Here is a 72,089-nt window from a genome sequence, read left to right on the forward strand (position 1 = left end):
GCTTATTAGTTTAACCACAGAAATATTGTTTAACAAAAAAAAAAAAAAAGAAAGAAAAATAAGTAAATGAAATACATACGCATCCGTCCTTAGACGTCGACCGTGAATGTCTGTTCGTCTGATAAATGATTTTTTTATCGTAAAAATGACTTGAAATGGTGACACATTTTGTACGTTTTTTTATTAATTAGCGCTGTTTTAGTTGTAGAAATAAGTTTTTCAACATTTATTAATGTTCTTTAATTTAATTCGGTAAATAATAGAATGATGAATTAGTAATTAAAGAAAATAAAAAGCTAGTACATGTTTAATCTAATTAGACCATATCCACAGCTCTTAAGGAATTAGATATTGCGTAGTTCTTTTGTAAGTTTGACAGGATCGATCTGATAGTATTTTTTCTGGAATTCTCTAAGCTGAATTAGCAAAATTAATCTTATAGTCGTCTAGTGTTTCCGTATTCTCTTGGCTAAATTTAATGCTTATGCATTAATGATTAATAATGATCGGCATAATTGCAGTACGATTAAAGGAGAATATATCCCAATACTCAAGCGCCAGATAAATGTCTTTCGCTAATAGAATAAAGCCTCCTACATTGCGTTTAATGTGTTTTATTTTCATGATTATTCCACGATATAGGAATGTGAATTGAAAGACATGGTAGTGAAAAGGTGGCATCATGATTTCTGTAATGGTATTTGTAGTATTGTTACTTCACATATCGGTCGATCCTCTTAGTATGTATCTTTTATGAGATAATTGAGTTGATATTTCTGTTTTTCAGCTGTGGACGATATTCGTAACTATTTCCACTGCTTGTCATATTTGATAAGACTCTATGTCAGCAAACTAGACAAGTTTTATTCGCCAGTGATACAGAGTGAACTGTTTGTTGTTTTGCTGAAACATTTTTATGACATAATGTTACTTATTTTGTGATAGAATTCAGACACATCGAACCCAAGTATAAACGTTATATGTCATTATGCATTAACATGTCCGAATGGTTTAATTTGGAATATGTGAGATTTTTTCAAATTACATAAACTTGTATGTTGTTATTTCTGTTCGTTGATATTTGAAAGGAAAAATTTATTTTGTGATGGACATATACTATCTGTTAGTGCAACGATCATTCTGGATTGTACAGATTTTATTGGCTTTCCTGTTACTCACCGAAGGTAAGAAAGAATGCATTTTAACTACATTAGAACTTTCTTATGACTAATTTCTTTAGAATTTATATACCACATGAGAAAATGCAAGTAAAATACTTTAAAGTATTCAAGGGATACTCTTTTTTGATGACTGAAAGATTTACTTGTATTAAACATTTTATGGTTTTATTCAGAGCCCAAATATAGATAAGTTATAATGTTTGGTTTTGTGTATATTATCGTATTTCAGTGTAACTTATATTTTCGAAAAAATGGATAATTGTTTCGTTTTTTAACAGAAAGTGAGTGTCCAGTTTGAATGTTCTATTTCTGTGCGGTCGGCATCAGGTCACAAGTTTTTCTTTTTAACTTTAAATTAAATACAAAAAATACCAGTTTTATATATTGTAAATTTCGGAATGCTGTACACGTGTTTCAAGGAGTAACCTCTCATCAGCAGCATTAAAATCAAATATGTAGGAAGATCATAATCAAATTAGTTTTGTATAAGAAGTACTCAAAACCAAAACTATCGAAAGAGAAAGAAAAATGTATTTTTTTACAACGACGTTGAGGTTTTGTTGTTTTTTCTCTGTATATCTTAACTTCAGTCGTTAACTTACTCAGTTACTGTTACATAAAACTTCGTAGGGTTGATTCTTTATCTAGTTTTGGAGACCCCAAACAATATTGTCACCTCACAGTTAAGTATGGAAGATGAGAATATAAAATAGTCAAATGAGAACTATCTGAATCCATCAACATGAGCTGATTATAACTGGAAACATATTAAAGACATTTTCTTATTTAACCAAATAAGTCAGATTCCTAAGGCACTCACCAAGGTTCTGAGTATAAAATAAAGTGTAAAATTTAAATCTTACAGAGATAGAATTGACATAATCAATTGAAAAACAGTTTCTTCATTGCTATGCAAACGCCATGTATCATTTGGTATCATTTGATTGTGTGTTTGTGTGGCGTTTGTTTCTGAATTAAATCTTTCATAATAGCCACGGAGCGGTTATGTTTTGCTGGGATTGAGTTGAAGCGTTTATTTCCAATCTGAAGTCAGCTAAGAATTAAACAAATAATTATGAGTTTGAATTTTTAGGGAAGGAACATGAACCCACTCCAATACAAAAAGAGAAGTAAATAAATAAATAAATAAATAAATAAATAAATAAAAGAAATAAAATCAAATAAAACCAAAAATAATAATAATAAAAAATAATAACGGCTACACAATTTCTATTGCTTTTTCCAGTCATGTTGGGTACCTCAAACGAGCTTGATCTAGATACACGACTTTTTTTATAGCAGCATATTTTTAACTTTACGATGAGAGGATAAATTTTCATTTCCAACTTTAATAGACTATGATTTTTGACTCTTTGCTTTTGTAGAGATATATTATAGCTTTAAAGCATACAGCATGTCACGGTAGCATTTTTTACCCGATTCAGTGTAGTGATAATTCTTCAGAAGACAGTATAGGGGGCTATATGAGAATTTTCTTGTCTGTCTTTCGTCCATTAATCTGTCCACAAATCTCGTAAGAGCGCAAGCCACTGAATGGATTTTAATGAAATAACATAAGAAGATTGAGCAGCATATGAAGATGTGCAAAAGAGAACTTAACTAATGCGAGTAGGTGATCAGCGCACATTATCATTCATTTGATTATACGTTACGAGAAGGCGAGGAATAATACATAAATGTGTAAGAAAACCTAGCTTTTTAAAATTTAAGTAGCTGTCTTTGTAAGAATCATGCAAAATCTGAAAAATGTGATACACCCAAAAAAAAAAAAGCCTACATATTTTTATTTTTGTAATCAAGTTGTTTTATGGGTCGATATTATGAAATGTGTAATTATTCTTTCAAATCTGCCTGCTCTTAGGAGATAATCAACATTGAAAATCTAATAGATTCTATTGTATTTGAGAGTCATTTACAGAGTTATCTCCCATGATTTTGTAATCTACAATGCATTCTATATAATTGGTATCTCCAAAGAACATGAGTTATATGAAAAACTGAATGTTAATTTCTGTTTACTATGGCAATTCAAATAAAATATAAAAAATAAAAATATGTAGGCTTTTTACTCATGAACCACATTTTGCATGATTCTTAGCTGGAGTGCTACTTAAACTGTGTATACCAAGACAGGACCATTGCCGCTGTTTCCAACTTATCATATGTTACTTATTTTAATGTAGCCTTTCTATTCGGTAATTTCGTTTTTATATAAGTAATAAAAGATTGTAATAAATTAATTTTGGGATCCTTTCAATCGGAGAGAATTAAGCTTAAGGAAACAAAATTTAAAAAGGAAACAAAAGAAAAGTCCGACGGAGTAATGTTTTATAACCTAATATGTTTCGTACTTTATTTTCTTTTCATATATGTGATCAAGGCTATTTTCACTAAGTTGTTTGTCAGTTTTATGTTATTGTTTTTAATGAATCGCTGTTGTCCTTTCACATGCCAATTTTGAATACTGTTCTTACTATACTTTGCTTTTCGTACATGGCTAATTGGTCTCTGGTTATATTGTATTTATCTAAAAATTATGTGATACCCCTTTTTATATCAAACACAGATCTAAATTAGGTTTCGTATAGCTACTGTGAAATTACTTTAATACGTTGATACCAATTTTCGTGGATTAGGGAAGAAAAACACAAGTTCGTGGATTCTTGAAATCGTGGTTATTAGGTTTTCAATATACACATCAATTGCATTCTCTCCTTTTCGTTGGAACCAAATTTCGTGGTTTGGTCTACCCAAGAAAACCACGAAAATTGGTTCCGCACGAACAATAGTACTTTCAAAGTATTGCACACAGAACACATAAAACAATATGATCCTGATTTATAGATAATTAGTGTCAAGATGTCAATTAATGAATACATTTCAGCATGTCAGCAATAAAATAGTACGGATACCAGAACCATATTTTATTATCTAAATTACAAATTAATTCATAAAAATTGAAACACATGATTACTCTAAAAAAGTTGAAGATTTGGCTAAATAGATGATAAACCATAAGCAACAGAAAAGCATAATAAGGAAACGAATTCGGTAATAAATATATATATATATATATATATATATATTGTGGAAATTTGAAACAAATATCGAATTATAATTTAAAATTACGGCTGTTCTACTTTTCGTGACGAGTCATTTAGCTTTGATTACAATTGCCGGTATTTTGTTTTAGAATTTCACTATTCAAATGTACTCCTGATCGCTAAGGCCAAAATATCTTGAAAAACTAATGCTGTAATAATATACATATCATTTTGATAAAAGCAGTGCCTTGATGTTTAAGTGTACCGAAAAACCACAACACAACATGATATGAAACAACAAATAGTATGGACAAACTGACCCTTTTTTTTTGCTTAACCATCTGATTCTTATTTAAATGTTTTTACCTTCAACACTTTAAAGTAAAGTCTAGCATTTGACGGTTATAAAATACATGATAAAACGGATTGAGACTGATAACTAAAACCAGAGGAATGATACATAAGGACAGTTAAAATGAAAGGTAAATGAAACAGTAATATAATTACAAATACTGAACATTAAGAACATGCAGCAAAGAGTACGTTGTCAGTATGATACTGTCGTACGTGTACATATACGATTCGAAGAAGTGTCTCATGTGCATTTAAACGTCTCTGATCCAATGTAGTTCACAAAAGGATTTGAATGATTTGTATGTTCAGGAATGACGAATTACTTACTTTTCAGATAAGAAGAGAAGTTTTTACCACTGATCCACTTTTAACACTAACATTTGTGTAAAGTAATATGGAAGTCCTTCTGAGAGGGTAGTCCTGAGAAACAAGACCGACCAAGAAATTATGTAGGGGTCTGAAGCATGCATTTTTGGAAGGACAAGTGTATTTTTCAACCATGCTTCACCACTGCCTTATTCTTACAGAGAATAGCACTTAAGTTTGAAACAGGCCATGAATCCCCTTTTGCTTTTTTATTTTCCTTATATACATGTGCTTTTTGTGTACATTAATCAGGGAAATATAACCATATTTAAAACCTGCATTACGAAAATAAAATGATGTATAGTAATACATTTTATTAAAATGGATTTAAAAAATATTGATGACAAAAATGCATTTTTTAATTTCAATTTAGCACATCTAAATCAACATCCGTAATTTTATACGTTTTACCACATCACATTACAGTTTAAATTGTGTTGCAACTGCGGCTCTATCAAACATTATTACCACAATGGTCCTTAGGGTTATCATCAGATTCTTTATTTTCAAAAATCCGATTATGTCACGTATAAGATTTCCAATAATTTCTACTGGAATCCCCTTTAATTGCATTACTTGCACATAGTTGATAACACATTTTAAACGATCCGTAGTCATTTCAATTTCGATCACGTGCCATTAAGTTAAATGTACGCAGTTTTTATAGGATTTTCATGTCAAACGAATTTCAGTTTACGTTGCTTTGCACTTTACAACCGTTTCAAATTGTATTTTCCGTTTTCGTGACAATTTTCGATTAAGATTTCCAAAAGTATTTAGGATGTTACAGTTTTCCTAACAAAACTTTAATTTAATGCTTAGGAGTATTGTTTTATTTAAACTTGGCACGTTAAAAGTTTTTGTAATTTAGTCACCGCTCTATCACATAACTAAATCTATAACGATCATAAGAGAACATGTCAGCTGAGAAGTAAAATTGGATGTTATTGAAAATGTATTGTAAGTATACAACAGTTACTAACCTGACAGTATAATCCTGTAGTATAAATTGAGATTTGATTTATGCAGATTAAGAATTGTCCTGATCTTAATCTTTTGTTTTTAATTCTTAAATTTTCAAATCAACGTTAGTTGAGTGATGTATATTTAAATAAATACACCTTGATTTTATAATCAGTGTCATGCGGCAACTTACTTGCATATCACTAATTAAGAAATATTATTCCACATAATTTAACGATGATTAGTGGAAATATGATTGCACTATGAATAATTTATAATGTCTGGAAGCAAAATTTATTAAATCAATAAGCTTTATTTTTTGAAATAATTATAAAAGCTAGTTACGACGAAAATGTGGAAAGCATAACTTGCCAACTGTTTCTAACAATCCATGTAAGTGCCTTTGGACTGCATTGGAAATATACAATATAGGTACATTGTCGGAAATTATTGAAGATATGTGATGAGGCGACGGAACGGGTAGGAAATGCGAGGCTCCGCCGAGCTATTTCCCCCGTTCCAAGCCGAATACACATATCGTCAATAATTTTCGACAATGTACCTTTATTGTTTTTATCCTGTTATATTAATAATTTTGTGCGTGTGTACATTTTTAAAATAAATTTTTAAAATGCATATCCTTTGAGGAGCCCCATCGTTAAACGGGAGGAAAAAAATTAATACGCATGGCGCATGACTCAGTAAACATTGAAATTCAATCCGCACCATATAATCAAAGTCAAAGCGGTTTGAATAAAATAAGCAATGTATCAAAGTTAATTCAATTCCAAGAGACAATAAATAAAATGAACAATAAATACAAATATTTTAAATGTTGTAAAGTCGATTTTAAGAACATTAAGGTTTTGAATTTCGCGAGGAAGGTCAATGTCACTGTGACGATGGTAGACGGAGTCTGTCAGGATGTTTAACGGAAATCGGAGGAAAGTTTTGAGGCATTTGTATAGCGGGCTGCGAAGGAACAAACACCGGTTGAGGAACTGACGGTGGCAACAATTTTCGGGCACCAGGTATGTTTTCTTTCTCGTGAATTGCCAATGTTCCCCTGTTTGTGTTGCTGAGAATATGAGAAATTTGTTAATGTTTATTTGGGCATGGCACTGTAATTATTAACAGACGCGACATTTCTGTGTCAAGAAATTTGCATGAAATCTTTTGCATCTATGTCATTTTCCCTTAATTTACTGACTAGATATTTTCGAGCACTATGATTTGTTAGTCTCTTGTCTTTGTTTAGTACGGCTTTCTCTTGTATAATTTTTATCAAGGATGAAAGTTTTCTTTCCCCAATTTTTTGCCTGATGAACCAACATTCTGACCGTTTGTCCTCCATGGGAATTGTTCTAGGTGAAATGGGTCATCCGGTCCGCTACACGTCAAAGGTCGCCTCGACTTATAAAATTCATACAATGCAACAGGATTACGATCATTGAAGCTTTCGTACATTCGTGGAGTAACTTCACGAATGTCAGAATTTTTTTCTCCTGTTCTTGTTTTGGTCTGACGCTCATTCATTTCAAGATATCTGATACCGTCAGATCCTGTCATTGAACTGACATCACCCCATCTGGAATATAATATTTATTAGAATAAACTTAAAAATTAGTTTGGGAGCATTACAAACACAATAAGGCGAGCTTTTCCATCATATTTGGAAGCTAGCATTTATACTTTGGTTGTGACAGCTAAGTGATGGTATTTTTTTCTGTAACTAGATAAATCACAATCTGAAATAATGGGTCTTCGCAGAAATGTTTAATAAAATTCAACTTGAGAGTGATGTCGCTGTGCTGAAGCCAGTTTTGCTATTATTTTGCTGTCGCTACCATAGTATAAACCTACCTTCATTCATACTAATGAACACTACAATCTGATGAAACAAAATGTCGTACCAGTTGATTTTTATTTCTTGATTTTTGTGAATACTCCAGAAAACTAATATATATTCGTCAATTTGTAGATTTCCATTGGTGGTTGGAAGTATTTACCAGTATATGCTACCCAGACATTGTTGAATTTTGTTTGTCGAACCCTATCTGTGAACTGTGGAATGATGTGACAGCATTAATTTATGGGAACAGGAGGGATGCTTAGGATAACAATATTCATATCAGATGATATATGTGCATAAAAGGAAGATGTCCATAGAAATTGTTTTTATTTAGTAGATATTGCATTTTTAATATGAAGTTATCGAGAAGAGAATGTGAACAAATGATTTTCCTGTGTGCAAACATGGATTTCTTACAAATCTATTATGTAAAATCGGAAAATATTCAATGTAGTGTAAAATATAAGTGAATGGTATTTTATTAATCAGAATAAAAATGTATGTGTAATCTGAAAATCAAATAAAATGCATGTACTTTTAGTATTACATTGCTAATTTAGGAAGTGTAAGAATGGAATTATTCAAAATACATGTACATTACACGTAATGCAAGTTGACACAAGTATAACTGTGTCATTTATGTAAATTGACATATGATTAATTTTCTACAATACCAATTTATTTTGTGTATGTACATGTAAGAGCTGTAATTACAGAATATCCTTCCAAGCATAACCTATGAAAATCTTTATTTGAATTTAAACCATAAATGTATGGTATTTTTTCATATTCAAAGTAGTGCAACATGTCACACTATGTACATTTATGTCCAAGCTTTAAAATTTATTATTTTATAATTGATAGATTTCCATGATACAATGTGATCATATTATTCACTTGGAACAGGCATTTTCTGTTTGAATTTATTTGAATTAGACATCATTTAACATGAAAAGTTGTGAAAAGGCCCAATATTAACTAAAATATGTATTACAAACCTCAAACTATAGTGTTCATTAACACCTCTCAACCAAAGTGAACTGTATTGTTCAGCCATAGTGTGTTGATCAAGGCCTCTGGATTGGCATTTCCTAAAAGATCCTTCTCGTGTAACATATTGATTTCCTCATCGGTAATTGGCTGTGATCTTTTGGGCTTATTTCCTTTCCCTTGTTTTTTAAGAATTTTTTGTTTTGCCATCAAAGCATTCCTTGTCAAATTAAAGTCATCATTTGTTTTGGATCCTTCCCCAAGTATACAATACCCATATTTTTTGGCGCTTAAGTTTTCTGCCTACTCCCTATAATGTCACGTAAGGAGGAAGGTTCATATTCTTCCCCATTTTTCTTTCTTTTTGTCAAAATGAAGTTTGCTAGGAGCGGATCCAACTCCACTGGTGGTATAGTGTGTATTTCTCTTGTTTCATTTTTAATTTCTTTTAGGAATTTTGTAAACATGGCTACTTCAATTAAAGTTTTCTTTTGTGTGTTTTTATTTTCTTGACCATTGATGTATTTGTTTACATCACCAACAGACATGTCAATGAAATCTGGATTATATTCCTTTTCAACATTTGTGTTTAGATCAGATTTGGATTTTTTAGATTTAGATGGATGAACTGTGGGAGTGTCACTCTCAAGCTGTTTATTATTATTATTATGTTGTGTTTCCATGTGTAGAGGTGGAAGTCGTCTTGTTTCTGTTTGGTATATGGCAGTAGATTTCAGGGGTGAAATTTGTGCATTGGTTTCTTTTGGATTTGAAATATTTGTTTGAGATTTTTGAAGAAGAGGAGGCAGTTGTATAGGCAGATCTATAATGTAGTGTTCCTCTGATTCATTATCTTGGGGTTTAGGCAGTACTAAATCCAAGAGCATAACAGGTTCCTGGTCATTTATCTCTTCAAGAGTTTTATCACATTTGTAATGCTTCAATTTCTTTAAGTGGGGACCAGTGTATGTTAAATTGTGACGGACACTCTGGCTCCGAGTCCGACATGACTGAAATGACCCGGGAAGTCGTCTGCAAACTGATAATGAATCAAATCTGGACGAGATTTGAGATTTGCCATATATATGACGGTGAAAAAAAAATACAAAATCATTATTTGGTTTACATACAATCTTTTATTTCATTCAGCTAAAAAAAGTGAAAACGAAACAAAACGGCGAAAAAAAAAGATTAACCGGATACGCAATCTCAAGTTGTTTATATCGTAACTATGGTGGCGGCCATGATTAATTTATGCATACCAGAAAAAAAGTAGTTCCGCCGATCACGTGAGTGGGAGGAGCCAGAAAGTCGATAACCTGCTAATGTACGGATACAGCAAAAAAAATAATAATCGTATACCTCTATTCGTTTAACAAATAACCTCATTGCAGGATAAATAATGTTTATCCGTGTAAATGTAATTTAAAAGCGAAATAACATGTATTTGCTTCATCCACGAAAACTGTGTTGAATTTAAAATTAATAAGAAGCCGTAATATTTATCGTATAAAAAAGAAACCAAGGGAACCAAAATTCTAGCGGAAGCTTGTCGTAAAAGACGACTAAATAGTGCTCAGAAACCTAGCCGGGGGCTAGGCGCTCTGCCCACAGAGCAACTGGGATGTGTGTCCCAGGAGGTGGAATGGGGTATCCCTGGTGTGTTACATGCTTGGGTTTTCAGGCTATAATACGGAAAACCTGACCCCAAACCATAGTGGTGCACCGTTTTGGGAAAGATGCCTCGTTCCTGGCATGTTAAAGAAACCTGCTGTGGTATTCGTTAGGAGTAGGAACCTTTGCGCTCCGCCACAGGAGGCTAAATTGCCCCCCCTTTTATCTTGTGGCAATCAAAATTTATTGACCCCATAATCCCTGTGTCCCATCCCTTTTTTCGTTCATCGTTTCATGTTCATTTTATCACTCCTTTCATGTCCATCGCCCGAACATAGCTGAAATATAATATTACTGCTCGGGCGTTAAACTCCAACAAACAAACTTCACAGCATTTGAAAAAAAAAAGAAAAAACAAACAAACAAACAAAGCAGATGTTCTCTTACATCCCATAACTACGGGATTTTAAGTATATTTAATTCTATATCAGCGGTGGATCCAGAAATAAATTTTTAGGTGGTCCCAAGTGAATTACAACATTAACGTAAATTTGACTGATTCGTTTCACCCCGAGTCCATACAAAAGTCGAGTTCCATCAAATGGTATGCTTAGAGTCAACATGCTGGATGAGAGTCATCGAGCTCTATGACCACGTAGATGCAAGTTTTTATCATTAATATTCGCATTTGACAACGGATGACAGAATTTCACAAGGTTTTTTTTACAACTTCTGCATTTTGTGAAAAAGTAATACATGATGTCATCATTAGTACCATCACACTTAGACAATCAAGCGCCCATTTTCTAATAATTTTGTTATTTTTTTCTTTTCTATATTTCCTGATGTTTTGTAAGCTGGTCATTTGCATGGGCCATGTGTAATTATCAGTCACTGTGTTTTCTTTTTATAATGACATCGTCTGATAAGAATAAAAACAAACTGCAAAAGCAGCTATTTTCAGGAGGTTACTATTTAAGGCCAGCATCTCTTTCTCACAAAACACCGAGAGGTTCTCCTGGATCCCATACCTAGGAACATCAAAAATTATTTTTTGGTAAGCAATGGAATTAATTTCTAGAAGTAAGGATGTTAAAGTAGGAAGTTTGTATTTGTGTTAATTTCTGAGTTGTTGTTTACATGTAAAATTACTAGCACCATGTTTAGAATTGAATTGACAACTAGTGGTTGTGAAGATGAAGAATTTTTATTTTTTTTTTAAAGTGATGCTTCAACAGATGAGCATTTCTGCTATAAAGAACCTTTCGTAACATCAAAAATTGTGAAATCTTATCGGCTAAAAATACGAACGTTCGAGTATTTGCAGAAGTTTTTGGTCTGTTCAACTACTTTAATTTGTGCTACTCTGAAGTTTTCTTGACAAATTGATTTGACAATAAAATTCCAGGTGAAACTTGTTGAATACTGTACTGTCAATTTGACACCTCCTGCTATTGCAATGAAATCAATTATGACGATGAAAGATTAATTCTATTTGTTAATTAGCTAATAAAATAAATGTGTTTCAGCGAGACCTACGTCCGGTGCGACGTAGGACCACCCCCTGGATCCGCTACGGCATCAGCAGTTTCGTCGATTTCCACCAAAAGAAAGCAGATGAAATACTATTTTGAATTACTTACACAACTCCGTCAAGATTTATCGGTTTCAGGATATATTTAGTTATTCTGATTATTCATTAAGATATGGTTGACAGTTAGTTAAAATTGTTAGGATAAGAGTCAGCTTCCAGGAAAACAGTTTACATTCCTGCAAGTGTTTCGAAAACTTAAAAGAATTAGCGTCTTGATTTTCTCCTCTTATCCATGGTATCTGTGCAAAAATTACGAGGTGTATAACATATGGATTTTGGTTGACCTGAGAGTTGCTTTAGCGAAATAGAATTTTTAAGTTTTTGTTTCAGTAGTGCATTCTTTCAGGAATTTTGAGAAAATTGAAGTAAATGATCTTTCAGGTTCAGATTATTGTTTTTTTATACATAAATAATATTACACTTTTTTCCAGATTCTGATATGTATTAGCAACATTATATTCCAGTCGAATGATGTATTAAATAATTTGCATATTGCTGTCATGTTTCATTGATTCTTTATTTAAACTATGTCTTTAGAAGCAACTTTCACAATCAAATAGACTTTTGTTTTGTGTAGCGAGTGTCAATTGAAACATATTTTCAATTTTATTTCCAGTATACTTTCAGCTGGTCCATTTTTATACAGTTATATTTTACCCTATAAACAAACGAAGTTATAATAAGCTGTCAGGTTATTGGAAAGAATCCATAGCATGAACAAGCATCTCTACTTATTCCACATCAACCATTGCCATAAAACCCTTTATTGCGTTGACTTAAAACCCTTTCTATATGGAAATTTTGAAAGATAAGGTAATATTCAAGTATTGTATGAGTATATGCCATAGTTAGAGAGCAAGGCATTGACAAGGCCAAATTTTGTGGCGCGCGATGTTATGAATAAATGATACCAGAGAAAATTCAGTTGTAAATAAAAACTAATGTTTGTTATGTTTATATTTTTTTAAAAAGTTATTGTTAAGATAAAAAAATTCCTGTCAGAATATCATTTCACAATCTTCATTCTTAAATTTATCCTTTTAAGGAAATACATCAACATATTCTTATTTGTACATTTTATATGATGACCTTTACTTTACTTATGTTTGTTTTGAGTGTAATGTTCTGAAGACGATTATAACCTCACAATTCACCCTAAAGGTCAACAGATTTATTACATGCTGCAGGGTCAATCATTAAAAACCTGTGTTGTGTATAGCCTTCGTTTCAATGTATGTTATTTTATTTTATATCTGAAGATAATCTTAGTAATGTATTGGCTTGGTAATTTATTATTTTGTATTTCCCATTCCACATTATTTTCGTTTTATATCTTAATCTGATTTTTGGTGAGTTAGTTCTTGTCCTTTACTATGCATGAACAATTTTGGGCAAACAACAATTTATCAAGTTTTCTAAAGAGTAATCAAGGGAACCAAGGTTCGAGCGGAAATCAAAAGAACGCAATCAAGGGACAAAGACCAGACATGAGAAACAGATATACACAATTACAAACATAAAGCAACTAAAATAACACTACAAAGTAACAAAAGCAAATGAGCAATTGGAACTCAACTAAAAACTGGGAGCAGGTACACCGGTAGGTTAAGCGTCCTCTACTTTTCTAGAAACACCCGCCGTTGCTCATAAAAAGTCCAGGGTAGGCGAAAGTGGAAGGGAAAACCATAACACTTTGAACAAATCGGTTTTCATGGTGCAGATGGATACATCGAAACAATCCACGAGTTCATGATTTATTGATTAATGGGGTTTAACGACCGAGCAATATTTCAGTTATATTCAGGCAATGAACATGAAATGGATGATAAAATGAACATGAAATGATGATGAAATGAAAAATGGGATGGGACACAAGGATAAAGGGGTCGACAAATTTTGATTGCCACTACTGGAAATGGGGAGAGGTGGGTAGGGTCAGGCAATTTAGCCTCCTGTGGCGGAGCCCTATGGTTCCTACTCCGAGAGAGGAACATGGCATCTTTCCCAACACGGTGCACGACTATGGTTTGCGTTCAGGTTTTCCGTATTATAGCCTGACAACCCCAGCATGTAACACACCAGGGGTACCCCATTCGACCACCTGCGGCACACAACTCAGTTGCTCTGTGGGCAGAGCGCCCTAGCCCCCGGCAAAGGTTTTGAGCACTATTTAGTCGCCTTTTACAAGCTTAGCGCTGCTGCAGGCCTATTCTGTTGATACCCGGACCTACACGGGGTAAGAATATGTTGATGATGTTTTTCCTCAAAAGGATAAACTTAAGAATGAAGATTGTGAAATGATATTCTGACAGGAATTTTTTTTTATCTTAACAAAAAGTTGTTAAAAAAATATAAACATAACAAACATTTGTTTTTATTTAGCTGAAATATTGCTGCTCGGACGTTAAATCCCAACGATCAATCAATCTATCCGATGCACTCAACTGCAAAATTAACGATTTCGTTACGGTGTATCCATCTGTGTCATGAAAACTGATTTGTTCAACGTGTCATAGTCTCCTTTCCTCTTTCGTCTACCCCGGACTTGACTTTTCATGAGCAACTTGGCGGGTGTTTCTAGTAAAGCAGAGGACGCTTACCCAACCGGTGCATCTGGTCCAAGCTCCCAGTTTTTAGTGGAGTTCGAGTTGCTCATTTGCTTTTGTTACTTTGTAGTGTTATGATTCTAGTTACTTTATATTTTTACATTCTTTTAATTACCGCTATAATCTTGGCTTAGTTACTCTTCCATAATACTTTATAAATTAATTGCTTTAATGTTTAAAATGTTTAATTTTTTTACAAATACTAATCTGATGATGTAGATGGTGACATACTTGGAAGGTTTTGTTAAAACTTTTAATCAACGAGTATTTTTTTTGTATTGTTGAAATGCATTCAACATTTCAAGATTAAAAAAGTGTATGAGAGTTGTCGCTAAGGCGTTATATTTTTTCAGCAATAGAAATTATAAAAGAGAATAGTGTTTCAAATTTCTGAAATAAAGCTTAATTTACAAAGTTGTCCATATCTTTGTACGTCATAAAGCAAAACGATTGATTTTGATGACAATAAAAATTCAGTGCAATCATGTGCTGAGAACGAATCAATCAGACGTAAGATTATCTGTATTTCTACAATGGACCGGGAGATGGTTCAATTCAAACAAGATTAATTATATACACCTGCTTCAGAAATAAAAAACAGTAGATGGACAAACTACAATAAAGCATTATGTACGAATGTTATTGAGGTCAATGCTGTCGTCTGCCCAAAGTCATCAGGTTTTGTTTTATTTTTTTTGAAAATCATTTATTCAAAGATGTAGCTGAACTCCAACAAATAACATGAAGTAAATGTTTTTACTGGATACATCATAAAGCTACAAAATTTGGTTAAATCTGTCATATTATTGCTAAATACATCTCGGGGATAGACAATCTGCTAAAAACGATGAAATGAATCAGTAATTTATTTTTTCATTTTCTTTTGCATGGATTTGTTTTTATGTTAACGCTAAGCAAATCCCAGTTATAGAAATCAAATCTTTACAAGAAGTGCAAGAAAAAATCACACATGGTACATATACAAACATAACCATATTTGAGAAAGTACTCCACAGTAGTATGATAACGTAGATATTACAACCTCGTAGTTGTTAATCAATAATCAAAGTAATTCAAATAATGCAATTATTGTAACAAAGCGAACATTACTCTATTTAGTACATCGATACATTCATTGATAAAACATGTTCAAGAAAAATCTGCAAATGGGTCTGTCTCGCTGTAGAGTGAAACAGAACATTAATAAAGCTTAATACAGTAATATAAGCTTTATTTAAATGTTAGTGTCTATTCAAAGTAACAAAGTAGTCTCTAAACTTAGTATAAATTAGATTAATACCCTTTTTTTTCAAAAAAGGTATTTTGTAATGATGTGTTCAATAAGTACGGAACTGAATAATGTAATTTTTCAGTTCGGAGACAAGTAATGATCCCTATATCTTTAAATAAGAATAAATAATTGCTCTATTGTCTTAGTAAATGGAGATCGATTCTTTGATGAAAGACTTCTATTTATACAAGTAGATTGCCGACTTGCCAGGAAGAATATTTTGTTATCTAGCTCTTTTACTGGAATCCCATGAGGATTTTAAAAAGAAGCGTGTTGTATTGATCATATAGTGTTCAAAAGGCGGCATATCCTGACTAAGTACATTCTGAATATAAATGCGGCTGGGCATGCAGCTATGTAAATATATTTTTCTTAGTGCCTACATTTTATGAATTAGTTAATCTCTAACCCTAACCTTCACTTAGTCCCTATTTTTGACAATTCTATAGTCTAAATTAGCATTTTACAATATCTTAAAGCTGTGAATTAATATAAGAGAGAATATATAATTTTAACCAATACTAAATGTAAGATGCTTTTTTATTTGCAATCAGGTAAAAATACAGGTTGGCACATGACAGAGCAACCTGAAATACTACCAGGTATTCAAAACATGACAGTTTACACTCATGACAGGGTAGTTCTTAAATGTACAGCAAGAAATCGAAGGACAAAGGACGTAAGTCTTCAGAATGTTATGATTCAAACTACTTATTATTGACAAATATAAAAAAAAACCGCATTGATCATAAGCTAGTTGAGGATGAAATCATCTGAGCGCTGTTTGGAAACAAGACAATTTAGAATGCGGTATGAATTATGAGACATTTTCTATTATTTGTTTAATAAAGAATGTGGAATGACGTACATTCTCTCTATATTAAACACCAAACGTGCAATAAATATTAACACCCATTTATATTATTCCCACGTTGTCAGACATAATACAAATATTCTGAATATGTCTAATGCAGAATTAAAGGAGAAAGGGAATAAAGCCAAATACAGGTAAATTGTCATGCTGCCAATCTATTTTCTTTATAACAAAACCTGATTCTTCACAAACAATTAACGTCATTTCTAGCTTAACATTTCAGTAAAAGCACTATTATAGGAAGGTTGCAAGTGGACCAAATACTAGAACATAAAACAATGCAAAAATGTGATGCATTGAGACATTAATAAATATACAACAATTAAACAATATGGTAAACTCAAGCTAAAACAGAACATTTTTAAATGTATTATCAAAATTTCATGAAAAATGTTCAGTTTAGGTAAACATATGTAGCCATGCATTATCAAATCATTTACTGTTTACCGCTAATTATGTGTACAATGTACAATATAATGAAATTGTTCTTTAGTGTTATCTAATAATAGTAAGTAATATTGTTTTCAGATTCAGTGGCGTTTGGTAAACGCAAATTACCCATTATCAGTAGGGGTTGAAACGTGGACGTCTGATCCGGCAATAACTGTAGTTTACAAAAGGATAAATGACACTGATGAAGACTTTGACTTAGTTATCAAAAGCGCTAAACCAAGGCATACAAACACTTATGAATGTCAAATATCATCAACTACAGACCATAGGAGATATGTCTTCTTGAGGGTTTTGGGTATGTTTCGAATAACATTGGTGTTATAGGTGTTTCATTTTTGTTGGTAATTTTATGACATTTAATAACTCATATTATCAATTGTTTAGATTGTTAGAAGTTCTTATGAGTACTGCTAAGCATTCCCAAAATATGAATTAATAGTTTAATACTATAAAAACAAATGTAGCTTAAAACTCATTTCAAAATCTAAGGCAAACGATTGCTTGCGAATAAATTTCATTTAAATGATCAATGTCACAAATCTACTTGTTATTGAATGTGTCTTGTTTCCTTCATATTATTTTGTTAGTGTTGGAAATATTATCTTGAAGTTCGTACATGAAAAAAAAAATTGTATTTTAATTGTCCTTGAATTCCACTGCTTAACGTTTGCACATCAACACATTCTGTTTAAGGTAAAGCAAGAGAACGAACGCCATGTAAGTATAGCATTAATATGAAAATAGAATTAACAGAACGGTGTGTTTTTTTATCGTAGGTCGCAAAGACAATTTTATACTTATGATTTCGTTCAATGAACATTACTTTATATCAAAATACAGAAAATAGCATAATTTAACAAATACAATAAAGAACAAACATATACATTGTTGCAGGCCCATACTAGACACAATAGAAAACTACACGTCAATTCATGTTAGAGGAGACCTATAGAACTATGAAAGTACAAAACCAAGTTCTTCTTTTGCAGCGTATGACATATAACGCGTGTTTATTTCCATTTTCCCAGCCATTTCAATTACTGGAACAGCATATCTAGATGTACATCAAAAGGTGAATTTGACATGCAATGCAAGTGGGTCTAATCGAGCTCCTGAAGATGTTGATTGGTTTCATAACGGCAATATTATTGTTCCAAATGATTCTAAGTGGGGTGGACGGTTACAAATTTATAAGAAAGTACCCCCAGGACGGTCATTGATCAGCGAACTTATAATCAACAGAAGTACTTTGGGGGATCAAGGAATGTATGTTTGTAGAAGTTCAGAAAATGAAGCCAAAAACTTTCCTGTCAATATATTAGGCAGTAAGTATAGGATTTTAAAATTCAATCGATAATTTCAACTGCTTTAGTAAACTCTTTTCTTCGATTAATGACTTTACTGGAAAATTTGTTCTGTTTAATATATTCTAAATGAGAAAGAGAGTGTGCCGATTTTTTTAAATATGTAGACTTATATTGGTTTACTGTATTGGAAAAGAAATAGTCTAAAAATGGTAGTATATCAGAAACAAAATTCTATGTATTCTTTCCTATGTTATTTACTTTTATATATATATTTCATATATATTATTTCAAACCTACTTTCTAATTATATGTTTCGTAATAATTGGTCATTATATAAATTTTAGACTTTTCTTATAACCATTACCTGTATTATAAAATTAAACTTCAGACATACCTGATCACGCGAGCATTTCTATTTTTTTTTAGTTTATTTTGTTTTAAAATTATGTCTTCTTTCATCCGAATTTATATGCTCTACACTAAACTTTAACATATGGTATTAAATTATGAGTCGAACCAGGAAGTTCAAAATCTCTTCATTGTAAACTGCAGCTCGTACTTTTTTAATTGTGCATTTCTATTTTGCAGATAGCTTACCAAACAAAACAAAAAGTAAGTACTACAACAATAAAAAACAATATAAAACAATAGAAACTTTCAATGCAATTTGTTACCTCGTTAAATACTTAGGAGTAATCAACTGGGAGCATGGATCAGGTACATCGGTAGGGTTAGTTTCCTCTGCTTTTCTAGAAACACCCGCCGAGTTGCTCATAAAAAGTCAAGTCCGGGGTGGACGAAAAAGGAAAGAAAAATTATGACACGTAGAACAAAACAGTTTTCATGTGCAGACGTATACACCGTCACGATCCACGAGTTCATGATGACGACCATAAGACTTCTGTAGTTATGCCTTCAATCTTGTAGCAACATAACCCTTTAGAGAAGTCTAATTGTAAGAAGTCTATCGCGATACAATAAAGTCTGCGTATTTACGGCAAGCTCTGGCATAACGTATGATATAATAACATCATTCACAGGTGCCACATATAAATAAAGTTGCCAATACGGAATGAAAAGTCATCGCGTTTGTCGTATAGTTTAATCAGTAGTTTTCTTTTACCATCGGTCTTAAAGTGTAGATCAAGATATGAGGCTGACTTTATCTTAAATTCTTTCGGATAAATGCGATGTATCAAATCCCCGAAACAAGGATTGTTTAAATATAATGCGTCATCTAAATAGCGGAAATTGAGATTAAAGGATGTAGCTAAACGATGTTCCTTCTTTTGAATCAGATCGATCATCTATAAAGTCAGCCTCATAAAAGTGAACAAATAGATCATCAAGTAGAGGAGCACAATTTGTTTCCATTGGTATGCCGACCATTTGTTGAAAACCGCGTCCACCACATTCGACGAGTATGTTGTCGATAACAAAAATCCAGCATTTTTAAAACATTTTCTTCTGTATATTTGGAAGATGGTTTGGAATTATGGTTTAACAAAGCATGAGGAATCTCTATCAAGAACTACATATTGGTATCTAGCTGTACCGTGTTTTTTGGAGTAACAACGATGAATATGTTTTTGAGTCGGGATTTTAACTGAGTGTGGGAAATATAAGTATATACAGTTGACAAATATAGGTTTCATTGCTATTGTATACTGGTAATAAACTTGAATTGAGGGTTCCCAGAAGATCTTTCGAATTTTTCATATATTTTTCGAATATATTCCCTCTGTACACAGTCTTCTACAACTACCACAGGGTATATTGGAGACTATTTCATTTTTATTTCAGACAATAATCAAGTCAACAGTGTATGTCTAGAGTGTAATTCTTTCAACATCAGTTGTTATTCTTCAAATTGAATAATTTATAATGGAATAACATACCCATCACGGGAGTGAATGTTAAACTAGAATTCATGTTGCTACAACTGGGAATTTGAATAATATAGTTTTTTTTAGACGTGCATTAATCCTTTTTTTTTCAGGAACTGACAAAATGTCTGGCGAACCGTCCAAAGACCCAATATTCAACAGTGGTGATTATATCTCCCGTGTCAACTTGATTTTGTTATTATCAATGTTACTGTTCAACTGTAGCTGACATCAAGTCTGGCTCTTATGACTCGAAGTGCCTTTCATTGTCCAACCTATCATCAAACATTCATTCCATCAGAAGATAAATGACTTTTTGGGATTTAATCATAGTTGCATAACACAATACCTTTAACTAAAACTCCAGTTACTAAATAATAATGAACGACAGTGGCTAATAGGAGCAAAATATATTGTTCGAAGCTTAACTTGAAGAATATCAAACGGTAATTATTTCTTTCTCGATTAAGACCGCTTTTCTTCATTTCTTGATTGATAGTTCAGCTAAGGTATAGTAAAATTTCTCTGTTGCTTTTATAATTGTGTCTGAAGTTATACTTTAACCCAAACTTCTAATTTCTGATTTTTTTATGTAGTGCGCCTCTATTATCTCTGCATCAATTTACCCTAAGCTACAATATACATGTATCGAAATAGGCTAATTGATCAGAACTTTTACAAGGCTAATTATAAGGCTAATTTATGTCTGTCAGGTAATTCGAAACTAGTGTTATGAATTAATCAGTTAGTTGTCATTTTTTTACCGTTTATTTGATATTTTTTCTTTAAAGTCAGGACAGGGTTACATAAACAAGCTAATTGTCCAATAAGTAGAAGTCTTAGTAGGAATCAAGTTATGTCTATAATATGTGATACACCCCCAAAATGCTGCATACTTACCTGTAAACTTTTGTTATAAAGTTGCTTTATGAATCTATATGATGAAATATATAATTGTTCATTCCAATCCGTCTGGTCTTAGGAGATAGTTCACATCGAAAAGCCAATGGCTTCTATTGTTTTTCAGTGTCATTAACAGCGTTACTACCGTTTATTTATAGCTGACCTGGCCATATGCCATGTGAGCTATTGCCATTACTAGGCCTCCGTCGTCCTTCATCGTCATTGTCGCTAACATTTTTTTCTAAACTCTTCTGCTCTGAAACTACTGGACCAATAAGAACAACTTTGTATAAATGTTCCATGGGGGTATTATGCATAAAACTGAAAACTGTTATGAGGATTGATCCGTCGAACAACTTGTCGTAATTAAAACTAGGGGTCAGACAAAAGTTTTTTCGCATATCTCCAAAGCCGTTAGGTTTATCCAAATTATTTCAGTTGCCGAAATGATCCTTATGATAAGGCCCACAAAAGTTGTATTGGATCAAAGATGTTGCACGACTACTAGGTAGAGTTATTGGCCTTGACAGGCAAACAAATTTTTCAGTTTTTAGCCAGTATCTTGAAAATTGTAATAGACAGAAACATTTAATTGATGAAATGATCCTTATAAAATTTGAGTCAAAATTGTCGGACAACTCCTTTTTTTTTCTTTTTTTTTTTTTTTTTTTAGTTATTGGCTTTGGAAGCCCCCAAAAAATGAACCAGGTGAGCGATTCATGCACGTAGAAGCTTCTTGTTAATTCTTCAATACATTCTATAAAATATATTATTGGAGACTATGGGTTATATGAAAATACACATGGTAATTTCTGTTCACTTAAACATTTTAAACATGAAGTAAAAAATATAAATATGCTGGCTTTCCAATCATGTATCTCATTTTGCACGATTTCAAGCAATAGTGTTACTTAAGTTTCAAAAGACTATTAACTTCATTGAAATCTAAATGAATTAATGTACAAATAAATATTCTATAGTCAGACTTAATTGATCTTTGTGCAACCTAGTTGAGGATTTTGATCATGTTATATCTAAACCTACTTTACTGCATACCTGGTAATTACTTATCATCAAGGATAAATACACACTGAAGATCACCGCTGATATTAAAATGACGCAATGCAAACGCTTTGGATGGACACCCTAAGTTAAAAGGAATATTGACAGAATTAATTACAACGTTGTATTAAGATGTCTACTAATGTCCCGTCCAGTTTGAATACACAAAGACTCACCTTACACTATGCTTCTAGAATCAAAAGGTGATTGATTTGGGTAGCTTTCAATCCATTACTACGGGTATTCAGGACTTCACAATATCGACATTGCCAATTTTTACATCCCGATAGACCTGTACTGGATTATTTGGTATAATGTAATTATCAGTATACCATAATATCTCACCTATATTTTTTGAAGGAATGGATGAGTAATAAATTAGATGAGTATGTTCACAGCAAGCAACAACTCGGAAATACTGGTGAAATTCTCTCTCTGTCAAACATCAAAATGCGGATTTATACGAAGTTACTGTATATGAATATAATGTAGAATTTGAAAATAAAAACCAATTAAATTTTGTTTGATCATCTCAATATTAAATTGTTTTATCAGCAATACTATGCCTTAATGCCGTCTTGATGTTTCAAGCTTTTAAACTACTATTCAATCTTAGTTAAAGATATTTTGTATGATACTTTTTTTCAATTAAAAATTAGCTTAGAGAACTAAAGTTTTATCTATTTGACAAAAACTCTTTTATATAAGGTAAAAAACTCCAAAATGTTATTCAAATCAACAACCAAAGTGTTTAATGTTGTAGCGATCTCAGTTTTTCTTTTTGATTTGCATTTTAAATATTATTCCTTTTCGGAATCGAACTCTTTGAAATGACTCTAATGATAGACAGGTGGATTGGATATTCCTGTAACCTTGCAAAATATATATATATCTAAAAATTCGTCATTATATAATGTGCATTGCAAGTACTCTTTATTAAATGAGGTAACCCTCTGAATGAACTGTTGTTTCTGAAATCATTTAATCGACGATGTTCTCTTCATTCACACATTCACACATGCCGTCCAAACAGTGATGGGTTTCATGACCATGGCATATTCCCTGGGATGTACAGTCAGAAGACATGGTACAAGCTGCAATAAACACACACACACGATAAAAATATGTTAGGAGGTACTGTTAGAAAGCTGTCCGGCAAAATATGTTTGTTTGTTTGTTTGTTGGGGTTTAACGTCCGAGCAGCAATATTTCAGCTATATTCAGACGATGAACATGAAATGGATGATAAAATGTTTGTTTGTTTTGTTTGTTGGGGTTTAACGTCCGAGCAGCAATATTTCAGCTATATTCAAACAATGAACATGAAATGAAAAAAAAAGGATTGGTCACAAGGATAATAGGGTCGACAAATTTTGATTGCCACTGGAAAAAGGGGGGATGGGTAAGATCGGGCAATTTAGCCTCCTGTGGCGGAGCGCAAGGGTTCCTACTCCTATCGAATCCACAGCAGGGTTCTTTAACGTGCGAGGAACGTGGCATCTTTCCCAACACGGTGCACCACTATGGTTTGCGGTCAGGTTTTCCGTATTATAGCCTGACAACCCCAGCAAGTAACACGCCAGGGGTACCCCATTCCACCACCTGGGGCACACATCCCAGTTGCTCTGTGGGCAGAGCGCCTATCCCCCGGCTAGGTTTCTGAGCACTATTTAGTCGCCTAATACGACAAGCTTAGCGCTGCTGCAGGCCTATTCTTTTATCACCCGGACCTGCACGGGGGGATGATAAAATGAACATGAAATGAAAAAAAAGGATGGGTCACAAGGATAATAGGGTCGACAAATTTTAATTGCCACTGGAAAAAGGGGGTGGGTGGGTAGGGTCGGGCAATTTAGCAAACTGCGGTGGAGCGCAAAGGTTCCTACTCCTATCGAATACCACAGCAGGGTTCTTTAACGTGCGAGGAACGTGGCATCTTTCCCAACACGGTGCACCACTATGGTTTGCGGTCAGGTTTTCCGTATTATAGCCTGACAACCCCAGCATGCAACACGCCAGCGGTACCCCATTCCACCACCTGCGGCACACATCCCAGTTGCTCTGCGGGCAGAGCGCCTATCCCCCGGCTAGGTTTCTGAGCACTATTTAGTCGCCTTATACAACAAGCTTAGCGCTGCTGCAGGCCTATTCTTTTAACACCCGGAGCTGCACGGGGCGTCCGGCAAAATAATAGAGCGACTAACTTTTGTGAAAACATATTTATTTCATGATGCATGGCGTGGGCGGAGGTAAAAATTAATCACGTTGTTAGGTCTGGTCTTCCTTCCCGAGTTCTACATTTTAGCCCACTAAATGGAATTTGCTAAAATTTTCTCACATTTTTTTTTAATTCTGTACCTTATATTTATTTTTTTTTCATTTAAATATCTTTTCAGGTGTCCTGTTGCATAAAAACATGGACTTAATTGGTCGACCAAAAAGTGTCACACAAATCCACTACCTTCTAAAATCCTCGAGTTAAGTTTTATAAAGTTTTCACACATTCTTTACCACATGATGCCATCGGGCGCTTTTCCTATTTTGCTTCTCCATTTGAATGATTTTTGGTATTTGGTATTTGTCATTAGTCGACCAATATAGAAGTACCTTCTTATCCGCAGCATCCTTAAACTCTGGAATGGAGTTTGGTGAAACTTTCACAAATTCTCAATTACAAAATACCATAGTGCGCCTTCAGTTTCGTTTTTCCATTTGAGGTAACTTTCGTGGTTTCCTATTTAGTTTCTAAAAAGTCAAGTCCAGGGTAGACGAAAGAGGAAAGGAAAACTAAGACACGTTGAACAAATCAGTTTTCACGGTGCATATGGATACACTGCAACGATCCACGAGTTCTTGATGACGACCACAAAGTGAGCTTTGCTTAGCTTTTTTTTCTAGTTCTGCATGTACTCTTTTGTTCTTGTCAGTTTTGTATTCCCATTACCCTTATCTCTTTGATAATTTCCTTACTTTGTATTTAGCTCACGAATACGAAATGGTTTTTATTGGACTCACAGATAAGTTGGTATATGCAAAATAATAATCAGACTTCAGTGACACCTGTCGAACCAAACCCTGAATAATCCATACATCATACATTGGTAAACCGAACACCTGTCTTAATCGACCAAATTTAAAAAAAAGAAAGGGTACAAAGAATGTTTAAATATGACGTTTAGTCAATATTCAGATTTTCGTGTACCTTTCAAAAGTTTTAATATGTTTTGTATGAAATAAACTTTGAGAAAAATAAGGAAAACATGTTTTAAAGATCTACAAACACAAACAACTGTTAAATCATGTGACAATATGTAGTGGAAATTCAACGTTCTTGAACTATTGATTGATTGATTGATTGTTGGGGTTTAACGCCCGAGCAGCAATCTCTCAGCTATATTCAGGCGATGAAGATGAAATGGACGGTAAAATGAACATGAAATGATGATGGAATGAAAAAAAAGAAATGGGACACAAGGATAATAGGGTCGATAAATTTGGATTGCCACTGGAAATAGGGGAGAGATGGATAAGGTCGGACAATTTAGCCTCCTGTGACGGGGCGCAAAGGTTCCTACTCCTAACGAATACCACAGCAGAGTTCTTTAACGTACGAGGAACGAGGCATCGTTCCCAACACGGTGTATCACTATGGTTTGCGGTCAGGTTTTCCTTATTATAGCCTGACAACCCCAGCATGCAACACGCCAGGGGTACCCCATTCCACCACCTGGGGCACACATCCCAGTTGCTCTGTGTGTAGAGCGCCTAGCCCCCGGCTAGGATTCTGAGCACTATTTAGTCGCCTTTTACGACAATCTTAGCGCTGCTGCAGGCCTATTCTTTTGATACCCGGAGCTGCACGGGGCGTCTTTGAACTAATAAATCGTTACATAAATGGTTTCAAAGGAGTGGAACAGCACTGTAATAGTTTCACCATTTTTGATACGCACAAAGCTCATCTACATATAGCTATTCAAATAGTGCATAAACTCTATATATTTTCGTAACAAAAACAAACTTAATTTATTTAGGATTGGGGACGGAACCTAGATAGGAAGGGAATATTTATTTTGGAGTTGGGACGGAACCTAAATAGGACGGGGATATTCCTAAAAGACACAGGCAATTTACCCTTGAAACTTCTACTTACTTATATGATCGACACATGTACATGTTCCATGATCACATATCACGTGAGTGGTCTTGTCGTCACACTGGACGTTCTGGCAGTCGGCAAAATGCTGACAATGCTCTACGCACTCAACTGCACCTGTGTTTGATATAATAGATAATAGAGTTACTATATATTTTAGAAGCGATTAAGAATTAAACGACATCCAGAACTGATGGGAATAAATAAAATTTGTATTTTTTTTATGTTACAAGTAATTATCTTAGCGGATTTGAAATTTATTATAAGACGCTTCAAAAGAAACTAAGTACTTTGTTACATGAATAAAGTTGAATTTAGAGCCCGATTTAATTGATTGATTGTTGGGGTTTAACGTCCGAGCAGCAATATTTCAGCGATATTCAGACGATGAACATGAAATGGATAATACAATGAACATGAAATGATGATAAAATAAAAAAAAATGGGATGGGACACAAGGATAATAGGGTCAACAAATTTTGATTGCCACTAGAAAAAGGGGAGAGATGGATAAGGTCGGACAATTTAGTCTCCTGTGGCGCAAAGGTTCCTACTCCTAACGTATACCACAGCATGGTTGGGGTTTAAAGTCCGAGCAGCAATATTTCAGCTATATTCAGACAATGAACATGAAATGGATGATAAAATGAACATGAAATGAAAAAAAAAGGATGGGTCACAAGGATAATAGGGTCGACAAATTTTGATTGCCACTGGTAAAAGGGGGGATGGGTAAGGTCGGGCAATTTAGCCTCCTGTGGCGGAGCGCAAAGGTTCCTACTCCTATCGAATACCACAGCAGGGTTCTTTAACGTGCGAGGAACGTAGCATCATTCCCAACACGGTGCATCACTATGGTTTGCGGTCAGGTTTTCCGTATTAAAGCCTGACAACCCCAGCATGTAACACGCCAGGGGTACCCCATTCAACCACCTGGGGCACACAACCCAGTTGCTCTGTTGGTAGAGCGCCTAACCACGCCTAGGTTTTTGAACAGTATTTAGTCGCCTTTTACGATAAGCTTAGCGCTGCTGCAGACCTATTAGTTTGATACCCGGACCTGCACGGGGCAAAAGCCCGGTTTAAAAAAAAACTTGCACCGGACTGCCATTAAAAAAAATACATGAAAACAGTTTTCGAACAAACAAAACAAACAAGCAAGGACAAAAACACCACTGATTGATTGTTGGGGTTTAACGCCCGAGCAGCAATATTTCAGCTATATTCAGGCGAGAGAAAAACACCAAAACAAAAGAATAAAAAAAAACCAAACAAACAAAAACAAAACTAAAAAAAAAAAAAACAAAACCAAAACAATTGCGTTAATTTATTTTCAAATTTTGGATAAAAATGCCGGATAGAAATTTTTGTTTTGTTTTGTTTGTTTGTTGGGGTTTAACGTCCGAGTAGCAATATTTCAGCTTTATTCAGACAATGAACATGAAATGGATGATAAAATGAACATGAAAAGAAAAAAAAGATGGGTCACAAGGATTATAGGGTCGACAAATTTTGATTGCCACTGGTAAAAGGGGGGATGGGTAAGGTCGGGCAATTTAGCAAACTGTGGCGGAACTCAAAGGTTCCTACTCCTATTGAATACCACAGCAGGGTTCTTTATCGTGCCAAGAACGTGGCATCTTTCCCAATACGGTGTACCACTGTGGTTTGCGGTCAGGTTTTCCGTATTAAAGCCTGACAACCCCAGCATGTAACACGCCAGGGGTACCCCATTCCACAACCTGGGGCACACATCCCAGTTGCTCTGTGGGCAGAGTGCCTAGTCCCCGGCTAGGTTTGTGAGCACTATTTAGTCGCCTTATACGACAAGCTTAGCGCTGCTGCAGGCCTTTTCTTTTAACACCCGGACCTGCACGGGGCTAGAAATTTATGAACGTTGAGATATAATCGTTGTTGGTATTAGAATCCTGTCTGTGTAGACTGTATAGTTTTCATTTTGCATTTTGTCTGACATAAAAGTAATCGAATTCCTAAGATATATAAACGTACCGAGAAGGAAAGCTGCAAAAACAAAATATCCACGCATCTTGAAACGAAAGTTTTAATATACACAAACTTGCACCTGGAATGTTCTTATGACTACTTAGTTAGTTCCCCTAGGTCAATTTCAGATCATATGTTATCACGATTCTCTCCATAGTGCCGTATATATATCAAAGAAAAATGATAAACTTTTAAGAACTTTAGGTCTCCTTTTCTATATTTCGTAAATTTACTACAGTCCCTTAATGGTGTAACCTTCTCTTAATACTGTTGATCCCCGTGCAGGTCCGGGTGTCAAAAGTATAGACCTGCAGCAGCGCTATGAGTTAAGAACCCTGATGTGGTATTTGATAGGAGTAGGAACCTTTGCGCTCCGCTAAATTGCCCGACCCTACCCATTCCCCCTTTTTCTAGTGGCAACCGAAATTTGTCGACCCTATTATCCTTGTGTCCCATCCTTTGTTTCTTTTAATCATCATTCCATGTTCATCGTCTGAATATAGCTGAAATATTGCTGCTCGTACGTTAAACCCCAACAATCAATCAATCAATCTTTATACTGTTTATAGAGAATTAACAATGAAGATTTCAAATAGAGAATTTCAATAGGGTTGAGATTATTAAAACTTTATTCGGATATTCATACACAAATGTAAATCATATGTATTTAAAAAACAAAAGTACCAATCATATAATATTGCTAATTTCGTCATATCATACACGTGTTTCAAGGAGTCACTGCTCATCAGCAGCATTCAAATCAAATACAAAGAAAGATCTTAATAGCAAATATATACAAGAACTTCTCAAAACTAAAAGTGTCGGAATAGAAAGCAAAATCCAGCACCAAGAAATTCTACCGTGTGCAATACAAAGAATGAAGCCTTGGTGGTTTATGCATTTTAAAAAAATGTAATACTGCAATACTGTTGATTTCAATCACTTATTATAGTTTGATTTTTAATATAAGTTTGATGTAGCTGAACATGTCGGATAGGGATACTTCATATCTCTTGGTTCGGTTATAGTATTGGCCGAGATCTGTGAGGAAAAAGTCCTAGTTATAATCGATCATATTGGAATCCCGAGCTTTCTCAGAAATAGTCGTAATTATCTCAATATCCATAAAATCGATTGATTGATTGATGGCGTTTAACGCCCGAGCAGCAATATTTCATGATGTACATGAAATGATGATGAAATGAAAAACGGGATGGGATACAAAGATAATGGGGTCGAAAAATTTTGATTGCCACTGGAAATAGGGAGAGGTGGGTAGGGTCGGGCAATTTAGCCTTTTGTGGCGGAGCCCTCTGGTTCCTACTCCTGGAGAATACCACAGTTGGGTTCTTTAACGTGCAAGGAACATGACATCTTTCCCAACACGGTACACCACTATGGTTTGCGGTCAGGTTTTCCGTATTATAGCCTGACAATCACAGCATGTAACACGCCAGGGGTACCCCATTCCACCACCTGGGGCACACAACTCAGTTGCGCTGTGGGCAAAGCGCCCTAGCCCCCGGCTAAAGTTCTGAGCACTATTTAGTCGCCGAAAAACGTTTGAGATGAGAGACAAAAAATACAAAAATTGTTAGAAATTAAAATTTGCTCCTTGCCGAAGTTTTATTACAACTGTAAACTGTTTATCAGTATATGTTGTTTATAATGACACTGTAAAGAAAATTGCCTGTTTTTTGTTAAACTTCTATATTAGTTAAAGCTTGGGGTGGCTATTATGTAGTTATTTAGTTTATCTCTTAAATATCTGTTATGTTGTGGAATAAAGCATTCAACATTCCGTATAATAAATCTTCAGCTTGAGTAAGTTAATGCCTGATTGTCAAAAACCGAAACAGAATTAAAAACAATATATCATTATCTAAACGATTATCTTCTGATAAAACGTCAAAATATGATCACAAAGGGCACAAAGGTGTTTGATGTTTTATGATTGGAAGGTCTGAGTGTGAATATTTGATGATTCCCTGGTATCTTTTTAGGTACATGATAATCGTCAGTTCTGTACTTTAATTTAAACTCATGGCCAGTGTTAAACATATGTTTAAAACACAAATATGTACCTTATATTTGAACAAGAGACAAAAAATACGTAAGTGGAAAACAATTACCCATACTATAAAGGAATTGTATTTCGCCCAGTGTTCTGTTGACGTCTTTATTTAAAGTAAGTTACTTGAATGTCTACAAAAAGAGAATTCTAAAAGTATCATTTTGAATTTTGTTATTAAATAGATCAGTTTAGTAACTAGCCGGTAGAATATATTGCAAGCAACGTCCTAAATTCTTTCAATGGATTGATGAATAAATTTTGTTATGCAATTTGTTCAATAGATGAATTGCAACCATAATTCTCCAATTTATATTATTTTTCCAAGATAAAATTCTGCTATCACTAACAAATATGACTGTTTTGACATTTGCACAATTTAATATTTCACCAATATTGTCAGAATTTTGCTTTCTAATTAAGAAATATTTCTATGATCGACCAAAACAAAATAGAATAACGGATGACTCCATTTGTAATATTGACAGGTTGATGAAATTGCCCCTAAAAGTCCCCTAATATGTGTGTGTAATTGATGGTATCTGTATTCAGACTTAGTGGAACTTTACCATGATATGCTATTTTTATGGTTCGAAACTGCATAGTGAACAAAGACAATAAGGAACAAATTTCGAATACAAGATGTAGTACAATTTATGCACGTAAAAAACAAAACTTGCACACACACACTAAAAAAAAAAACAAAAACAAATACAAAATAATACTATATAAACAAATAAACAAGCAAAAATATTAAGAAAATGAGTATGTATTGTACATATTATCTCAAACTTGGCAGGATTCAAAATTGTATTTAAACATGCTTTCAAAAATATCTATAAACGAAATTTGAATCTGATGCCGGTCACTTTTATTTTTAACTACTTTTTTCAGCACTGATAGTATTGTTTATTGTTACAAAATTAGAAACCTTTTATTTTAGTATTGACAAGAACCGTTCTTGATTGCGAAATCCTTAACCTGGTGATTGTTTGTTTGTTTGTTTGGGTTTAATGTCCGAGCAGCAATATTTCAGCTATATTCAGACGATGAACATAAAATTGATGAAAAAATGAACATGAAATGAAATAGGGATGGGACTCAAGGGCAATGGGATCGACAAATTTTGATTGCCACTGGAAATAGGAAGAGGTGGGTAGGGTCGGGCAATTTAGCCTCCTGTGGCGGAGCCCTATGGTTCCTACTCCGGGAGAGTACCACAGTAGGGTTCTTTAACGTGCGAGGAACGTGGCATCTTTCCTAATACGGTGCACCACTATGGTTTGCGGTCAGGTTTTCCGTATTATAGCTTGACAACTCCAGCATGTAACACGCCAGGGGTACCCCATTCCACCACCTGGGGCACACATCCCAGTTGCTCTTTGGGCAGAGCGCCCTAGCACCCGGCTAGGGTTCTGAGTACTATTTAGTCGCCTTTTACGACAAGCTTAGCGCTGCTGCAGGCCTATTCTTTTAACACCCGGACCTGCACGGGGCCATAACCTGGTGAAGCACAACAAAAGACCATATAACAATAGAACAGTCGTCAGTTTAGCGAATGATTGGCCGATTATTAGGTAAGTCAGTTTCCTCAAAATCTTAAAAATGCATAGACATATGTCATTCACAGAGCGTCATTTTAAATTGACATACAGATAACATATTCAAGTATCTATTTCTGAAGTGTTATAAAAAGCAATAAATCTAATAGTCTGCATTGTAAAGCAGCATTTGGAGGCACCGGAAGTAAACCGTAAAATTCAGATCTGTCTCTGAACTTCAATACGTTCTACATCGGAAATTCCGGAAAGAAAAAATGTAACTATAATGAAACTTGCATACCCTGATTAATCACAAAAAGATATAAAATGTTCCAAGTTTGTTTGTTTGTTTGTTTGTTGGGGTTAAACGTCCGAGCAGCAATATTTCAGCTATATTCAGACAATGAACATGAAATGGATGATAAAATGAACATGAAATGAAAAAAAAGGATGGGTCACAAGGACAATAGGGTCGACAAATTCTGATTGCCACCGGAAAAAGGGGGATGGGTAAGGTCGGGCAATTTAGCCTCCTGTGGCGGAGCGCAAAGGTTCCTACTTCTATCGAATACCACAGCAGGGTTCTTTAACGTGCCAGGAACGTGGCATCTTTCCCAACACGGTGCACCACTATGGTTTGCAGTCAGGTTTTCCATATTATAGCCTGACAACCCCAGCATGCAACACGCCATTCATAGTAACAGATTCTGCGTATTGTGGAAAACCATAAATCTTTGCTATCCTTTTTTTTGTCTGTCTACTAAAGACGATGATTGTGATTTACCGTCTATGTACTTAATTCATAAACTTCACAAGAATCAATACAAACAACGTTGCATAGCTGGATCTGCAAAATGTACCACCAAATCTCTTTCAAAACTTTTAACTTCTTTACTAACAGCTGTCAAAGAGGGTAACAGCCCCGTGCAGGTCCGGGTGTTAAAAGAATAGGCCTGCAGCAGCGCTAAGCTTGTCGTAAAAGACGACTAAATAGTGCTCAGAACCCTAGCCGGGGGCTAGGGCGCTCTGCCCACAGAATGGAATTTATCAACTGGAATGGGGTACCCCTGGCGCGTTACATGTTGGTGTTGTCTGGTTATAATACGGAAAACCTGACCGGAAACCATAGTGGTGCACCGTGTTGGGAAAGATGCCACGTTCCTCGCACGTTAAAGAACCCTACTGTGGTATTCTCCCGGAGTAGGAACCATAGGGCTCCGCCACAGGAGGCTAAATTGCCCGACCCTACCCATCTCTCTCTATTTCCAGTGGCAATCAAAATTTGTCGATCCCCCATTGTCCTTGTGTCCCATCCTTTTTTCATTTCATCATCATTTCATGTTCATTTTATCATCAATTTCATGTTCATCGTCTGAATATAGCTGAAATATTGCTGCTCGGACGTTAAACCCCAACAAACAAACAAACCCATACTCAGTTAAAATCCCGACTTAAAAACATTATACATCGTTGTTTTTCAAAAAAGATGGTACACCTAGATACAAATATATAGTTCTTGTTAAGAGATTTCTCATACTTAGTAAGAAATAATTGCAAATCAGTTTCCAAATATACATAATATGTTTACGAAATGCTGGAATTTTCAATCGACAACGTATTTGTCCAGTGTAGTGGACGCGTTTTTCAACAAACGATCGGCATTCCAATGGGAACAGATTGTGCTCTTCTATTCCTTCATTCTAATGAGGCTGACTTCATAGCTGATTTGATCCAAAAAGAAAAAAATATCGTTTAGCTAGATCCTTTAATGTCGGTTTCCGTTATAAAGATGACGTATTATCTCTAAACAATCCTAATATCGGGGATTGATACATCGCCTCTACCCCAAAGAACTTGAGATAAAGGATACTACATACACTGTGAAGTCAACCTCATAGCTTGACCGACACTTAGAAATCGATAGTAAGGGAAAACTATTGACCAAACTTTACGACAAACGTGATGGCTTTTCATTCAGAATTGTCAACTTTCCTTTCATCTATGGCAAAATCCCTTCAGCACCTGCGTTTGCAGTGTTCATATCACAACTCATAAGTAATGCCAGAGCTTTTTGTATCGCGCTAGACTTCTAACAGGTTGGCTTCTGAAACAGGGTTATGTTACTACAAGATTGAAGTCATAACTACAGAAGTTCTATGGCCCCGTGCATGTCCGGATTTGAAAAGAATAGGCCTGCAGCAGCGCTAAGGTTGTCGTAAAAGAAGACTAAATAGTGCTCAGAAACCTAGCCGGGGGATAGGCGCTCTGCCCACAGAGCAACTGGATTGCGTGCCCCAGGTGGTGGAATGCGATACCCCTGACGTGTTACATGCTGGGGTTGTCAGGCTATAATACGGAAAACCTGACCGCAAACCGTAGTGGTGCACCGTGTTGTGGTAGATGTTACGTTCCTCACACGTTAAAGAACCCTGCTGTGGTATTCGATAGGCGTAGGAACCTTTGCGCTCCGCCACAGGAAGCTAAATTGCCCGACCCTACTCATTTTCCTTATTCTTGTGGCAATCAAAGTTTGTCGACCCTGTTGTCCTTGTGTCCCATCCCTTTTTTCGTTTCATCATCATCACTTCATCACCCCTTTCATGTTCATCGCCTGAATATAGCTGAAATATTGCTGCTCGGGCGTTAAACCCAACAAACAAGAAACAGAAGTTTTATGAATGTCATCATGAACTCATGGATCGTTACGGTGTATCCATCTGCGTGAAAACTGATTTGTTCTACATGTCATAGTTTTCCTTTCCTCATTCGCTTACCCCGGACTTGACTTCTTATGAGCAATTCGACGGGAGTTTTTAGAAAAAAAGAGAGGACGCTTACCCTACGGTGCACCTGGTCCATGCTCCCAGTTTTTTTTTGTAGTGGAGCCCGAGTTGCTAATTTGCTGTTATTTCTTCGTATGTACATTTGTATTATTTTAGTGACTTTTTGTTCTTTGTTGTGTATGTTTGTTTTCCATGTCTGGTCTTTGTCTCTGCATTACATTCTTTTGATTACCGCTAGAACCTTGGTTCCCTTGATTACTCTTACAACAGTTGATTAAAATAATAGAGTTACATGTATATATATATATATATATATATATAAACTATACTAAAATATGTCGGACTGATTTCAATTTATTATTTCAGATGATTAAATTCATATCCATCACATTTTGACGTTTGTTTGTTTTTTGGTTTAGTACAGACTATTGATCTCCGGTATTGATACAAAATAAAAGCACTATGACATTTGATGATATTCAGGAGTAAACCTATGTATTTAGTGCATTTAGTTATTAAATTTGCCGTCTCGCTTAATATCATACAAGATTATTGATATCGGTGATGGCTTCTTGTGTAATGTAGTTAAAGCTGCAGAAGTTAAACTAAACATATAATTTGTAATGATGAACAAAAAAAAAAAAAAAAAAAAAATTGACTGATTGTTGGTTCATTGATTGATCCCGACCAGCAATATTTCAGCTATACTCAGGCGATGAACATGGAATGGATGATTACATGAACATGAAATGATGAAATGAAAAATGGGATGGGACACAAGAACTAAGGGGTCGACAAATTTTGATTTCCGCTGGTAATATAGAGAGAATGGTAGGGTTTTTCATTTCATTATCATTTCATGTTCATTGCCTGAATATAGCTGAAATATTGCTGCTCGGGCGTAAAACCCCAACAAACAAAACAAAGAAATTTCATGTAATTAAGTACATAATTTGTCTGAAAACCTGAGACTTACAGTTTAAGTAGAGTTCGAGTTGTTCATTTGCTTTTGCTACTTTGTATGTTTTTTTTTTAGTTTCTTTACCGGGGGCTAGGCGCTCTGCCCACAGAGCAACTGGGATGTGTACCCCAGGTGTGGAATGGGGTACCCCTGGCGTGTTGCATGCTGCGGTTGTCAGGCTATAATACGGAAAACCTGACCGCAAACCATAGTGGTGCACCGTGTTGGGAAAGATGCCACGTTCCTCGCACGTTAAAGAACCCTGCTGTGGTATTCGATAGGAGTAGGAACCTTTGCGCTCCGCCACAGGAGGCTAAATTGCCCGACTTTACCCATCCCCCTTTTTCCAGTGGGAATCAAAATTTGTCGACCCTATTATCCTTGTGACCCATCCTTTTTTTTTTCATCTCATGTTCATTTTATCATCCATTTCATGTTCATTGTCTGAATATAGCTGAAATATTGCTGCTCGGACGTTAAACCCCAACAAACAAAACAAACAACAACAACTTTAGTTGCTTTATGTTCTTTGTTTTGTGTGTGTGTTTTCCATGATGAGCCCCGTGCAGGTACGGGTGTCAAAAGAATAGGCCTGCAGCAGCGTTGAGCTTGTCGTAAAAGGCGACTAAATAGTGCTCAGAACCTTAGCCGGGGGCTAGGGCGCTCTGCCCACAGAGCAACTGGGTTGTGTGCCCCAGGTGGTGGAATGGGATACCCTCTGGCGTGTTATATGCTGGGGTTGTCAGGCTATAAAAAGGAAAACCTGACCTCAAACCATAGTGGTGCACCGTGTTGGGAAAGATGCCACGTTCCTCGCACGTTAAAGAACCCTACTGTGGTATTCTTTTGGAGTAGGAACCATAGGGCTCCGCCACAGGAGGCTAAATTGCCCGACTCTAACCAACTCGCCCAATTTCAAGTGGCAATCAAAATTTGTCGACCCTATTGGCCTTGTGTCCCATCCCTTTTTCATGTCATCATTATTTTATCATCAATTTCATGTTCATCGTCTGAATATAGCTGAAATATTGCTGCTCGGACGTTAAACCCCAACAAACAAACAAACAAATGTTTTCCGTGAAGGGTCTTTGTCCCTGAATTGCGTTCTTTTGATTTCCGCTAGAACCTTGGTTCCCTTGATTACTCTTACATATAACATTCTCGCTTTTGACAGTTTTGTGAAAATCTGAAGGGTGACAAAAATGCGATTCTTAAAAATAGTCTGTACAGTGTTTGAAAAGAAAGAAGGGAATATCAAAGTATTGATGACTTTTAAAACATAATGGCTTTTGTCTTTACGTAATCTGATTTCAGCATGTAAATGTCAGCATATGAAGCCCTTCTGGCATTCATACATGCAGTCAAATTTCCGAATAATTACATTATATAGACATGAAATGACTTCACTCTTTAAATTTCAATGAGCTGCCGTTTCTTTGAAATAATTAAATTATCACACAAAATCTGTGGCATAAAAAAAGAAACGGTGTTTCATAGTAGTCATTGTTTGTCTGCAATCTGCTACAATGAAAACGTGAGTAAATAAATTACGATTATCGACAGGATTTTCGTGAAGGAGTAAGACATGTTGCCCTTTAAAAAAAAAATCCATGACCATAACAAGTATTCAAATTTACTTTCATTATATTATTTAAGGATCGAAATTATCTAAATTAATTAAATATTAAAAGAGATCGACAATATGATATGGTCCTTCGTTGAGAAAGGAAAACAAATAAGGTTTTACGATTGGTATGTTGACTGATTGATTGTTGGGGTTTAACACCTGAGCAGCAATATTTCAGCTATATTCAGACTATGAACATTGATGATAAAATGAACATGAAATGATGATGAAATGAAAAAGGGATGGGACACAAGGACAATGGGGGGTCGACAAATTTTGATTGCCACTGGAAATTGGGAGAGATGGTTAGGGTAGGGCAATTTAGCCTCCTGTGGCGGAGCCCTATGGTCCCTACTCCGGGAGAATACTACAATAGGGTTCTTTAAAGTGCGAGGAACGTGGTATCTTTCACAACACGGTGCACCACTATGGCTTGCGGTGAGGTTTTCCGTATTATAGCCTGACAACCCCAGCATATAACACGCCAGAGGGTACACAATCCAGTTGCTCTGTGTGCAGAGCGCCTTAGCCCCCGGCTAGGGTTCTGAGCACTTTTAAGTTGCTTTTTACGACAAGCTTAGCGCTGCTGCAGGCCTAAAAATATCAACTTAGTTGTAATAAAGTAAAATGTCTTATAATATAGTAAAACATAAAAAAATGGAATTATAATAGTTTTTGGCATTAGTGCATTGTAATAACGCATAACGGTGACACAATTTTACGTCATTTAGCAAAAACTACTAAGAATTTGCGGATATATTTACATGAAGAAAACTATGACCACAACCAAGAAACAACTTTACATCTTCATATATGATGAACTATTTAATAATAATTGTATTCACTAAATATAATTGTTTTTTTGGTGTGGATACCATTTCCTTAACCAAGAAATATGACCAGAAAAAAAAAAAAAAAACAAAAAAAAAAAAACAAAAAAAAAAAAAAAAAAAAACCAACTTACAGTATATCTAAATATTTGTAAAACCAAAGCCATTAATACAAAAATTATCAGAAGTTATTATGTAATCTCATTCATGATTGATTCAAGTCTCCAAATTTACAATTAAGTCATTAAACACTTTATGTTTACTTTTCAGACCAATGAGACCCTTTATCGCCCGTTCTCCTTTAGTTTGGATCGGGACAAATATCAAAATGTAATTATGTTTGATTGATAAAGTTATTTTAAAGAGTTGAAATTAGCCATGTAAAAATAAGAAAGGTTTTTAGTATTGAGAAGGATCGTCAGTGAGACGCATATTTTAAGTATTGCATTGTCGGAGATAAGATTTAGTCGTAAAACAACTAGTTATAAAAGTATTTGTTTGTTTGTTTGTTGGGGTTTAACGTCCGAGCAGCAATATCTCATCTATATTCAGACAATGAACATGAAATGAAAAAAAAGGATGGGTCACAAGGATAATAGGGTCGACAAATTTTGATTCCCACTGGAAAAAGGGGGATGGGTAAGGTCGGGCAAAGGTTCCTACTCCTATCGAATACCACAGCAGGGTTCTTTAACGTGCGAGGAACGTGGCATCTTTCCCAACACGGTGCACCACTATGGTTTGCGGTCAGGTTTTCCGTATTATAGCCTGACAACCCCAGCATGTAACACGCCAGGGGTACCCCATTCCACCCCCTGGGGCACACATCCCAGTTGCTCTGTGGGCAGAGCGCCTAGTCCCCGGCTAGGTTTCTGAGCACTATTTAGTCGCCTTTTACGACAAGCTTAGCGCTGCTGCAGGCCTATTCTTTTAACACCCGTACCTGCACGGGGCAGTTATGTCAGATGTGCTTAATCGGTAGGCTTAACTAGTAATCTTTAATTCAATGTACTCAGACATACATGTATAATTAGTAATACCATTGTACTTTTATTTCATGCATATATGAATATCTTTCTTCACTGTGTTAAAGAAATTGTTTGTTGTGGCAGCATTATTTCAGCTATATTCAGGCGATGAACATGAAGTGGATGATAAAATGAAAAATGGGATGGGACACAAGGACAATGGGATCGACAAATTTTGATTGCCACTGGAAAAAGGGGGGATGGGTAAGGTAGGGCAATTTAGCCTCCTGTGGCGGAGCCCTATGGTTCCTACTCCGAGAGAATATCACAGTAGGGTCTTTTAACGTGCGAGAAACATGGCATCTTTCCCAACACGGTGCACCACTATGTTTGTTGGGGTTTAACGTCCGAGCAGCAATATTTCAGCTATATTCAGACAATGAACATGAAATGGATGATAAAATGAACATGAAATGAAGAAAAAAAGGATGGGTCACAAGGATAATAGGGTCGACAAATTTTGATTGCCACTTGAAAAAGGGGGGATGGGTAAAGTCGGGCAATTTAGCCTCCTGTGGCGGAGCGCAAAGGTTCCTACTCCTATCGAATACCACAGCAGGGTTCTTTAACGTGCGAGGAACGTGGCATCTTTCCCAACACGGTGCACCACTATGGTTTGCGGTCAGGTTTTCCGTATTATAGCCTGACAACCCAAGCATGCAACACGACAGAGGTACCCCATTCAACCACCTGGGGCACACATCCCAGTTGCTCTGTGGGCAGAGCGCCTAGTCCCCGGCTAGGTTTCTGAGCACTATTTAGTCGCCTTATACGACAAGCTTAGCGCTGCTGCAGGCCTATTCTTTTAACACCCGGACCTGCACGGGGCAGACGTGCTAGAAACGTGATAGATTCATTTATTTTTATTTGGATATTGTTCAGTTAATTAAGTTTAAGGAATTTCTCTAGTTAATTAATTTTACTGTATTCATAACTAGATAATTTGCGATTATTAAATATACTCAGATACCCGCGAACGAGCTGCTGGTCATATCAAATCTGGTTAATATGTGCAGAAAATGGCTGTGGATCATTCAAAAGAAAGGAATATACACATACTAAGTAAGAAAAAAAAATATATATATTATTTACCTGTTTGAAGTGTGGTGATTTCTTTACAATTGTTAATATCTGACAGGATTGCTTTGTAAACATTTCTTGGGATATCGAAATAGGGAATGGTGAAAACAGACGGTGGACAATTTGATAAGGAGCAATCATAGACATCAATGACATAATTACACTAAGGATGGTATTTTCTATATGTTACCCACTAAATTCTGGAAAGTGATGTCGTCATGGTGATGTATCGGCATACTAATAACACCACTCAGACATCATTATTTTGTCTAAAGCTTATAAACAAATTGTCATTAAGATTAGATCACTTTTAAGTGATGAACATTTACAGTCAGCAGAAAAAAGGAGAATAAAGACCATATTGATGAGGTCTATTGCAAAAAATCCTTTTTGTTATGAGTAGTCTCGTAGAAAACAATAAGCTGGATACTTTGATTGCTAATGCATATTTTACAAAACATTATTGTCCACTTTACAATTCCTTTACTGTAGTTTTACTATCGTTACATACTCAAAAATAATGCATAAAGTTAAATTTAACATAACAAAATGTTAATTAGCTAGAAAATGTCTTATGGTGTTTCTCAATTTATAAACCTTTCTATACAAAGCCGAAATGAAAAAGTTCCCACATGTTTATAACCTTGCTTGAAGCGTTATCACACAATACAACCAAAGACACTTCTTAATTTATGTTTACCCTCATGTATCTAACATGATTTTATAAACTGAATAGGAGTTATGCTGAAGGAAAATCATATCGTGACTACATAATGTATTTTCGTGCCTATTCTTGTCGTTGTGTTAATTGATATTTTTGGCTGTTATTCCCTGGATATTTGAATTTTGTTCAGTGCACTAACTGTGGTGGTATCTCCTGATTTCATTAATCACCGAGAATAATGGGTGTATTATGTATTAATGGCATTTGATCAAGTTTACTTCAATAAAAAAAGTCTCCTGATAACTAAGATTGGACAATTTAATGGTGATTGAGTCTTATATAAAGTTGAATAAAAGTGCCACGTCTTCCAAAAAAGCTTAACCATTTTCTTGATCACTATTGAATTTTTCTCTCAGCTGTACAAATTTACATGTATACAGAATAACGTCAAACTTACAAATATTCAACAATAAAAGCAACAACATTATAGAGTACATATAACAAACGGGAGAAACAGTTTTGTATGAAAAATCTTCACATCACATCTCATTGTTTCCATCATGATAACTGTAATCAATAATTGAAGTGAATTAACATTGCTGTTACATATACTTATTATATACACTATTCTATTGTACTTGGTAGAGATTACTCATACTTTGTAACAAAGAGACTAAATCATCTTTCAACTATACCGAAGATGTTTTAAAAAAAACTGGAATTTCTATCGACAACGTATTTGTCCAGTGTGGCTGACGCGTTTTCCAACATACGGTCGGCATTACAATGGGAAGAAATTGTACTTCTCTATTCGCTGATGTACTCCTTTCGGCTAACTTTATAGCTGATCTGATTCAAAAGATGAACATGGTTTAGCCAGATCTACTGATCACTAGTGATCAGTTTCCACTATATATACTTCAGAAACTATTAGTTCTGCCTCATACCTTGACCTACATTTAGAGATCGATGGAAAAGAACTACTGACGGAACTATACAATAAACGCGATGACTTATTGCGTTTTGTCACCTTTTCTTCAATCTGCGGCAACAAACCTTTAGCATTAATTCAACAATATCCTAAAAATGATTCTATTCTGCAATGAAAAACTATATTTTCAAGTAAAGTTGAAATTTGTAGAGCCATAATTTATCCACTAATGCACCAGCGCGTACGATTTTCGGTTACTGTTCAACATGCCTCAAAGACATCGTTTCTCGAAAATATTTCACTAGTTATCCGTTGGGTACTTCGGTATAAAACTATAAATTTTAAGAATGTATATTATTTATAAAATGGATTGAGTAAACATGTATAAAGGGTACTTAGAACTTACAGTCTTTGATAATGTGTCACGTAATGTGTTTAGTACGAAAGTGGCAACTTCTGCAACTTGAGTTCCCACGAATGTGACAATATATTCAGTTCAAAATAATTCCACCCTTTTATAACGCTGCATTTATTTTATTAATACAAAGTGGGAATCATTTAATAGAGTATAAAAAACTAACACTGTTATTTTTATTTGAAATAAAGAAACGGTTACTTTTTAAAATAACCAACAATTTTTCTCATTTAATAGAGTATAAAAAACTAACAATGTTATTTATATTTGAAATGAAGAAAAAAGTTACTTTTAAAATAACCAAAACATTTGTCTCAATTCTTTTATTTAGTTCAGATGACACAAGTATTAAAATTACACTGCAGATTTTTGGTACTTGTTTTCATGCTCCATCTGAAGATTATTCCTTCAAATATGATTTTATTCTTCAATGTAAATATTTCATTTTAGCTTTTTACCAAAAAACAAATGTTTGAAAGCATTGGTAGAAAACATGTATCATTGAACACAGAGCAAATATAATTTTTTTCCATTGTGAAATATCCTTGAAGCAAAATTTAATTTTGTTTTAATTCTTCTCTCGTTTATCCATTTCCGTACATATAATTCTTTATTTAATTGTTGTGACAGCATTCTAAATTAAGATGAAATCTTATAACTCGAGTAAATCGTTGCAGAGCATTAAATTCCTCGGAATTATTTTATGATCCAGTTAGAACAAGGTAATCAGTACAGTTAGCTTAACCAAGATGTAGTAATATCTGAGGTACACTATTGGGGAAACCCTTGCACAAATCAACACATGATAAACAAAAAAGTTACAACTCATGAAGAACAAAACTTGAAACATAAAAGAATAAGGAAACACACACACACACACACAAAAAAAAAAAAAAAAAAAAAAAACCACAAAAAAAAAACCAGCACAATCACAACGAAAAATTAAGGCCGGTTGGGGTGCTATGATGATGCAGCCGCATTTATTACAGCAGTTTCTTATTTAAACTGCTTACAATTGTATCGTGCTTAGCCTCGGGATGTTCATTTGCTGAACTTTTTTACTCCATGATATATAATTTAGTACGTGTTTGTTGTCGACAATTCGAAGAGCAATGCACAAAATAGCCCTTTTCAATCGTTGCGTAAATTGGTACGTACATAAGCGGTTTTGAAGGAAAATGATCTTTGGAATGGAAAAAAGTGCAAGTAGACAAATTTCAAATTACTCAGACTGTAATTGGGGTAAGATAACCGTATACAATAAATCTTAGAGAAAACTTTGTCGTCATTCCTATAGTGCAAGAAAGCCGACTTTCGCCAATCGAAACTTGTAAACTCTTTCATCAACGGGTTTACCAATCTAAAAAATAATGAAGTCACCATTTTGAGCTTCCTTTTCATAAAGAAGCAGCTGGATAACGGCTGTTTGCTTTGGTTTACCAAAACACATGTTTTTGTCAGGTTGTACGTCTAAAACTATGAGAGATAGAATGATTGATTGATTGATTGATTGTTGGGGTGATACCAGGACCTGCACGGGGCATGAGAGATAGAAAAAAAAATAAACGTGACTATGTTTAGCTGAAATATAGCTGCTCGGGCGTTAAACCCAAACAATCAATCAACCAAACAAATGAGACCCGTGCAGGTCCGGGTGTCAAACGAATAAGCCTGCAGTAGCGCTAAGCCTGTCGTAAAAAGCGACAGAACCTAGCCAAGGGCTAGGGCGCTCTGCCCACAGAGCAACTGCGTTGTGTGCCCCAGGTGGTGGAATATGGTACCCTTGGCGTGTTACATGCTGGGGTTGTCAGGCTATAATACGAAAAACTGCTGGGGTATTCGATAGGAGTAGGAACCTTTGCGCTCCGCCACAGGAGGCTAAATTGCCCGACCTTACCCATCCCCCCTTTTTCCAGTGGCAATCAAAATTTGTCGACCCTATTATCCTTGTGACCCATCCTTTTGTTTTCATTTCATGTTCATTTTATCATCCATTTCATGTTCATTGTCTGAATATAGCTGAAATATTGCTGCTCGGACGTTAAACCCCAACAAACAAACAAACAAACATATACGAGTAAAACAATTATAAAAATGACTAAAAACAATTCGCAAAACAAATGAATAATGAAAATTAGACTCCACTAAAATCTTATTGACGAGATGCACGGGTATGGTAAGCGTCCTTTGCGTTTCAAGAAACATCTGCAAAACTGTTCAAATGATGTGAAATACAGCTTAAAACAAAATAAATATATCAGCAAACAAATCTGTTTTAACGGCAGAGATAGTCACACCATAACACATTTCGACATTAAACTCTGAAATGATGACTGTAGTCTTTTGGCAACTTAACCCTGTTCCCATATCTAATTTGTGAAAAGTTAAGCAAAGTACAAAATCCTTCAGCTTCAAAAGGCTTTAAGTATGATCATTCACTACTACATACTATTTACCTTTTGAAACACGTCTAAAGGGTTAAGGAATTTCTACAAATGTTTGTACACCTTATTTGGGACATATATACTATTTTATACTATCCTTAAATTGTTCATTCAATCAAATATCCCTCTGTGTAAAGTAGATGTCACTTAATTTTCTCCTATGTTTTGAATAATTAAAATCAGATTACATTTGTATTCATTTAACAAAGAAAAGTTATGTTTAATGACACGTGAAGATCCCCAGACACTTAATATTTAACGTCAATACACTTTTAAGCCATCCATCACAGATCAATGTTTTTCATTTAGTTCGCTAGAGAAAATCATACTAAAAAGGTTTTAACTTCACTGATATAGTCGTTGATAGTTTTAAAAAAATCTTAACCTCTGAAATTATTTGACCAATTTGAACTAATACAATTGTTCCTTATAGTATACTGCTTATAACTGATGTGAGAATTTCCTATAGGTTAAAACCAGTGGCAGTCATCACTGAAAATAAGACCACAAAGTCTGACACCTGTTTTTCGTCTACATTTCAAAAAGCGTAATTAACGGAAAAAAGAAACCTTAGACTTCTTAGGCTTGTCTTTTCGACGATATATTTTCAGTTCAAGTTGATCCCGTTTAAATTTATTGCACCTTTTCTGTCATTTTTTTTTTTACAATTTTCTTTTTTTTTTCTCCCGTGCAGGTCCGGGTGTTAAAAGAATAGTCCTGCAGCAGCGCTAAGCTTGTAAAAGGCGACTAAATAGTGCTCAGAACCCTTTGCCCACAGAGCAACTGGGATGTGTGCCCCAGGTGGTTGAATGGGGTACCCCTGGCGTGCTACATGCTGGTTGTTGTCAGGCTATAATACGGAAAACCTGACCGCAAACCATAGTGGTGCACCGTGTTGGGAAAGATGCCACGTTCCTCGCACGTTAATGAACCCTACTGTGGTATTCTCCCGGAGTAGGAACCATAGGGTTCCGCCTCAGGAGGCTAAATTGCCCGACCCTACCCACCTCTCCCTATTTCCAGTGGCAATCAAAATTTGTCGACCCCATTGTCCTTGTGTCCCATCCCTTTTTCATTTGATCATCATTTCATGTTCATTTTATCATCAGTTTCATGTTCATCGTCTGAATATAGCTGAAATATTGCTGCTCGGACATTAAACCCCAACAAACAAACAGTACGATGTGCATTGTTACGATTTCCAATAATTTAAGTCAAATATACCCATGCACTCTTCATTTGAACATTCAGACAGATTTGACATGCTTTACGAGAAAACTGTTAATATTTTACAAATACATCTATCGACTTCTTCTCCCACTGGCACGGCAGCAATAACCTCTTCGTCCTAGGCGAAGTATTCGTACACTAGTATATTCGCAAAGTGCTCGCGCGATTACTTGTTTATCCTTTAACTAATTGAAAAACGTATTGCATATCAAACAGTTCTTGCGATCGGTTAACGACGACTTACGGATCGTTCAGAGTGTTTTGCGATCTCTTTACGAATAAAATAATCAATAACGATAGGTGGACATTGGTGTAAAAATTTTGACATGTCAAAACTATTTTATCTCCTTTTGCAAATAGATTCAAATGTCTGCAAACGTCAATGAGTTTTTTTACGAATCCTGAAAACATCAATACGAATACTTGCGAATTCTACTAATTGATTATTCGTAAGGATGTGTAAGAAAAATTCGTGTATGTGAAGGGATTGTTACACCATACGAGTCTTCTGAAACTTACCAAATTCTTACATTTTCTCAGACCCGTACAGGTTCGGGTGTCAAAAGAATAGGCCTGCAGCAGCGCTAAGGTTGTCGTAAAAGGCGACTAAGTAGTGTTCAGAACCCTAGCTTGGGGCTAGGGCGCTCTGCCCACAGAGCAACTGGGATGTGTGCCCCAGGTGGTGGAATGGGGTACCCCTGGCGTGTTACATGCTGGGGTTGTCAGGCTATAATACGGAAAACCTGACCGCAAACCATAGTGGTGCACCGTGTTGGGAAAGATGCCACGTTCCTTGCACGTTAAATAACCCTACTGTGGTATTCTCCCGGAGTAGGAACCAGAAGGATCCGCCACAGGAGGCTAAATTGCCCGACTCTACCCACCTCTCCCTATTTCCAGTGGCAATCAAAATTTGTCGACCCCATTGTCCTTGTGTCCCATCCCTTTTTCATTTCATCATCGTTTCATGTTCATTTTATTATGAATTTCATGTTCATCGTCTGAATATAGCTGAAATATTGCTGCTCGGACGTTAAACCCCAACAAACAAACAAATACATCTTCTCATAATTTATAAATTTAGACAGATCATGACATGGGTATAAATGTTCAACATTATTAAATTTATTTAACACGAAAGTTTCGTGAAATGCTATTGATCAAGAATTATTGCCCCTCGTCTGAATATAGCTGAAATATTGCTGCTCGTTAAACCCGAACAAACAAACAAACCTTTAGAGTCTTACCCTTATGTTTTACTCTAGTAAGAACTTATGGATGTCTATGTCGTCGTCCAACAATGCATGCTATACCACAAAGATCACACTAGAATTGATAGATCTGTCAGTTGGAATCAGCTAACCAAAGGACGTGGGTTTTAAGGTGAGGATTCTGGCTCCCGGGATTCTATTGAGTTAATGTTCAGTACACAAAAGTTTCGTGTAGCAATTTAATGTTTATGTCTGCGTCTATACCTCGGAAAAAACGTAAAAAATGTCAATTTTATTGTACGTCGTGATGATAAACAACGTTGTTATCGAATGAACAGGTTTCAAAAATATAGCAAAATTTCGTTTAATCATTGGTTTGGACTATTTACACGAGATATTTGCAGACTTATCTGAGTTGTATTTTTCATCGGAGACCAGTAAGCGTTTGTTACCAGATAATGGGAACTACCTTTCCCTGTCAATCTGTTATAGATCATGAACCATTGTGTAATCTTAACGATTGCCCTGGGAAATTGTGTAAAAAAGAAACGTTAATTGAATAATCAAATGACTTTGTTCATTTTTAGTTATCACTAATTTAAGGAATAAAACGCTATTAGACTGTCGTTTATCGGCTCATCACACAGCAATTAAATGGACGACATATTTATCTAGGAAGAAATGCCATTACCGCTGGACATAACATAAGTTATTAGTGATTTTCTTAAGTGGACAGTGAAACTTGCCTTTTACTTAAATAGCCTTTAATCTTAATTGGAACCAAAATTCTAGCAAAAATATAACAATGTAATCAACGAGGACAAAAACCAGAAATGCAAAACGGACACACACAACAAAGAACATAAAATAACTACAATAATACATACAAAGTAACAAAAGTAAATGAGCAACTCAGATTCTACTATACCCTGGGAGCATGGACCACATGCACCGGTGGAGTAAGCTTCCTCTGCTTTTCTAGAAACACTCCCCGATTTAGTCATAAAAAGTCAAGTCAAGGGAAGCCAAAAAGAGAAAAAAGAAATTAAAATTACTTCAGTCAGCAAATATAATACACGATACAAGTAAAGGGAAATATTTAAAATATGTGATTCAAAGTTGATGTTACGTGTCTTACTTCAGTTCATTTCAAATATACTCAAGAATCAGGTATATACTAGAGGATAATATTTGTATGTGAGAAAATAATGAAATACTCCTTAAATTAATGTGAAAAACAACATAAGATATTGTTCCTTACCATATCGATTTTACAGGCAGAGAAGGAAGCGGAAACTGCATTTATTAAAGAGGAAACGACCCGCGAAATTTCCCATATTTGATATTTCTGTGTTAAAAGCCATTTTGTCCGTATGTCAATTATGTCACAAATCTTATTTTTTTCGACGTTGGCGCTTGCACATTCACTAGTGAAATATTGTAAAATCAACGTATTTCATGATCGTCTTAATTACCTTGACAATTATTTTAGCTATAAGATATAACAAGCTGCACAAATACTGAAAAAACTGTTTTTTTTTTTTTAAATTTTCAAATCGGACCAAAAACAAAAAACAAAAAGGATTTATTCTGGTGTGGCTTTTCTGACCCCTTATAACTTTTGTATTCTAATAATAATATCAGCTATTGGCTAAACCTAATTATTTTGGAGATATATGCGAAAAACTACTGTATGATCCTTTTGTTTTTTTAGTAACTGCCGCTGTGTTTTTCGACAGATAAAAAATCTTTACATTATTTCTATACAGGATACCCCAAGGAACATTCATACCAAGTTTGGTTCCAATTGGTCATGTAGTGTCAGAGGAGAAGCGTTTCGAAAAAATTGACAGCTACGCAGACGGACGCCAAGTGATGGCAAAAGGAAGGCCAGATGAGCTAATAAAAAGGACTACTTGTAGTAATTAGTATGCCAACTCCTAATTGAACTGATCGAAACATTATGTCTCACCATGTAGCACATTAAGCAAAAATCTTCCTAATTAAGGGTTAAGTTTGATACCAAAACCTTAAAATAAAATAAAAAGCATAACCTTTGATATACCAGTTATTGGGTTTCATAAAAAAGTGGCAAGTTGATGATGCAGTTTCTTTTGATTTGGCACGTTGTAGGTTGATATCAAGGGAATCCCATCATATTTCGGTTAACTTACTTGGTGATCTCATACCTAATTTAACTCTACAATGTTCATTTCTAGCGAATCAAACAGATATGTAATGATTTTCGGTAATAATCAAGCCGAATGGTATTTACCCCTTTCGTTTCTGTTATATGATTTTATGAGTTAAAATTACGAAATTATTATATTGAGACATTGTCATTGTCTATAGCTGCGAACCATAACCTTTCACTTGCTTTCGTTAGATATATAAAATATTGCGAGACTGGAATAAAATATAAAATTTAAGTGTTGTGTATACATTTGTACTAATTCTACTTAAAAAGCCAATCTGGGATCGGTGTTTAAAAAGGCAGTAAGATCCTAATTCTTTTTTTTAAATTAGAGGGTACAGGTAACATGCTTGAGTTTAAATTGTTTGTTTGTTGGGGTTTAACGTCCGAGCAGCAATATTTCAGCTATATTCAGACAATGAACATGAAATGGATGATAAAATGAACATGAAATGAAAACAAAAAGGATGGATCACAAGGATAAAAGGGTCGACAAATTTTGATTGCCACTGGAAAAAGGGGGTGGGTGGGTAAGGTAGGGCAATTTAGCCTCCTGTGGCGGAGCGCAAAGGTTCCCACCCCTATCGAATACCACGGGGTTCTTTAACGTGCGAGGAACGTGGCATCTTTCCCAACATGGTGCACCACTATGGTTTGCGGTCAGGTTTTCCGTATTATAGCCTGACAACCCCAGCATGTAACACGCCAGGGGTACCCCATTCCACCACCTGGGGCACACATCCCAGTTGCTCTGTGGGCAGAGCGCCTTGCCCTCGGCTAGGTTTCTGAGCACTATTTAGTCGCCTTATACGACAAGCTTAGCGCTGCTGCAGGCCTATTCTTTTAACACCCGGACCTGCACGGGGCACGAGAATTGGAAAATGCACCAGAGGCCAAACATGATCATAGAATCTCAATGTATTTGTGAAAGCATCCCATCTGCTCTCATTAATAAATATATACGCCTGGTTTTTATTTCATTTACTGGTAAGGTGAGTTACTAAGTTTATTTCCGGATAGATTTAAATTTTTGAAGCATTTTTGATTGCATAGATGCCAATCATAACTGTATTTGGTGTTTACAACGATGGGAAAGGGTATGCATGTAGTGATATGGAACAAGTGAGTGCACTAAATCAGAAAACAAAACATACATTCAGAGGTCACCATAATGTTTTCAAAAGGTCTTAACTCACTTTAAGCAAGCTCTGTTAGGCCCAGACAACAAAGGTTAAGATAACAATGAACATTCTTCGTAATCAAACAGTGTCAGGTTTGGTTAGTATATTATGAAAAACCCAGAATCATCATTGCACCTTTTTATGATTGATTTGTAAACTTGTTAATCTAGCCTATCTTTGGATATTGTGTATTGGTTAGGTTCTATATGCGTATCCACTGTTTGATACTTTAATACTTCCCAAACGGTATTGGGAAACTTCTTTTTGGTATCAAAGACGAAGTTTTGGTGAAAAAAAATTTTAGTGTATTTGTAGAAAAAGTTAATAAAATAAGTTACTTACATAACAATTTGTATGGTTAAATTGTCCGAAATTGTCTCCGAAATCGACCAATTTAGAAACGATTCCCATTCTGCAATGAAATAGGTCAATGAACTAGAATAGTATGAGAGTAATGAGGATATCGAACTTTACATAAAAAAGTCTGGAATATGCAGTATATATTTTGTTCTAAGTTTAGGTAGATTCAAAGGTTGAAAAGACAATTAATTCTATCAACTACATGTCTTGGTGATGCAAACAAGTCTAGTAAGCTATGTTTTTTGAATATACTGTTGGCGCACATGCGACCGTTTTAGACGTTTTATAATTCTTAGTGACAGTTTAGGTTTGGTTTGGTTTATTGGGGTTTAACGTCCGAGCAGCAATATTTCAGCTATATTCAGACGATGAACATGAAATTGATGATAAAATGAACATGAAATGATGATGAAATGGATAAGGGATGGGACACAAGGACAATGGGGTCGACAAATTTTGATTGCCACTGGAAATAGGGAGAGGTGGGTAGGGTCGGGCAATTTAGTCTCCTGTGGTTGAGCCCTATGGTTCCTACTCCGGGAGAATACCACAGTAGGGTTCTTTAACGTGCGAGGAACGTGGCATCTTTCCCAACACGGTGCACCACTATGGTTTGCGGTCAGGTTTTCCGTATTATAGCCTGACAACCCCAGCATGTAACACGCCAGGGGTACCCCATTCAACCACCTGGGGCACACATCTCAGTTACTCTGTGGGCAAAGCGCCTTTTACGACAAGCTTAGCGCTGCTGCAGGCCTATTCTTTTAACACCCGGACCTGCACGGGGCGTGACAGTTCAGAGTAAAATGCAATATGACTAGTAAAAAATGTCTAGATCATACATACAAAACCTGTACTTAACAAGTGTAAATTCCTCTTTAAGTATGATACAAAAAAAAAAAAAAACATCCATATAGCTTTTCTTATTACCCATTCTATAGCTGGCAAATTAAAAAAGTGGTTGTTAAGAAGAAGTATTTCAGATAAGTTGAGTCCATACGATGGGGCGAAAGCATTCAATTCGTTGCATCAATGAAAAAATCTACGAAGTGAGTGTGTGTATGTTTGAATATTTTATTATATGATTTTCATTTCAATACTCACTATGGACGTCTAAGGAAAAAAGTAAACTCGCATTATCAAACAAGAGTCTCTCATGAGCGTGAATCGCTCACCTGGTTAAATTTAGATTCATTCTTTAAGTTTTCAAGATATTGTTTCAGTCATGTTTTTAACGGGTCAAAATCCCCACATCAGTTTTATGCAAGATGCACTAAGGAACGTTCATAAAAAGTTCCAATTGGTCATGTTGTGTCAGAGGAGAAGAGTTTTCAAAATTGTAAACGTCAACGGACGCCAAGTGCTGGCAATAGCTCACATGGCCTTCGGCTAGGTGAGCTAAAAAAAAAAATACTGAACACGTGCGAGTTAGCCTAAGGCAATTATTACTAGAAATATTTTTTGGTGCGGAGGATATAGATACCTGAAGTAAAAAAGAAGCGCTTAACAGTTAATTACGTTTAAAATACAGAATCTAAATTTATTTGCACAAGGGTTTATTGATACTTTTTTTTTAAAACAATCATGAATGTTAGCTAATGAAAAAAAAACCGGTATATTTTAATGATTTTGGATTCGGTTTGTGCCAAAATAGTTAATTCTGATGTTCAATTTTGTTTACTTGAAATGGCGTTCAAAATTAATTTGCACTTTTTTGTGTAAAATTCCACATTTAACTTCATTATATTTCTTTTAACGCAACGAAAACTGATCATTTATTTTAAATCAAATCATTTCATTGTACAGTTTTCGACTATCGTTTAGTCAAGTCAATGTACACACGTATATAAAAAAAATGTATATACATCGATAATGTCGGAATGGTGATTTTGATAGAATTCTTTTAAAAGCATGTCATTTTTTGTCAACTTTACAGACACTTCATAGCCTATTTCTGTAATTAACACCACCATATGTTTTGAGTCATGCAAGCTGGAAATTTAGGTTTCTGGTTTATTCAGTCCTCCACAATTACAATATATTATCTGTTAATATAAAAATGAATGGATGTTTCTAGTGAACATACTTCCCCTATGGTAGACGTCATGTAGAAATGTAATCAAAGCAAAGACGGAGTGTATCTAGTAGTAAAGCAATGCATTTCACATTGAATGCAGTGGCTTAACTTAACCCTTGTATTAAATATATTTGATATGACAAAATTTCCGATGAGTTATTAAATTGTAGAATGTCGTCTTCAAACATCGTCTTACGGACGCAATGTACATTGATTTTCTTTTTTCAATGTATTTTGTTACATTTGTCAAGCGATTGCAAAATTGTAATGATTACTGTATAAATGTAGCAAGCGAGTACTAAAATACTAAGTTGATTTCGTTTATAATAATCCAAAATCACCATAATAAAATTTTTAAACAACTACATTCAAAATTTAAAGAAATACAAGATTGTTTTCTTCACTTAACTATATAATACATATTCATGAGACATTTATTGTTGCATTGTTCTAATGTTCCAAGGTTTGCATGCTAGGTTCAGACTACCAGGTACACTTAAAGGAAAATTATCTCCGTCTTAGGAAAATAAAATAGTTTTTTTTTAATAATAATACCAAATATATGCAACAGACAATAATTACTGAAAAAAATGTTATAATTAATGTTTCCTCCTGAGTAAATGTTTGCGTGATCTGGAGTAATAAAGATTGAAATACACTGCGATTTATATGAGGACAATTATCCTCAAACGGGTAAAAAACGAAATACATTGATCACAAAATTAAATTTGTGCATGTACGTACTGTGTCCTGATAAATCCTTTGGTCTATTCAACCAGCTTCAACGGTTATTTCTTAAACAAGTAACAAATGTCGTTAAAGGATTACTAGATTATTTGATGATTGTGATTTACTATGGGTTAACGTCCTTTGGTATATATTTCATGTTCGACCAATCGAACCAAACCTGCTTTGTTTTAGTTCGACACGCTGAGCCGGATCTTAATTGCGGTTGCTTACAGAAGCAACAGCCCGCAAGTATGTATGCTACTCGATTTGACACATCCTGACTCCCAGCCATTCAGTTGTCAATTTAACCCTCCGATACAACAATACCGCGTACTTGGCGGAGAAGAGAAGGAAAAAGATGCATTAATTTTAATATATTTCGTGTTATTCATATTGCAATATCTAAGAGAATGAACGTTTGAATAAATGTTATTATTATACTGCATGTCAATTTGCTTAATTTCGATTGGCTATTACCCTCTCTTGAAAAGCTAAACTGGTTCCGGTAAAAATTAGGTACCAGTTCAAACTTGGTGAGTTTTGCGTTCGAAGGAATGACTGTGCGCAACGTTCACACCAACATCTGATATAATATCGATTAATGAACGAAGTTTAACAAACGTTTAAATATATCTGCACCCAAGCATTTCTTATTGCATTGTCAAATTAAAAAGTGCCTGAGGATTGAACGTAACTGGAAAAGAATGTTTTTTGTCATTGTTGTTAAACTTCCATACAGTGCATTTTTGACCTTTTTTGTTATTGTATTTTGCTTTTGTTGTTACTTCTCCCACGTAAAGACCTATGGTGACGGATGAAGTAACAACATACAAGAAAGCTTAAAACATCTTGCTGACATTTTTTGTGTGTTTGTGAGTATCGCCCATACATTGAATAAAGGTCACAAAAAGGGATGTGATCCACAGTTGACGTTTACAGTTCCAAGTGCATGCAAAGTTTAAAGAAAAATAAACAATTTTAATGAAGAAAATAAAGACAAAAGACAAACATAAACTGACAATTAGGGCTTACTTTGAAAAAGAATGACCATAGAACATTCAGTATGATTAAATAAATAACACATAGCTAAGAGGGTGAAAGAGCATATTGTTAACCCGAGAAAATCGTTAACCCGAGGCGTAGCTGGGGATGACAACATTTTCTCGGGGATAACCGATATATCACCCTCTTAGCTATTTGTGAATTATATAGAGTTACAGTACAAATAAAGGACGTTTTTTGTGCTGATATTTCCGTAGGCTGCACGATATTACAATTGAGCAACCACACTCATTCAATCCAAAAATTGTCAGCTAGTCCACATACAATTGTTTCTTAATCTGTCGACGTTTTTAAGTCAAAAATGACAATAAATCTTTTGTTTTTAAAGCTTGGAATTCATTGCTTTTCCGAATATTTGTCTTCTCGTCTTACAACATAATTTTGTGGGTTCTAGTTAGCAATTCTCTTTATAAGTAAAACATAAATCATTTAAACAGGATAGGTTTATTATGAGGTGCACAATTTTTCATTTTACAGTTACTTCCCCAGAGATTCTAATTTTAAAGATGCGATATAGATTATTGTGATTTGTTTAATAGTCACATATATTTCAGAATCTTGCTTCCGATTGAAATAACAAGCTATTTTATACAACAAGAAAAGTTCGAAGAAAATTAAAATGCCAGTTTGATAAATGTCAATTAGATCGTCTGACTAAAAAAAATTAAATATTTTTGTTCTAGTTCATGATGTAGAAAGTTTGAAGATTACTTTATCAAACAAAAATTGTGTGTAGGTTGAGTTAGACAAGTTGTTTAACTTGATCATTCTTTATTTTACGTCATGGGCAGACCCTGAATGACAAGGGATCAATACGTCTTTCCTACTTAAGGATCTCTTCACGTCAAAAATGCTAACAAAATGAACACGAAGGAAATAAATCCTTGCGGCTTTAGGTTAAGGCTGAATAACTTAATAGTGGTTTTACTCGACTAACCATACATAACTGGTATAGGTTATTCCACCTACATTGCGATCATTTATCATTTATAGGAATCTAGATCGAATGTTTCAAATCAATGCGACAATTCAGGAGGAGAACAGAAGATTTTTATTTTATCATATTACCCTCGTACTTCCGGGTTGACAAGTGTTCTATAATGATGATTAGGGAACAATCTGAGACAAGGTAATAAATGGACGTGTCATATTTCACGAATGAAGACAAAAGCCCGCTATTTTAGGATTGTTGTAGTTTGAATTATTGACAGGATTCTTTTCTTTTTATGGTCTCATGCATTTACTTTTGCAGTTTGTACTTTTATAGAGATTGTATTGTTAAGATATAAAGCTCCAGCAAAACAACTCTCTCTTTGAAGTCTACACTGCAAAGTAGATTGAAGCATGTAAGCATGTTTTCTATTACAATGATGTGACAAAATATATGTCAATTTTCATAATCAGTGCTAAGCATTTTTTATTTTTCAATATAACCGACTTTTCTAAATTGAACTATTAGCCCGGTTTTTTCATATTGAACATAGAAAACTTAAGAAAAAACCCAACATATTTGATCTACTTATACAGGAATCGAAAGGCAAATTCATTCAAGGGGTTTGGTCATTTTCAGTTTAGTTTTATAGGATAGCATAGCATTGGTTTGATTTACTATCAAGAAAGTTTAAAACAAGCTTATTGTCTATAGAGTTTTATAAGAACATGTAATTACATGTAAATGCTGAATACCAATTTTCCTAGAAATATGCATTGTTAGCGTGCATTATTTGTGTGTATTCTGATCAAAAATAGTCGAAATAAATGAGAATGAAAACTATAAAATTATACTGGTAATTTACTACAAAAGTGTGTGAATATTGTTTACATGTGTGAGTAAGCAGTTAGCAGAAAAATTAAAAATGTTGATTTTCTTTTTTTTTCAAGTGAATTTTGTGAAGAATTTCTAGAGTCATCGTACCATTAGAATATAATATCGCAATAACATGAAACTATAAGGTGTCATTTGTCCTGGGAATTCACAGTAAAACATTGAAAATTACTTGTTTAATATGTAAATCAATGGAAACGTTAGAAGTGGTTAGTGAGACCATAAGCTAAATTATGGCATATTTCAGAGAAATGCACAATCTGATGAAAACTGCCTTTCCTGTTCATTATTTCCATTTTCACATACATTTGCAATATCAGCATAGTGATATTGGTAATCTGGCTATAGTTTAAGAGGTGCATTGTGCAAGATATTGTAAAAAAAACGACATAGCAACAAGATTTTTATTAGTAAAACTGACTTGCAACTTGACGTCATCCCTGAAATACCTAATGTCACTGCTTGGGATATTCAAAGTACTCAAATGGTCATACAACACAGACTAAGAATCACACAGTGATGTAATAGACATGATATTAATTGTTGAAATCTGTCCTTTTTTTCATAATGATAAATGATATTTACTATTTCATCTTCTTGGATAATTAGAATAATGATTTTGAAAGACTTATTTTCCAAGCTTCGCAATAGTATACAACATTAAGGTGTCATTTGTCCCGGGAATTCAGTGAAAAATTGAAAATTACTTGTTTAACATATAATGTAATCGAAACGTTAGAAGTGATAAGTGAGACCAAAACGTACTAGCTGTGCCACACGCCCTTCCAAAGAAACAACAATGGTAACCAAAAATGTCATTCATATGAAAAAAATATGTGCACAATGTTCTTTTGTTATAAGATTAGTTGCGGATTAGAAGATGTTCCTTCCATAGCCGACCAATTACAAAGTCAATGTATGGCATTAGGAAACCCCAAAAGTCATTCAGACAGAATAAACAAAATAAGTGTCAATCTCATCAAAAATTGGTTAAACCTTTATCAAATTCAATTCAGTGGTCTCATAGGAGTTGAGAAATGGAACCGGGGACAGGCGAACTAACCGACATCATGACCTCTATATTTTACCCCGCTACACAAATCAATTTTTTTTTTCTTGAAGTTTTGATGCTACTACTCTTGGCTGTCGAACGGAATTATTACTTTGTGCATAGTTGCCCCAAGAGATCTGCTTTTTTAGTGCTAGAGAGTGGTGATAAAAATCAATTACAGATTTAAAAAACCCCTTATATATGGAGAGAGAGAGAGAGAGAGTACTATATATAATCAAATTAAAAGTACAGAAAGTTGAATGGCAAGTGCAAGTGGTTTGGTTCAGTCAATGACCATTTTAAGAAACAAATTGTTGTTTAAACGGTTTTAGAAAAGGACAAAGTATATTTGGACATTTGTCATCATTGATTTCAATCATTAATTGGGTACACTCACAAACGCTTTTTTCTTCATTTTAAAAAGCCTGTGAAGGGGTGGGATGTGTGCCCCAGGTGGTGGAATGGGGTAACCCTGGCGTGTTACATGCTGGGTTGTCAGGCTACAATACGGAAAACCTGACCGCAAACCATAGTGGTGCACCGTGTTGGGAAAGATGCCACGTTCTTTGCAAGTTAATGTTTGTTTGTTGGGGTTTAACGTCCGAGCAGCAATATTTCAGCTATATTCAGACAATGAACATGAAATGGATGATAAAATGAACATGAAATGATAAAAAAAAGGATGGGTCACAAGGACAACAAGGTCGACAAATTTCGATTACCACTAGAAAAAGGGGGGATGGGTAAGGTCGGGCAATTTAGCCTCCTGTGGCGGAGCGCAAAGGTTCCTACTCCTATCGAATACCACAGCAGGGTTCTTTAACGTGCGAGGAACGTGGCATCTTTCCCAACACGGTGCACCACTATGGTTTGCGGTCAGGTTTTCCGTATTATAGCCTGACAACCCCAGCATGTAACATGCCAGAGGTACCCCATTCCACCACCTGGGGCACACATCCCAGTTGCTCTGTGGGCAGAGCGCCTAGCCCCCGGCTAGGTTTCTGAGCACTATTTAGTCGCCTTTTACGACAAGCTTAGCGCTGCTGCAGGCCTATTCTTTTACCACCCGGACCTGCACGGGGATTTTGCAAGTTAAAGAACCCTGCTGATCAGATTACATTCTGATATGGTAAATAGTTTTGGCATCAACCATTTATGATTTGAAGGAAACTTTATCCGATGAGAAAAATGTTAGGAATTATGTAAACAAATTTCGTGATGCGAAAAAAAGTAAAACACCCTCACTAAAACAAAGCTAAAGAAGATTCTATTTAATTTGGACTTTGTTGCCCCTGACGCTTTAGAAAAAGGGGCCAAAAAGGGTAAAAACACGTATTTTATTAAATCCCATGTAGATTGTTTTTTTTTCGATTTTAAATGGTCTATTTTTAATGTGTTCTTTATTTAATTCGGCTAAACAAATGTACAGCAGCTTTTATGTGTTTTGGGCCGTTTTCAAGTTATAGGGGGTCAAAGTTGGGCAAACGCGTAAAAACATTTTCATAACTTTTTTTCGTCTGATTTCGAAATGTTTTATTTCATTGGATTCTTCTTTGGTTTTCTCATTAATAATCCTACCTGCATTTTTCAATCAGATTTCGGATATCTCTTACGGTTTTCGAGTTATAAAGGGTCAAAAAGGCCACACCAAAATAAATCATTTTTTTGTTTTGTTTTTGGTCCGATTTAAAAAAAAAAATTTTTGCAATATTTGTACAGCTTATTATATCTTATAACTAAAATAATTGTCAAGAGGTAATTAGACGATCATGAAATACGTTGATTTTACAATATTTCACTACCGAATATGCAAGCGCTTGTCTACAAATTTCAAAATACTTTAATGCAGGCACGCTGATCCCGATTTCACCAGGACATCATTGCATATGAACAGACAAGAGTGCGCGCAAGGGCTTTCTTTTTCCTGTTTTCTTTTCAAAATTTCTTTCATTATTTCATCAGATTCGCTAAAATCGTATTTTTTTTTAATTCATAACGTCCACAGTCGTAAAAATTTAATCTAGTATCGTAACTTTTCAATAAATTTTATTGCTTTTAGCGTGAATAAATAAAAATTTTAGATGTTGTGACATTTTGGTAAGACACAGACAAAATGCTGCGCTTAGATACATGTTAAACCATGTACTATTATTTTTAGAATATACTATCTGCAGCATATATACATGTAAAATTCAAAATTTCGTAGTTATTAGTTCACTCTAAGCTAACGAAAAAAAGCTTTTGATAAAGACTGGGTAGCACGCAATGTGTAGAAAACGTCGGGAAAAAGAGAACGTGACATCCCAACATACGTGCGTATTTATCTACTATTAGACAATAAAATTCTATATTCTTAGAATAAACATGATATTCTGAATATTTATGCAGTCTTTAAGCGTGAATATACTTTGGTAAAAAATACTATTCGTTGTTACATTTTACAACCATAAGCAAGAGAGTAGCCAATGGCCAACGTCGAAAAAAAAGATTTGTGACATAATTGAAATACGGACTAAAGGGCTTTTAACAAAGGGACTGATTGAACATTTTATGTATAATTTCTTTGGGGTTATGTAATAAATTGTCAATATAGTTAATAAAAGTCCCGATTTAAAAAAATGTTCGCATAACTTTAAAAAGATGTCTAACATTTTGTCTTCGAATCGGTTTCTCTCATTTTTACAATGTCCACATCAAAGGGGAGGTATTTGTGATATTGTAATACGCTTTGATCTTATCATTACGTCATGAAAAAATATGACATCGTCTGCATCACAAACTGCTCTTTCCAAAAAAGTTTGTTTTATCAAAATACGCCAAGAAACAACTTGAATATATTAGTGAAAATGGAAGCAAGCATTTCTTAATGTTACCTGTCCACATATAAAAATGGACATTTTTGTGATCGAATAATGCTTTCCATCGACAATTAACGGCATCTTTCAAAGAATTATGATTGTAATCCTTAAACAACCATTTTCGAACATTTTAATATCTATATTGCCTTTGATAACTCCACATTTTAATAGCAATATTTCGGTTTTCATAACCAGCCCCGGTACAATCGAATGTGACACCAACAGCGTACGCAACATCTACATGTATTAAGACGATGTGATGACTTCTTTTTTTACTCTATTTTTTTTATTATAATACTTTATTACAAGTTACCTCGGATATGTAAATAAACACCTTTGTTCTGTATTGTGTTCCTAAAGACATTCATATAAGGTGAATGCATAGTTTGGTTACATACCACTAATTTAACCAATGCGCTTTTAGAACGTACGCGAAAATAGTCCTGCACTAGTTTTAGTGCACTTGTGTTATATCGCTGAGGAAGAAGTGCACATTAGATCTACACAAGTGAGCTTGTGCTTTGCAGGGAATTATATTTTCTTCATTTCTCCACAAAATGGTCGCTGTAACTTACTGAATTAAATATTTTTTTGAGTTCTGCATGAAGACACCTGTGTGAAATGTAGGGGAATTCCCATTCTATTTTTAGCTCATTGTCTTCTAGGAACCGACGTCGCACAGCAAGGTAGTAAACCCCACATACTATTTCGATGCAGCTTTTAGATGATGTATAATCTTCTTCAGATAAATGTAGAAGCTCCATAACACATCGAACTTGGTGAAATTAGGGAACTGAAATGCCTTGAGAATTATACCAAATTTGGTCAAATCTATTGAGACATGATGATTCTGGAGTGCGTACAAGAAATGTTATGGTCAGAGCATTTCCGAGTTTGTGTCTCGTGTCATATGTCACCGATACAATGTTTCCCCGTGTTGGATGTGTAAGCTATTATATATACTAATCACAGCATACCATGTTCTTATGATATTTATATCCAACACATACATATATACAATCATAATTTCAAGGCCTGTCTTTATATATTTTTCCTTTTAAATTTTGGTCTGCTCATCTTTTTTGCCCTTTCGCGTTATTTTAACACTTCTGTTTTTTCTTAATTTATTTTAATGTACCCTGTGCTTGTCTATCACACCAACTGATTATTGAAAAAAGGAAGACATGTTGATATTCCTGGACCAGAAATAATATATCAACTTGGTAAAAATTCTATTGCAGACGGAATGATTGTATGTTTAGTTGTATTTTTTATTAGGCTAATTGAGACCTGTGCAGGTCTGGGTGTCAAAAGAATAGGCCTGCAGCAGCTCTAAGCTAATAGTGCTCAGAACTCTAGCCGGGGGCTAGGGTGCTCTGCCCACAGAGCAACTGGGTTGTGTACCCCTGGCGTGTTACATGCTGGGGTTGTCAGGCTATAGTACGGAAAATCTGACCGCAAACCATAATGGTGCACCGTGTTGGGAAAGATGTCACGTTCCTCGCACGTTAAAGAACCCTACTGTGGTATTCGAGAGGAGTAGGAACCATAGAGCTCCGCCACAGGAGGCTAAATTGCCCGACCCTAACCACCTCTCCCTATTTCTTGTGGCAATTGGAATTTGTTGTCCTTGTGTCCCATCCCATTTTTCATTTCATCATCATTTCATGTTCATTTTATCATCCACTTCATGTTCATCGCCTGAATATAGCAGAAATATTGCTGCTCGGGCGTTAAACCCAAACAATTTATTAATTATTAGGCTAATTGAAATTTGTTTGAAAACAGCCAAATGCAAATAATTTTATGAAAATAATAATACACACACAACAGTTTTAAATCTGAATAAAAAAAACATGTTATGTTTGAATACAATCTGCGTAGTTTCGTCACGATTTGGTTATATTTGTCTTTTTACGTTAATTTCCTGAACTTAAAAAAAAAACCAAAAAAAAAAAAACTTCAGTTTCACAAAGGTACATGTATGACTATTAGTGTAAGCTGACCTTAAGTGTTTTATGCTAAAAAATAACTTTTTATCTGTATACTGCACAAAATGTTTATACCAATATATGAGAATGAGACTATTATAGAGTATTGTCTTTTTTTGTCTTGCTTAAAACCGTGCTTGTCGTCTTATGGTTTTATTTTAATTTGCAGAGTGATTTATGTAATCTTCTGAGTAAGTGACATTTTAAGCTGGTCGATCATATTTGATACTTGCTATTTCTAAAAATATAAATATCATAATGATATTGGTCTAGAGCAAAATGCTGATTACCTCAGCTTGAACAAACAATTGTCCAATAAGATTGCATAATTCTACAGATCAACGGATGCTCTATTTCGAACGTCACATTAGCATGCTTATCGTTTTCTGCCTTATACTTGTTTGCATAGAGATCTTTTTCATACAGCATAATGAACTGGAAAGAGAAAGCAGATTGCAGTGCTTTTTTCAGTAGCATCCTTTAGAATATTTTTTTACTAACATCAAAACAGTCCTAAATCATCGATTATATGGTTCTTATTTACACTCTCAACAAAAAGAATGAAATATAGAGATTTGTTTATGGTAAACAAGGCAATATATTACATCAGCAGCAAAACGGAAACAAGTGAAGGCTTATTTATGAAACACACACACACACACACACACACACACATATATATATATATATATACGATAGCAGCTGAGGTTATTTTTGTGATCAGTAAATCTCATATTTGTCTACGGTGTAATTACACATGAACCAAAAGTTGAAAATGCTGCGACAAACTTCGTTTGTTTGTTTGTTTGTTTGTTGGGGTTTAACGACCGAGCAGCAATATTTCAGCTATATTCAGACAATGAACATGAAATGGATGATAAAATGAACATGAAATGATAAAAAAAAGGATGGGTCACAAGGATAATAGGGTCGACAAATTTTGATTGCCACTAGAAAAAGGGTGGATGGGTAAGGTCGGGCAATTTAGCCTCCTGTGGCGGAGCGCAAAGGTTCCTACTCCTATCGAATATCACAGCAGCATTTCTTTAACGTGCGAGGAACGTGGCATTTTTCCAACACGGTGCACCACTATGGTTTGCGGTCAGGTTTTCCGTATTATAGCCTGACAACCCCAGCATGTAACATGCCAGGGGTACCCCATTCCACCACCTGGGGCACACATCCCAGTTGCTCTGTGGGCAGAGCGCCTAGCCCCCGGCTAGGTTTCTGAGCACTATTTAGTCGCCTTTTACGACAAGCTTAGCGCTGCTGCAGGCCTATTCTTTTAACACCCGGACCTGCACGGGGCGGAATGGGGTACCCCTGGCGTGTTACATGCTGGGGTTGTCAGGCTATAATACGGAAAACGTGACCGCAAACCATAGTGATGTACCGTGTTGGGAAAGATGCCACCTTCCTCGCACGTTACAAAACCCTACTGCGGTATTCTCCCGGAGTAGGAACCATAGGGCTCCGCCACAGGAGGCTAAATTGCCCGACCCTACTCACTTCTCCCTATTTCCAGTGGCAATCAAAATTTGTCGGCCCCATTGTCCTTGTGTCCCATCCCATTTTTCATTTCATCCTATTTCATGTTCATCGCCTGAATATAGCTGAAATATTGCTGCTCGGGCGTCAAATCTCAATAATCAATCAATCAATCTATGGTAAAGGAGGGTTATAATATTAAATGAAACTACAAGGTGCTAGCTGATGACAGAATTTTGTCGATAAATACACTAACAGATAGTGGTGGACCCATTTAAAAATGATGGGGCTATTTCCTACATGTTTTCTAGTCGACATTAAAAGGCAAGGGTTTCGTTGAAGACAGAAATTATGAACACATTTATAATTGATAATTATTGAACTGTGGTTCTTTTGAATTTTACACTTAGTTGATTTTCGTACATGAATTTTTAGATCGTGAGATCGAAGTAATTTTACTAGAAGAACAATACTTTCCCTTGGAGACACATATTTTTAAACCATGACATTCCATTTATATATATTGGCAACGATATAGAATATACTTTAGACAGGAATGAAAATACAAAAGCTCATACAATTTACATTTATAGATATTGAAATGTTATTTGTCAATTTGACTGATGTCAATTGATCCAAAATTAACATTACCATCAGTTTCATACCAACATGTAGACAAATAAAGCGAAATCAAATATTACGCCACTGGTATTAATGGATTGGTCTGAATTTGTCGAAAATATACGCCGATTGCTTGACAAAAAACATTTATTTATATTAATCTAAACAATCATCAAGGTCAGGAACATTAAGTGCTTAGGCCAAACTAACCCCATTCATCATCGATCCAGTAACTCCAATGTGACCGACACCCTAACATCTCCCAATCAGCGAAGAGGTCCAATTACATGGCCATACAATGCACTACATCACCATTAACCATACTGAATTTTGATGACGAAATGCGTTTCATTTTATTTCACTTGCCAATGCAATGCATTACATTACGTGTAACATTATGGATAAAAGGCAACTTAAACTTGTTAGAAGTAGCTAGTCTACGTGTATTTTATTGCTTAAGAATATTTTAACATAAATTCATTTCTCATCAATTTTTGTTATATTTTGCATTTGATCACCATAAGTGTTTTTGAAAGTTTTTATCACTCGGAAATTTATTTACCATCAATAAATAATACCTATTTGACCTAAATAAATTTCTGTTAACGTGTCATAGTTTTCTCTCCTCTATCGTCTACCCTTGACGACTTTTTTTGCACAACTCGGCGGGTATTTCTAGAAAAACAGAGGACACTTACCATACCGGTGCACTTGGTCTATGCTCCAAGTTTTTATCCGAGTTGCTCATTTACTTTCGTTACTTTGTATGTTATATATTAGTTGTTTTATGCTCTTGTTTTGTGTGTCTTGTGTTCCCAAAAAAGGGACCATCTAATCTGCAACTGTTCTAAAACCGCTGAATTTGATTATACAAAACGTTTGTATATTATTTATCACATGATGTCATTGCTTATTTCTTACTTTGTTTTTCAATTTGCAAAAGATTTTTGGTTACTTGATGTGAACACACCTGCGTGAATTCAATTAAACTTAAATATTCCTTATCATAAGATGTCATTATACACCTCCCTTTTCGTATTCCGTGTGAATGACTTGTAGATTTCCAATTATGTTTACTGAGAAATTAATATTTAAATATAACATGGGAATAATGGGAAGATTGTGATTTCACAGAATGTATTGAGTGTTGTTTTACTTAACGACTAAAGTGAAGTTAAACAAGATGCAACATAATGTATTATTTAACGTCATGTTAATGCTTCAATATACTTGGAAGATTTAATACAAGATAGTGTCTAAGTTTCTTATGAACACTAACTTATACTTCTCAGGTGTAAATTTAACGAAATTATTAGATGTTATCTAAGCATTTTGCACACACAATCCCTGTCATAAATGTGTCCCTTAAGATACCAGCATAAAATAACAGATTGGTCTTCTGATAATATCATAGTGATTACTAAAAGATAGTAAATACTTTATTACAAAATCATTCAATGCCATGGGAAGTTATATAATACTTAAATGAAAGCAAAAAAAAAAAAAAAAAAACAAAACAAAACAAAACAAAACAAAAATAAAACAAGGCATATTTTGCAAACGAGTAATTAATGAATAAATATCAATACCAAGCGATAAATGTTAACAAGGTGTTGCAATATTCATATTTGGCCATGAACATTTTCTTAGAAAAATCATTGATACTGGAAAAAAAAAGAAAGTAACAGAGATATAGCAATTATTGTTTCATACTCTGCTTTGAAATTATGCACAAAACAAGGAAGGAATACTAACATTAGTGCAGATTTTTTTACCTTGGGCCACATTACTAAAAAAAAATGTAGTGTCTCCATGCATTTATTGTACTAAGACAAAAAAGTATTGTTTTCGTATTTCAGAAAGTATCAAAAGGTATATTTAACTAATATCTTTCAAATTTAGAAGTTTATTGTTTATTTGTTTGTTGGATTTTAACGCCCGAGCAGCAATATTTCAGCTATATTCATGCGATGAACATCAAGTGGATGATAAAATAAAAAAATGGGACGGGACATAAGGACAATGGGGTCGAGCAATTTTGATTGTCACTGGAAATAGGGAGAGGTGGGTAGGGTCGGGCAATTTAGCCTCCTGTGGCGAAGCCCTATGGTTCCTACCCCGGGAGAATACCACAGTAGGTTTTTTAACATGCGAGGAACGTGGCATCTTTTCCAATACGGTGCACCACTATGGTTTGCGGTCAGGTTTTCCGTATTATAGCCTGACAACCTCAGCATGTAACACACCAGGGGTACCCCCACTCCACCACCTGGGGCACACAACACAGTTGCTCTGTTGGCAAAGCGCCTAGCCCTTATCTAGGGTTCTGAGCACTATTTAGTCGCCTTTTACGAAAGCTTAGCGCGGCTGCAGGCCTATTCTTTTGACACCCGGACCTGCACAGGTCGACTTAGAAGTTTAGAATGCTCAGTTAAGTTGTAAAGCAAAGGTTAATCTATTTATTAGAATAATAACAGAACAAATACCTTCTACTTGTTTGCGTGCTATCCGTGCGACAATGCACAATTAATCTTACTAATGGTTTAAAATATGTAAAGGCCATCAAATTCCATATAAATGTTTAACAGATTCATAATTTTACTTTGCCAGCACTCCACAGTTTAGTTTAGTTTCGCACTTTTGGCTAAGGATGAAAAATGACATTAATGGAAACTGGTAGTTGCTATAGTGATTAAAAATAAAGATTCTATTTATGATAAAACATTTTCTGATAAAGGGAACTTTAAAAGCATTTTGCAATGTTTCGTATATTTTCAATTGAAGGGGCTTTTTTCAATGACGATTTGACTTCATTGTGAAAGTGAAAGTAAATCAATTTTTACCGTCTAAATTTGATAAGTGAATTACAAAGTGAAATAGCTAAATATTTAACTGGCGATGCCCATATGAAGAATGGGTTTTCCAAAGAGGTTTTGACAGATTCAGGGCATGAAATAAAAATTTATAATATTTTGCGGGAAATGTGACATTTTTAAACCCGATTTCATTTACTTTTTCGCAAATTTTAGCATATTTTTGCACGGTTTCTATGGTAACCCTATTTGCTGTGGGTATATTTTTTCAAAGAAACTTTTACTGCATTCTGGAGGCCTTGGTTTGGGCTATTTCTAGAAATATAAATTTACAGATGCTTGACAATTTTTTAATGTGATAAATGACACAGATCATCAGATTACAAGAACAAAATTATGCAATTCTACAATAGTGTGGAGTGCTGGCTATCTTTTTGAACTTTAATAAACCTTTCTACCATGCTACCATGACATTAATGACAGATATGATAAAGGCACATAGACAGGAATGATAATATAGTAATCAAGGAAATCAATATTTGAGAGGGATAAATACCGACGGTTTTTTATTTGAATTATACTCATGACAAACACACACACACACATATATATATATATAATACAAAATAACAGCACAATAAATGTATAAAGAGAACTGGCATTTATGATCATTCTCTCCTTTTATTTTATAATATACTCTACAGTAACAAGATTTCTGAAGCCGAAATTTGAATCTTTCAATAAATCACTTTTCCTTCCAACAAATCGCATGAATGTATTTTAGATTTTTCATATTCAACATGCAAATCCATGGCTTATTTTGAAGAAGTTCTATACTGTGTAATTAATTTATTGTTTCAGGAATTTTTCAAATTAATATTGATGTTACAGACGATATTCCAAAGTACAAATAGGTTTATTGGTTAGTCTTTGTTTTCGTAGTTCAATATTTGTACAGCGATCAATATTTTGGTAATTATATATCTTTTGCAACTGAATATTCCCTTTTAAATTAATACTGCCCAATAGTCGAAACGTTTTTTTTTGCATGCTTGAAATGGTTGATATTGTAAATAATAAGAAAATCTATTTAAAAGTATTTATATTAAAACATAGAATGCTAAAGGATAAAAACATAGTTTCAAAAACTTGCAGTTTAATTTATCTACGAATTATTTATGCACATTTTTGACATATGCCACTGTAAGACCGATGCTAATACGTTTATTTGTTTGTTTGTTGGGGTTTAACGACCGAGCAGCAATATTTCAGCTATATTCAGACGATGAACATGAAATGGATGATAAAATGAACATGAAATGAAAAAAAAAAGGATGGGACACAAGGACAATAGGGTCGACAAATTTTGATTGCCACTGGAAAAAGGGGGGATGGGTAAGGTCGGGCAATTTAGCCTCCTGTGGCAGAGCGCAAAGGTTCCTACTCCTATCGAATACCACAGCAGGGTTCTTTAACGTGCGAGGAACGTGGCATCTTTCCCAACACGGTGCACCACTATGGTTTGCGGTCAGGTTTTCCGTACTATAGCCTGACAACCCCAGCATGTAACACGCCAGGGGTACCCCATTCCACAACCTGGGGCACACATCCCAGTTGCTCTGTGGGCAGAGTGCCTAGTCCCCGGCTAGGTTTCTGAGCACTATTTAGTCGCCTTATACGACAAGCTTAGCGCTGCTGCAGGCCTATTCTTTTAACACCCGGACCTGCACGGGGCCCGATGCTAATACGAGGTGTGTACCGAGGTCTTTTATGGGGAAATCATTTTTTAGGTAAAATCGTCCACAAATTTATTGTATTGATAGAAAATTAAAGTTATAATTTTGTTAGGGGAATTGCAAAATGTTTACCAAAAAAATGACACTATTGTCATGGTCTTTATCGGCAACTTAATAGTTTTCTATTATTCATGCTGATTTTCATTCATGTGGAAATTTGTTCTTTGTACGTGTTATTTTGGTTATTTTATGTTTTTTTTGGTGTGTCTGTTTTCCCATTCATAATTATATAAGCTTTATCTAACAAACTGAAAATCGAGATTTTGTCCAATGTTATGTTTTTCGTGTTTCCATTTTGATCAAAATTCATGTGTGCATATTTTAATGGATAAATAATAAACACGTTTACGTTTTCTTTTTCGATTTGTATTTTGTATTTAACATATAAACTTGCGCCCAATTAAGTTTTGTCCAAACAACCAAATGAAGGAATACAAACCCCTCACCTAATACCATCGATAAAAGGTACAATTTTAGGGTGGCAATAAATGCCATACATCAGTTTAAAGGTCATTTCCAACATTCTGTTATAACGACAATAAAATCAATGCAGATCAAGGGAATTAGACAGAAGCCACGCATACGGCTACTATGCAGCATCCAAATAGGAACCTTCATACTCTCAAAGTAAACATTAACAATATACCAACATCCCACAACAAACAAACCCCAATGAAGTGCTTGAATGAGTAATCAAGGGAACCATGGTTATAGCGGTAATCAAAAGAATGCAATCCAGGGACAAAGACCAGACATGGAAAACAGACATACACAAAAAAGAAGATGAAATAACTAAAACAATGCATACAATGTAACAAAAGCAAATGAGCAACTCGGACTCCACTAAAAACTGGGAGCATGGACCAGGTGCACCGGTATTGTACGCATCATCTGCTTTTCTAGAAACACCCGCCGAGTTGTTTATAAAAAATCAAGTCCAGTTTAGACGAAAGAGGAAAAGAAAACTATGACATGTTAAACAGTTTTCATGGCGCATATGGATACACTGTAACGATCCATGAGTTCATGATGACGACCATAACACTTCTGTAGTGATGACTTCAATGTTGTAGCAACATAACCCTGTTCCAGAAGCCTATTTATTAGAAGTCTAGCGCGATACAAAAAGTCGTAGTTTCGGCAAGCTCTGGCATAATGTACGAGTTGTGATATGACCACTCCATACGCAGGTGCTAAAGGGATGTTGCCAGAGATGAAAGGAAAATTGACAATTCTGAAAGTCATCACGTTTGTCGTAAAATTTGGTTAATAGTTTTCCTTTACCATCGACCAAGTGTAGGTCAAGATATGAGGCTGACCTAATAGTGTCTGTAGTATCCTTTATCTCAAGTTCTTTGGGGTAGATGCGATGTATCAAATCCCCGAAATCAGGTCTGTTTAAAGATAATACGTCATCTATATAGCGGAAACTGACCATCGACCAAGTGTAGGTCAAGATATGAGGCTGACCTAATAGTGTCTGTAGTATCCTTTATCTCAAGTTCTTTGGGGTAGATGCGATGTATCAAATCCCCGAATTCAGGTCTGTTTAAAGATAATACGTCATCTATATAGCGGAAACTGAGATTTAAGGATCTTGCTAAACGATATGCTTTCTTTCGGATCAGATCAGCAAGTAGAGGAGCACAATTTGTTCTCATTGGAATGCCGACCGTTCGTTGAAAAACGCGTCCACCGCACGACAAATATGTTGTCCAGCATTTTGTAAACATATTCAGTATATCTGGAAGATGATTTGGAATTATTTTTCACTAAGTATGAGGAATCTCTACCAAGAACAATATATTTGTATCAAAGTGTACCATCTTTTTTGAAAAACAACGATGTATAATGTTTTTGTGTCGGGATTTTAACTGAGTATGTGGAATAGAAGTATACAGTGTTGAAAAATCATAGGTTTTAATGTAGTTATATTCTGATAAGTCTTGAACTGATTGTCTCCAAAATATCTTTAAAATTTTCAGGATCCTCATTGATTGAAACTACAAATAGTATAAAGAAATACAGTGTGTGTAGATCAGATAAATAAAAAAAAATACAACCGGTTAAACAGACTAGACAAATAAACTATCAAGCATGCAATTTTATGCATTTCTAGCATCCCAAAGCATATAAACTCAGTGAAAAGTACACATTAACCAAACAGGTTGCATGCCTACACGGTACAAGCACTTAGACTAATGCCTTTGTGAATCAAAAAGGTAACAGAAGTCCAGGAAAACAACTCAATATAATAACACGGAAGATCTTAAAACCGCATGTAGACCTATACAACTACATGTTAGCGTATTGTGTTTTTTAGTTAAGTGTTATATTATCTATTCCAATGGCATTGTCATGAAATTGATTCATTTTGTCAATAGAAAATTACATTACTTGAATTAATGAAGTAAAATGATAATCTATAAATTGTACCAAACACAAGATGTTTACACGACACAGGTAGAATGATATAAAGTTTGTTCTTTATATCATTTGATTTCATTAATGAAATTTGTACCTGTTTTAAATTGTCGACTGAAATCACATTGGACAGAGTCAATGTGTTCAATGCAATAAGAAATGTTAAGATCAAATTACATCTTTTTCCAATTGTAAAAACAACTACTAACTAAAAGTATTGCAATATATTAGCTAGGAGCTTTGCATTTCAAAATCTAATAAATTGATATGAATGTTACTATTATG

The 72,089-nt window shown here is 35.0% G+C and overlaps 2 protein-coding genes and 1 long non-coding RNA gene across 4 annotated transcripts; 1 reads left to right on the top strand and 2 right to left on the bottom strand.

The window, feature by feature from the left end:
* The first annotated feature begins 596 nt into the window (after positions 1-596).
* Positions 597-22,883, top strand: LOC148622190 (uncharacterized). 2 transcript variants are annotated; one of them, XR_015920588.1, is made up of 8 exons: positions 597-1,184; positions 16,431-16,555; positions 17,279-17,498; positions 17,897-17,920; positions 18,232-18,528; positions 19,099-19,122; positions 20,510-20,842; positions 22,722-22,883. XR_015920588.1 is itself a non-coding variant. In XM_088571832.1 (7 exons), exons 1-7 carry the CDS (start codon positions 1,106-1,108, stop codon positions 20,623-20,625), a joined length of 885 nt encoding a protein of 294 aa, XP_088427958.1. In that variant the 5' UTR covers positions 597-1,105; the 3' UTR covers positions 20,626-22,883. The 2 variants fall into 2 exon arrangements, 1 of the variants encoding a protein (XP_088427958.1); XM_088571832.1 differs by having other exon boundaries at positions 20,510-22,883.
* LOC148622191 (zinc finger MYM-type protein 2-like) lies at positions 7,214-8,981 on the bottom strand. The gene is given in 3 exon segments (XM_088573850.1): positions 7,214-7,517; positions 8,780-8,810; positions 8,813-8,981. Coding segments are annotated over 3 exon segments (504 nt in total).
* Positions 22,884-23,277: 394 nt separating the features above from the next.
* On the bottom strand, positions 23,278-28,688 carry LOC148622192 (uncharacterized). The gene is made up of 3 exons (XR_015920589.1): positions 28,525-28,688; positions 26,512-26,631; positions 23,278-23,455 (listed from the first exon to the last, which is right to left on the bottom strand). It is a non-coding gene; the product is annotated as an uncharacterized LOC148622192 (long non-coding RNA).
* Positions 28,689-72,089: the final 43,401 nt, after the last annotated feature.

The sequence above is a fragment of the Perna viridis genome, chromosome 3, assembly GCF_037379345.1.
Source record: "Perna viridis isolate PV_CMFRI_1.1 ecotype Kerala chromosome 3, ASM3737934v1, whole genome shotgun sequence".
Taxonomy (NCBI): domain Eukaryota; kingdom Metazoa; phylum Mollusca; class Bivalvia; order Mytilida; family Mytilidae; genus Perna; species Perna viridis.

Excerpts from the sequence above, each read along its gene's own strand:
- LOC148622190 (XM_088571832.1), top strand. The coding sequence starts at position 1,106 with ATGGACATATACTATCTGTTAGTGCAACGATCATTCTGGATTGTACAG. Across the intron at positions 1,185-16,430 it reads TTTCCTGTTACTCACCGAAG|GTAAAAATACAGGTTGGCAC; the intron begins GTAAGAAAGAAT and ends ATTTGCAATCAG. Across the intron at positions 16,556-17,278 it reads GAAATCGAAGGACAAAGGAC|ATTCAGTGGCGTTTGGTAAA; the intron begins GTAAGTCTTCAG and ends TATTGTTTTCAG.